Source organism: Phalangium opilio, unplaced genomic scaffold (assembly GCF_054372755.1).
Source record: "Phalangium opilio isolate 3A_F unplaced genomic scaffold, DU_Popi_V2 ptg000093l_1, whole genome shotgun sequence".
Classification (NCBI taxonomy): domain Eukaryota; kingdom Metazoa; phylum Arthropoda; class Arachnida; order Opiliones; family Phalangiidae; genus Phalangium; species Phalangium opilio.
In genome coordinates, this window is record NW_028324198.1 from 5,517,335 (window position 1) to 5,589,423 (window position 72,089).

At 38.3% G+C, this 72,089-nt stretch overlaps 3 protein-coding genes, 1 long non-coding RNA gene and 1 pseudogene across 4 annotated transcripts; 2 read left to right on the forward strand and 3 right to left on the reverse strand.

Moving 5' to 3' along the window:
• Nucleotides 1-4,508: 4,508 nt before the first annotated feature.
• Nucleotides 4,509-5,971, reverse strand: LOC149640737 (uncharacterized; annotated as a pseudogene).
• Nucleotides 5,972-9,653: 3,682 nt separating this feature from the next.
• On the forward strand, nt 9,654-13,506 carry LOC149640738 (delta(14)-sterol reductase LBR-like). The gene is made up of 9 exons (XM_089850704.1): nt 9,654-9,700; nt 10,632-10,700; nt 10,766-10,902; nt 11,566-11,763; nt 12,032-12,111; nt 12,181-12,349; nt 12,392-12,475; nt 12,555-12,674; nt 13,331-13,506. Exons 1-9 carry the CDS (start codon nt 9,654-9,656, stop codon nt 13,504-13,506), a joined length of 1,080 nt encoding a protein of 359 aa, XP_089706830.1.
• A 15,416-nt stretch (nt 13,507-28,922) lies between these two features.
• Nucleotides 28,923-31,178, forward strand: LOC149640739 (uncharacterized). The gene is made up of 5 exons (XM_089850705.1): nt 28,923-28,927; nt 28,993-30,241; nt 30,300-30,540; nt 30,628-30,998; nt 31,155-31,178. The coding sequence occupies exons 1-5, from the start codon at nt 28,923-28,925 to the stop codon at nt 31,176-31,178; spliced, it is 1,890 nt and encodes a 629-aa protein (XP_089706831.1).
• A 12,202-nt stretch (nt 31,179-43,380) lies between these two features.
• On the reverse strand, nt 43,381-44,055 carry LOC149640740 (uncharacterized). The gene has a single exon (XM_089850706.1). The coding sequence runs from the start codon at nt 44,053-44,055 to the stop codon at nt 43,381-43,383; it is 675 nt and encodes a 224-aa protein (XP_089706832.1).
• Nucleotides 44,056-44,481: 426 nt separating this feature from the next.
• LOC149640741 (uncharacterized) lies at nt 44,482-45,014 on the reverse strand. Its single transcript, XR_016372224.1, has 3 exons — nt 44,984-45,014; nt 44,779-44,918; nt 44,482-44,550 (listed from the first exon to the last, which is right to left on the reverse strand). It is a non-coding gene; the product is annotated as an uncharacterized LOC149640741 (long non-coding RNA).
• Between the last annotated feature and the right edge of the window lie 27,075 nt (nt 45,015-72,089).

The window sequence follows — 72,089 nt, forward strand, 5'->3', positions numbered from 1 at the left end:
TGTCACAGCCCTCCTCCTCTTTTGCTGTTTATAGTTTTGAAGAGAATTACAAATTAAGCGTCCTTCAAGATAGAAATTCAATTTCCTTTTATAGTTTTTTACAAATTTTTAAAAACAATGGCTTACCCCACACCTGCGTTTACGATTTTCTAGTGGTACCGCAGGGTTTGTACACGACCTGGAAAAGTCTAGGAAATTAGAAGTAGTAATGGATACGCGGGTACACTAGCCATACAGTCTCTAGGTAACGTAGCTTTGCGCGTGCTGACAAGAGACAAAAACTTGAGGATCTTCGGGATTTAAAATAAGCGCGAGTTTTTTAGCACGAGTGCACGGACCTCTAGGCCTTAGTTTCAAATACGTGTAATAGGCTGTAGGCAATTTCACACTTATTTGAAACTAGGGCCTAGAGTGCACTGGAGCTAAAAAAACTGGCGGATATTTTAGATCCTGAAGTTTTTTTCTCTTGACAGCACGTACAAAGCTACGTCACATACAGACGTGGGTTTGGGCGTGCTGACAACCGATGTTGTAACAGAGTATATACAGAATAGGGTCTTTGCGCCTCACGTCAAGTTACCTTCCCCCTTTCCTCTCCCCTTGCCGGCTGCCCGCTCTGGGCACGTTAGGACGCCATGTTGACATCCCCTGAAAACCGGTTTTCGCCCCCTATTTCTTCTCCCTTTTTACTCTCGCGGAAACACCCTATAAGCTGCCGTCGAAGATAGGGAGTTGCCTATCCTGTAGAGTGAAAACAAATTTCCTCACGCGCATTCTTTATCCATGGTAATAGTTTCAAAAAGAGGGCTAAAAAAATTGGGAATTTAATTTTTGTTAAAAGGAGTCTTTTCATGAACTCCTTCGGTGGAAAGGTAAGAACACCCTTCATCTCTACCCCCCCCGCAAAATATTCTCTTCGCGGGAGGGATGAACACCCTTCGGCCACGCTTTCCTCCCCCAGCAACATAGGGATTTTATTTAAAGGCCAATATCAAAAAGGGACCGGCAGACTAAGCCCCCCCATCATTTTTTGACAGCCACGCTTTTGATGGAATCTGATGGGGTAGAACTACAATATTTTTGGTCTCAGGCTCTAAATCCAGTGACACACTGAGACATTTCGTGAATTTCAAGTTCGTCCGCCAAACACCAATGTGTGGGGGTGTGGGTGTGTCAGGTTGTTGTTATTGACTTACACCCCAGGAGATCGCGGACCCCAAAGAGACAAATTCAGAAGTATCCGACCCCAAAGAGACAAATTCAGAAGTATCCGACCGCCAAACGAATTAACCGCCAAAACGTTCCAGTCAAACATAACATAGATGGCGATAGCTACCGAACGAGAACGAAACACATGAGGAGCGCGGAAGGAAACGGGGAAAATCGATATCTATTTAATTAGTACATAAATAAAAATAAAATAAATATAAAAACCCCAAACATTTAAATTCATAAGTATCCGACCCCACAGATTAAGAGGTACCCCACCCCAGGCTCTTAGTTTGACCCGAGCCGTCCATAATAATAGTAGTAGTAGTAGTAGTGGCCGGGGTTGTCGCTTCGTTATCGTCAGATTTTAGCTTAAAAGGAACTTTATATTACCACAACCCACCCATAGGGGTTACTGGGCTCGGTTAGAGATTTAATTTTAATTAAAATATTATCAGGTCAGACCCGGGAATCGAACCCGGGTCGCTGGCGTAGTAAACAGCCACTCTACCAATGAACCATAGAGACTTGATAGAAACTCCGAGTTTTTTATAATTTATTCTTATCTCTAAAATGTCGGGGTGATGTGGGGTGGGGTACCTCTTAATCTGTGGGGTCGGAAACTTTTGAATTTTTATCTGTGGAGTCGGATACTTATGAATTTGTATGTTTGGGGTTTTTATATTTATTTTGTTTTTATGTATGTGCTAATTAAATAGATAACGATTTTCCCCGTTTTTCGTTCTCGTTCGGTAGCTATCGTCATCTATGTTATGTTTGACTGGAACGTTTTGGCGGTTAATTCAAATGTGGGTTTAGATAGAGCTAACATAGTGTTAAATGAGCGTTATGCGTTTGATCGTTTTAGCATTGCTAAAGGTAATTCGAGGGGATAATCACTAAAATGCGTAATCACTACAACTAAACTTTCTCTTTCAAAAGTTTCTGGGCAAAAGTCCTTGTTAGAAATTTATAAGATGCGAGGAACTAATTACAACTTTTAATTGCTTATTTGGCAATCAGAAACATCGTTATGATTTTTATTTCGTCTATTTATTAGATTAAAAAGGACTAGAGTTTTTATTATTTAACTCGCGTATTTTATTTAACACATTTAAAAAACTATCTTGACAGCTTGTTACACAGATTATAGCAGCAGACGGTAATAAAAAATGTTATTCGAGTGATTAATAGGTGGCGCCACCCGTATTTGATAAAGATTCATGCTCGACAAAAGGTGTATCGCGTAACGTCGATCTCGACACGGAGCTTCTATTAATAGTAATAGAAGCTCCGTGATCTCGACTCGAGATCTCACGTTGTTACTCTAGGTTTAATATGTATATTCTATCTCATTGGCAGCAACCTCATTGGTGGATGGGAGTCGACCTATTGCCTCTTTTATCTATCGAGGCCCGTGTATGGTATTTTTTGCGTTCTCGAAAGTTGCACTTCCCTCCCTCCTCCAACTCCAAGGCGGCTTTCATTGAGTTGATAAAATACCACTAGAGTGGCCTTCCTGATGAAGTAGTTTACCTACATTCGATTGCCCAATTCAAACTGGCTATCAAAAAAGTTTTAGGTCTTTAGTTTATCCCCATGATGAATTTGGAGCTGTAAGGCTTTGTATAAAGCCCTAGCTCGTCATACAAAACGGAGCAAAAAAACCGCTAGGATATAAGTCCCGATCATAGAGATACATGGACCCGATATCACGCGCTTGTGGCGCCATCCCGGTGCAACCAAGGGAACTAAAAGAAAAGGCGAGAAATTTGACTGATTTCTAGAATACATGTTTTTATACATTCCTTATTTAGGCTTTGAGATGGCGACACCATGGCGTGATAAACTTGGTTGTTGTCCGTCCGTCCCGATGTTTTCAAAAGTGTCCCACGTACCCCAATAGGCAGGTTAACGCAAAGGCCACTCTAAAAGTAATTTTCTCGAACTCAATGGCGGCTTTTCACAGCAGGGATAAGGGAGGTGAGATGGATTGGAAATGATGTAGGGCGACTTGCGGCACCGAATCTCTCCCAGTGTACCTCGCGCACGCCCCTACCCTTCGGTAGGCGATTGCTAAGTGCTGCCGCGTAGCGCAATTTTATATGTATGAGGAGAACTAGCTTCTATTTTTAAGATAGAGGGAGCGTCCTTTACAATTTCGTCCGGTACGACCCTACCTAACCGCTGAGGATGCTGGGAGGACTACGGTTCCGTACCCGTAGAGGCAATGCTATAGGTATGGACATGAATCTATATAACTACGAATATACAGATCTATCATATGCCCCTTCTATCATGTCGATTTGGTTTGGATGTTACCCTCCTAGATTTGATGCGTTTTGCGTAGCCAATGACAAGACAAGAGGAAGTAACGTTTCGAATTTACACTCCCCCCGGACTCCCCCTCTCTTCTCCCGCTCCTAACACTAGCAGACACGTGACTGACGCCTCCTTTCGCTAAGCCCCGCCCAAACCTTATCGAGAGGTTAGACAGCGTAATGCAGCTGTATATTCATAGTTATATAGATTCATGGTATGGACCATATGGACTATGGAGGTTTCCACCCCATTCCTCTCTCTCCTTCAAGATTAACGTAGACAGCACCCACTCGATCACGCGCTCGACGGTTGTGTTTTAAAAATATTTGCACGATTGTAGGAATCAAATGACATTTATAAAATTATACATCATATTTTATAAATAAATCAAGCATAAATAAAGATTTCAGATTACCCAAAAAAGGGTATACTTGTCGAAAAGCTAGTTTCGGACTGGTGGACTGCCAGATTTGAAGGGCATTTCTAATTGGCCATATGTCTAATCAGCGCCACTAGCGGATGGTCTGAGAACTACTCCCATAGAGACTAGGTATATTTAAGAGGGTTTGCAGAATTTGCGCCAGGTGGCTCGAACGCCGCGCCATCTGACGGAAATTCTGCAAACCCGCTTAAATATACCCAGACTATATGGGAGTAGTTTTCAGACCATCCGCTAGTGGCGCTGATTAGACATATGGCCAATTTCAGGGATTACTATAATTTACTAACTAGTAACTAATAGCGTTTTCCTTTGTGTCCTCGCGGAGCGCTCCCATGGAGGAATAAAACTAGGAGATCCTATTCTTCAAAAACAGTCTTTAACGAAGCTGGAAACTACTACTACCATGTTTATTGCTCCTTGGGAGCGCTCCGCGAGGACCCAAAGGAAAACGCTAGTATAAACCGTCCATTGAGTGCTTTTCGTTTTCTCTGCTTTGTGGAAGCCGGGTTGCTGCGGAACGTAAAGGTCATCCAATTTAGACGAATTTCCCGTCTATTTTCAAAAATATAATATCACCATGACTTACTGGAGGCAAGCTGGATTAACGTAAGATAATTTTAAAATAATGGAAATAATTTTTGTTTACATGCCTTCGACTGTATTAAGCTCTATGGGAAAATAACATGGGGTGCCATTAGTCTATTAAAATTTATCCCCGGCGGGGTGTTTCTGGGCTCTGGCTGGGGTCGATGAGGGTTGGGGTGGGAACGTGCTAATATTAACATGCAAAAATCGACTAGACTGTGTGTTTCGTATCGACAATTAATCATGCACGTTATTCATAAATAAAATTAGTATTTATTTAGTTTATATTAGTAAAACAATAACACGACTATCTCATCAATCAACTATTAATAGATTACATAATAATATTAATATTAATACTGTCGTATGGGGTGAGCTAAGTGAAGAGACCGGGCGAGCAAAACGAACTGAATGATTAATCAAAATGGACTAACCATGTTAGCTATCTGATGACGTCATCTTGACTACTCCCTTTATCTTATCTAGCCTATTCTGGTCAAAGTCTACAAGGTCTATTTTATCACAAGCTCCCCCTCTTTGACAGAATTGTTAAAGCTACGTTATACATTCATAAATTTTCTAACATTTTTAGTAACACTATACATTTCTTAAAGTTTATCTTATGCAAAGCTTTTGTGAATATATCAGCTACATTTGCTTTTGTATTAACATATTTTAACTCAAATAACTCTTGAACTATATGCTCTCGTATAAAATGATATTTTATATCAATATGTCTAGATCTATGATTCTCGATTGAATTTTTTGCATAATATATAGCCGATTGATTATCACAAAATACATATGGTTTACATAAGTTAATTTTAAATATTTCATTTAAATCTTTCAATATATTATTAAACCACAATAGTTCTTTAATTCTCTCGTACAACGCGACGTATTCACTTTCCATTGTAGACAAGGTGACGGACTTCTGCTTGAAGGCTCGCCATGATACTGGTGATGAACCGTAGTAACATATATATCCACAGGTTGATCTTCTAGTGTCCTTGTCTGCAGCCCAGTCGCTGTCGCTGTCGGAATAGAATTGTAATCTTGATACATATTCTTTATGATAGTGTAGTCCATAATCTATCGTAGTCACAACGTATCTTGCCAACTGTTTTAATCTATGCCAGTGTGGAAGTCCAGGATTGGAATTAAATTGAGACAACGTTATGACTGCGTAGAGAATATCTGGACGAGTTCTCTGGGCCAAGAAGAGCAACGTTCCTATTAGGGCTTGATACGGATATATTTTCATTTTTTCTTGTTCTTCTTCGGTTTCTGGACAATCTTGCTTAGTTAAATTGACGCTGGGCGCTATTGGTAGACTAACCGGGCTTTCAACCGTTATCTTGAACTTTTTTGCTTTGTTTTCGATATAAGTAGTTTGATGTAATTTGATTCCATCTTGATATTCTTCGATTTCCACTCCCAATATTGTCTTCAAAGGTCCAAGTTGTGGTCCAATTCGTAGATTTTCATTAGTTCTCCGTGGATTAGTTTCATAGTGGCGGTATCTTTAGCCATGATGATCAAATCATCCACGTAAACCATGATTAGAGTCTTTTTGTATTTATGGTATACGCAATTCGTCCCCGTCAATTTGTTGTATCCGAGTTTAAGAAATGTCCTGTCTAGTTCGTCAAACCACTGTTTCGCACTTTGTGGTAGTCCATACAACGACTTCGTTAATTTTAAACAAAATTTGGAATGATCAGCGACGTTTTCATAAACCGGTATTAAATCCATGTAGACCTCCTTGTCCAGATTCCCGTACAAATAAGCGTTTTTTACGTCATGATGGCAATTTTTCCATCCATATGTTACAATGAATATGGCCATTAATAAACGAATAATCGAGAAGTTGACTACTGGTGCGAATGTATCGTTATAATCGATCCCTTGTATTTGGTTGAATCCACGAGCCACAAGTCGTGCTTTATAACGAATGACATTCCCGTCCTTATCTTCTTTCGTAACAAATACCCATCGGCATCCGGTAATTTTCTTTCCCTGGGGTCTGGGAACAGTAGTCATAACCTTGCGATCGATTAATGTGTTAATTTCATCGTCCATGGCAGCTTTCAACAACTCCGCCTCGGGTGCATTTACAGCTTCTTCATAATTCTTTGGAATTCTGACTTCTGTGCAATGAGCTTCATAGAATTCGTCTTCTTCGTCTTGTCCTGTTTTTTTGGTTCTTGCGATCTTTCTGGTTCTTGCGATCCTTCAGATTCTTCTTGCTTATTTGCCGTAGTTCTAATCTTGGCCTTTATCTTCTTAGTCGAAAAATCAAACAGGGACATGTCATGGTCTAGGCCCTTTCGCTTCATATACTCTTTTACTTCTTTGGTGGATCTTAGCCATTTTCCGTCAGGGTTTCGAAAATAAATATCAAGTTTCCTAGCTGATTTTCCTTCTTGTCGTATGCTTATGTCCTTGCACCAGCCCTTTGGTAGAGGAGGATTCTCGGGTATTATAATCGTCCCTTTTGTGATCTTCGCGGTAGGTTCCTTCTGTTCTGGCGGAAGATTGAGTTCCTCTTGCTCTTGTTCAGCTGCTTCAGTATTAATAATTGGTCCCTCTTCGATATGTTCCTGATTATCATTAGTCAACTCTGACGTCTCAGCCTTATACAGGGTTCGTACGGAACCTGGATAACCTGGATAAGTCAGGGATATGGAAAATAGGGGAAAAAGTCAGGGATTTAAAAGTTTTTCCTAAAAAGTTAGGGATATGTCAGGGGTTTTGTTTGGTATATCAAGCCATGCTTCAAGTAATGCTAAATATGAGCCAGGTGTGAAAATTGGGCTCTGGTAAATACCTTAAAATGGTCAGGGATATTGCGAAAATTTGGTCAGGGATAACCTGGAAAAGTCAGGGATTTTGAATGTAAAAATTTCGTGCGAACCCTGTTATAGGTTGGCCATACTGGTCTCTTGGGTCTTTCATGTCGGTCAGAGCCATCATTCCCATTGAGTTTTCATCAAATTCCACGTGTTTGGACTCTACGACACGTTTGTCTCCTGGATACCATATACGATAGCCCCTCGTTTGCACGGCATATCCGACTAAGATTCCTTTCCTCGCTCTGTTGTGTAGTTTACTTCTTCTTAGCGGTTTGGGGATATGGACGTAGGCTAAACAACCTATTCTTCGTAAGTGTCTGGCACTAGGTTTAGTACCGTTCCGGATTTCCATTGGAACAGTGGTACAGTGTTACCCATTTTTGAGTGCTTCAGCCGGTTCTTTATGTAGGTTGCTGTGCGTAACAATTCGGCCCATAATGACAATGGTAAACGTGATTCTTCTAGATATATTCGTACCATTTCAATCAACGTCCTATTAATCCTTTCTGCGACTCCGTTCATGGCCGGCGAATATGTATTCGTCCGTACTATCTTGATGCCGTCTCTGTCGCAGAATTCTTCAAACCTTTTAGAACACTACTCTAATCCATTATCGGTTCGTATTTTCTTCAACTTCTTTCCCGTCTGTTTTTCCACCAGGGCTTTATAAGACTTTAAGCGATCGAAGACTTCGTCTTTCCTTGTCATCGTATATATAAAGCAGTATCTGCTGAAATCATCAACGAAGGATACGTAGTATCTTGATCCGTCCATGGCTTTTACTGGTGCTGGTCCCCATACATCTGAGTGTACCAATTCCGGGATCTCCTTACTCTTTATCGTGAAACTCCTTTATGGCTCTGTGCCGTACTCTTACTGACTTTACAGGAATCACATGTTGGTAATGGTAAGTTTATCTTGTCCAAACCTTGCAACATCTGATTTTGCTCCATAAATTGCAAATCTGTCCCATTTACGTGACCAAGACGGCTGTGCCATTTTTCTGTATTCGATATGCTGACATGAGCTTCTGCTTCTTGATCCGGTTCCTCATCAAGAACTTGTGCCTCCACGACGTAAAAGATGTTCTTCAGATGGGCTTTGAAGATTTTTGTTCCACTTGGAAAGTACGCATTAAATTTCTGTTGCTCTACTACGCTTTTGAATCCTGCTTTATCCAGGACCATGAGTCGTACCGATAACAAATTTTTGCTCATTATCGGTGTATAAATGACTCCCTTTAATTTTAGGAACGTATCTTCTTCACCATTGTGCATTTGGATTATAATGTCACCTTTTCCCAGCGCTTTCGACTTTCCTTCTCCAAGCGTTACATCTGATTCTCCCTTTGTATAAGTATGAAACCAACTCCGGTTATTGCAAAAATGATGCGATGCCGCGGAGTCAAGCACCCAATCATTTGATGCCGTTGAGGTATAGCAGGCGGATGCTATGCAAGCATTCATATTATCCTTTTCTTGCCTTTTCGTATTTGGTTTCGGTGGATTCCTCAACTTCTTAGATCTGCATTCTAATGCTTTATGACCTTTTCGTCCACAGTTGTAACATGTACCGAGGAATTGTTGTGGTCTAGCGCTTGACGAAGGTTTATGTCCTTGTGCTCCTGACCGGGTATGAAAAGCTGCACTCGTCTCCGATTGCTTCTCCTTTTCCAATTGTCTATCGTACTCTGCTAACAACTTCTCTTTAATGATGTTGGGCTTGAAGTTTTGATCAGTTGAATGATAAATTTGTTGAGATAACGCGTCGGCCATATTTATCAAGTAATGATCCTATCATTATGTAAGCCAAATCGTTATCAGCTATCACCTCCCCCGCGTTTGCCAACTGTTTACGTAGGCTATACAGCCCGTCTAAAAATGATGACATGGTTTCTTGCGTATTATACGTCGCGGTGTATAATTCGCTTCTTAATACTCCGATTCTTAAACGCGACTTGGGTTCAAACCGCCGCAATATCGCTGCCCACGCTTCCACAGGATCCGTTATACCGTCTATAATACTTTGTACCTCTTCGCTAAGGCTTAATGCTATAGTCGCGAAAGTCTGTTCGACTCTTTGTTCATAACGTTCTCTCACCGCGTGTGATGCCACTTCTACCGGGCTTTCAGTCCCGTCTATAATCTTCCATAGTCCGTTTAATCTTAATGTCATTTCAATTTCATACCGCCATTGCCGATAATTCCCGGAGTGTAATTTTGTAACTTGCCCGAACTTGTATGCACCAACATCCGCCATCTTATACAGTCACCGTCCCGTGTCCGCGGTAGATTACGAGAGTTCATTAACTTCACTTATGTCTTTACAGAACCACGCTCTGCTACCATGTTGTGTTTAAGACCGTTCTGAATCGACAATTAATCATGCACGTTATTCATAAATAAAATTAGTATTTATTTAGTTTATATTAGTAAAACAATAACGCGACTATCTCATCAATCAACTATTAATAGATTACATAATAGTATTAATACTGTCGTATGGGATGAGCTAAGTGAAGAGACCGGGCATGGCCAACTTAGATTTCCGGTGGTAGAAGGCCTGCCAACTTCACCCGAGCCCCATGTCATAGCCCACTCGATCACGCGCGTCACGACGCAAGCTGCTCGCCGTTTAGAGTTAAGCCTCGGTCTTGAAGGAAGTTTACATTAAAATTTAGTGGCGCCAGTTGGACGAAGGCTTAGGTTTTCCGAGAAATTTAATTTCTCCGCCTTTCAAACAACCCCAACTTTGAATGTTGATTACTCGTCAAATAGCAGACGGAAAATTATGAAATTGGTCTCAAAATATAAATTAAAACTTACTTGACTTCTCATTTAAAATTCGGCCACGACAAATATCGGTAAATATATTAAAAATGCTCTTAAACCGAGTCCACTTCCGAGTTTTTTTTCCATAGAAAAAGCATTAGGAGGAAAACTGGGTTGCGGCGAAAGTCGGAACTAGGGGCGCTTTTGCTAGTCGTTTTTTAACATGGGGCTCGGGTGAAGTTGGCAGGCCTTCTACCACCGGTAATCTAAGTTGGCCATGGACCGGGCGAGCAAAACGAACTGAATGATTAATCAAAATGGACTAACCATGTTAGCTATCTGATGACGTCATCTTGACTACTCCCTTTATCTTATCTAGCCTATTCTGGTCAAAGTCTACAAGGTCTATTTTATCACAGCCATCAACTTAATCGTATATTTATTTAGGTTTCCAAGGATTAACAGAGAAAGTTTGACACCCATTGCCAATTCTGTCAGCTCTGAAGATAACGAATCGTAATTATATTAAATATTCAATTTAATGTCGCGACTGTTGAAGCTTTGTTACGCTTATTTTTTAGTTGGTACCCTCCTGGTCACGGATATTTCTACGAAGCTTTTAACCAATCCGGTTTACTTAAAGAATTCATTGAAGAAGGCCGAGAGTATTGTTTCATATCTAACATTGATAACTTGGGCGCGACTGTTGATCGGAATGGTTTTCGAAGCCGAACATAAAAAAATAAGTAATACGATAATAGCAAGGTTCTTGTTCGAACGGTTCATAAATGAACAAGTACCCCTGGATGAGATTCATAAAATTGTTCATTTTCGAGCAATCGCAATAGAATTGGGCGTGAGTCTTAGAAGTCAAGAAAATGCAGCAAAAATGTTTCGTAGGCGATATATGTCAAATTTCAAAAGTAGCGAGTACCCATTAGAAGAAGGACTCAAAACGATGTTTATGAATTTAGTTCAAGACAGTGAGAATTCAGAATCATCAACTACCGAAGACAGTCTTACGGCTGAACGGACCTTCTGACTCTTCTGAGGGAGCGAGCAGGGGACATTAAACTATAAATATTAGTTTTTTTCGCCGGGTTTTAAATTCGGTTTACTTTAGTTTAATCGTGATTTCTAAAAACTGGAGATTTTATATCACCCCCATCCCAACGGCCGCGTTTTTTTGGATTTGTTTCGCTTCAAAGTTTACTTCAAATCCTTCCAATTGGCCCCATCGGCGAAGGCTTTGTTCAGGCTTCAAAAGTACCTAAGAGGAATCTTAACTTACCGTAAAAATTGTCCGTTTCTTCGCTTCTTTATTATAATTATTTTTAATTACTTCATTATAATTAAACTTTTTTTTCTTTCAAATTTTTAGATCTAATTGCCTTGATCATTACGCTGTCTTTGATTCCCGTTGCCATATATTTCGACAAACTTCCGACCGAGTTTATCCGAGCTCATTTGTTGCATTTGGCAAGCGCCGATATTGTTTTTCGCGTAATCTTATCCGTGGCTCTTTACGTTAAATCGTTTTACGCGCCACCTCACGATGTCAATCCATCCGGAGATACGAGTAATTATAATTAATCTATTAATTAAATGGCTTAAAACTAATCAAAAAATGTTTTTTGTCAGAATATTTCTATCACAATTTTGTTGTTGGTCGTCAATTGAACCCGCGTATTGGAATGAATCTGGATTTGAAATTTTTGCTATTTAGAATTGGGTCTTATAGCGTGGGTAAATTTAAAATTATCTTCCTAATTAATAAATCGTCCAGTTTAAAAATTATTTAATTAAATTTAGGCCTTGATAGTTGTAAATTTTCTGTACAAATTAAGTGTACGCGGTAAACCATACCATTCACTGCACTTTGGCCATGACTGGTGCCACGTACATTGTCGACCTAATTTGGCGTGAAGTATGTACCAAGTTCATTTAATTCATTCATTCTTTTTGTTAATTAACAACGCGTTTTAATTATTTTAAGGAACAAATTTTGGCCACGCCTGCCATGTTATACGACGGAGTTGGTTTTTACAATGTTTTTCAAATTATCGCCTTGATTCCCTTCACCGCCACTTTACCAGTCTTGTATCTCGTCGACCGTAAAACGGAAATGCCTTATTACTGTCTTGCTGGAATTGTCGTTCTTTATCGTAAGTTTTGCTCGATTCTGCGAGACTGAGGTGTTTCCAAAGAGCTTATTGGATTCTATATCTCTCGAAAATCAAACACCGTCAAATATTCGGTTATGAAGAACCCGCACGCTCAAGAAAACCAAAGTAAACAATCCTTAGGAGGAATTAATTTTTTAATTAAATTAGTCGATATTTTAATACGAATTGATTTAATTTTAAACAGATATAGAAACGATTTCATCTAATAAAGGGGACTTGGTTTGTTCGGGACTCTGGGGTTTAGTTCGTCACCCTAATTACCTCGGAGATATTTTGCTCTTTCTTTCTTGGTCATTACCCTGTGGTAGTTAATGGATTTTTTTATTTATTTAAGTCTTTTCAGATTGTTTTGGATATGATTTAAATCATTTAATTAAGGGTGGGCGAATACTCGTCTAAAACGAATAATTCGATCGAATATAGAGACGAATAACCAACCGTGTCTCGGTATTCGTTTGAACCCATTTTTACTATTCGAACGAATATCGAATACCGACTTTACTATTCGATAAATATTCGAGAACCAATTTCCTTCGCAAAGGGCCAAGGCCTAACTCCGCTATTTTAGGTACCAAGATGTGTACAAAATGTGAAATATTAACCCCTAAAAGTATACTTTCACTAAAAGCATAGTCATTTTCATTTCCGAATAAATATTTTGTAAAAAATTGTTACTAACAACCTCCTTTAGTGCTTCGCATATAGTAGGCCTTGATATTCGACAAGTATTCGCGAATAGTAGGCTTAATATTCGCGAATAGTAGGCCTAATATTTGACGGGTATTCGATAAGACTATATTTTCGTCAAGCCTAACTATTCGATATTCGATTAAAAAATCATTATTCGTCTCGGTATTCGATAAGAAAATTTTCGGGTATTCGATATTTGTCTCGATAGTAAAAAAGTGGTATTCGCCCATGCTTACATTTAATCTTTCTTTTGGTAAATTTTATTAACAGAGTTTGCCGCTGGAGTTCCCTATGATCCATTTGCATCGGCAATATTGATTTACGCTTTGAAAACTTTTGAAGTGGAGAAACATATGGAAGAAAGATACGGGAGAGCTTTCTCTCAATATAAGAAAAGAGTCCCCAAAAGACTCGTCCCTTATGTTTTTAAAAGAAATTTAAAATAATCATAAGTTACCTTTTAAAGAGGAGTAAGTGGATTTTTTCTCTCTTTTTTTTCCTCTCTCTAAGCTTAAGTTTAAAAAAAAATTATGATTAATTTTAATAATTTAATTTTAATTTTTATACCCTCGATCGTTATTATTTTCTTTCTTCAAAATTAAAATCACTTTTTAATTTTTGGAAAAGTTAATTTCTTTTACTTTAAAAAAAATTTACTCTTTCAACTGTATTATAATATAATCAACATTATTTTATACGCGATTAAAATTAAATATTTTAAGTCTATCCTTAAATTTTAATTATAATTGTACGTGAAAAAGAAAAATCCACGGATAATGAATACCGGTATTGCGTTTAAATAGCTATGTATATTTTTGTCAAGCGCTAATGCTATATCGACAGTATTTTTTGAGCGTATTAATAAATAATGAAGCCAAAAAGTATTCCGTTAAATTTTCTGAAAATAATGATAAAAAATTTAAAGATAAGCGCTCCGCGCACAATTTTCGCGCATACCGAGCCAATATAAACAATCTCTGACGTCACGTGTTTTAAAGAAGGCGTCGTTTTCTTCTTTCCCGGCCTAATTCTTTGAATATTTTCCATATTATAGTTAATATAAATAGAAATAATAGTAAAAATAAAAATTTAAATAAGATTTGCAAACCGTTGAGAAACTCCCGTCCCGTCACTCGGAAGTCGAAACACAAAAGACCGAGGCTTAACCCTCCTGAACGTTCGTAGCTCGCGGCCATCTTTATTGTTTACATTGGCTCGCCTAGGTTTGGAGGGAGGGTCAAAATTCATACCCCCTTTTTATGGACAAATTTGTCTAGCTTTTTTAAATAGAGGGGAAGCTACGAGTCTCTACTCCTTCTACAATACAGCTCCGTGGAAAGAAAGAAGTTTATGTGATTTCAATCAGAGATAACGCGTGCAGTATCTATCTAAGGGGATATATTCATTAGAAAATGTTCGTTTTGCTCGATTAAATAATTAAATCACTCAAAGTTATAAGCTTAATTTGAATATCGTTAAAATTTTCCAAAAATTATTGGTAGTAAATTAGAACTGCCAAAAAATTTGCAAACCTCTATGTATGAAATTAGGACTGGCAAAAATCCTTAATTATTTCGCCGAAATTTAAATTTCATAAGCCTTGGCTAAGTTGGCCTTATTTAGATTCGCTTATTTTCTATTAAAAAATGAATGACATGTTTCAAAACTTATTTAACGTCATTTTAGACTAAAAATTTTATTGAAAAATCGCACTCTTCGGTAGGCGATTGCTAAGTGCTGCCGCGTAGCGCCATTTTATATGTATGAGGAGAACTAGCTCCTATTTTTAAGATAGAATTATTATAATTGTTAAAATAGCACAGTGCACTGTGCACAGGCCTTAATTAAAAGAGGCAACGGTCGAGCTGCAAATTCACGATCACCATTGAAATGGTAAGACGTTTCGCTGCGGCGAAGGCTGGCTGAGGACCGAGGTAGAAGCTAAGGAAATTTTCCCTTTCTGTTTGTTTATAATTCGGTTTCTTCTTAAGGACGTTTGTAAGCCTTGGTTAAGATAGGCTTCCGGTGACCGGTTGTTATTTTTGTGTAAATATTTGTTGTTATTTTATGATAATTAAACGCGTGTTTAATTCTTAACAATCTACAGCGCAATCATGTCTGAGATACGTAAACGTCCAGTGAAAGATACATCTGAGGGCGCTGAGGTAAGTTTGTTACCAAAATTACTAACTAACCTTAGTTTTAGTAATTAAATTTTAATTACTTCACTTAATTACCACTTGGTGGATGTTCTATTATATTAATAAGGCTAAATTTGATTGAAAAAAAGGGTTATTACCTCTCCGAGTGACGTATGTCACGGAGAGGTTCTAAAATCGACAGGCATGTCTGTGTGTGTGTGTGTGTGGGTGGGGGTGTGTCTGTCTGTGTGTCTGTTGTTACACCCACGTGACCGCGTTCGCAGTTTCCAAATCGGAGCAAACGTGTTCGCCATTTCCGAACTGCTTTCACAGTCACGGAAATGGCTCCTCTACTTGAGTTCTCACACCACCATCTTCTGGTTTTTGTCCATCCCACACGGAGACCAATCTGTACTTACTGGCTTCTAATCACCACCATCTTTTGGTCTTCGTCCATCCCGCATGGAGACCAATCTGTACTTACTGGCTTCTAATCACCACCATCTTTTGGTCTTCGTCCATTCCACATGGACACCAGTCTGTACATACTGGCTTCTAATCACCACCATCTTTTGGTCTTCGTCCATCCCACACGGACACCAGTCTGTACATACTGGCTTCTAATCACCACCATCTTCTGGTCTTCGTCCATTCCACTTGGACACAAGTCTGTACACCTGGCTTCTACTCCATCGTCATCGTTGGGTTTAAGACATTCGCGGCGATCAGCTAGGGTTACGAGAAACGTCTAGCCTCCCTAAGGTGGGATCGCCACCAAAGGTTTTCGCAATTGCGGTTGTTCTTGCTATTAGCTGTAGTTCGACACCCTTATATACTACCTATTTGAGTAAGGTAATGCAACCGGCGTATGCTTCATTTCAAACGCCAATATTAGTCAAGTCTCTCAAGAATGTCTAATTGTTCTTTATAAACGCGATGTAACGCTCAATAAGGCGAACAACTAACGAAGAAAATATTTAATATTAATTATATTTATTTTAATATTTAAGATAATCTTGTTTCTAAACTCAAAATTAAAACGGAAAGAGTTAAAAAGCAGTCTATGTTTTTGTCTGTGTGTGTCCGTCCGTTGTCACACTAGTGCGCCGAGTTAGCAGTTCGCTTTGTTTTGATGTGTTAAGAAATCCTACAGAACCTTAATATTCACTTTTTCATAATATAAAGTGAATATGTGGAAATCGTTTTCGTAATTACGATGCATTTAGTACTTTTGTAGCTTTAAAGCTCTGTTTCATTTTGATATTCCAAGAATGTTTTTTAATATTGTTATTTGAAATGGATGTTTATATATTACTTAAGCTATACTACATCTGTTTATAGCATAATCCTTTCTATAGTGATTTCAAAACGAACGCAACGATATTGGTCAAATGTACTTTTATTTGTCAATAGGCCTAGTGAACCAAAAAGTAAACGCTTGGGTTTGGTTTTCGTTTCTGTAATGCAGAGACATTAACGGTTCAGAGTGAACCGAAAGTTAAATACACTGTTAAATAATTAGGCCTAGATTTTATAATCATGGTGGATATCTGGGCCGCGTTCAGCAGAGCTCAGCGCTGTTAGCAGTGTCGTACAGGACGGGATTTTGCTTTTAAATTTGACGTCACGGTGCTCAGCGCTGAGCCAGCACGGTCTTCAAAGAAAATAGTCGGGTTTTGGGAAAACGTGACGTAAAACGCGTAGTTCTCAGCTTGGCGAAAAAACATGGAGGAATTAATACAAATAGCTCTTGCTGATTCTGATGGGACTATAGCTATTTAATTGGCGTGAAACCATTTGATGACGCGAGAATTTTAAGAGACATGTTACTTTCTAATTTTAATTATAAAAGACGTTGTTATCAATCTCTTTAAATATGTTATCTTACAATTTTTGTTAAGCCTTGGTACCTTGCACGCTTTATTGCGCTAGCGTCATTTTTAAAACACCGATGACCGGAAAAAAGCTATGACGACAGATCTCACCGGTAACCGTTTTCCAAAATCCGCTGTCATTTTGGGGAGCTCTGCTGGACGCAGCCCAGACCAGTGAAAGGTCTGATCGTAATCGGATTATAGCTTCGTGTTTTCATGCTATTTATGGTGCGCATTTACTTCCAGTGTGTGTAGCCACAAATAAGCTTTGGTGTTATGTAACGTTAACAGTCATGTTGACAAACTAAGAAAATCGTTGAGGTGAAACGAGAGGATAGTGTTTACATGGCAACCCTGTTGTGAATATGGCTTTGAACATAGAGGGTATACAGTTGAGGAGTAGAAAATTCGGCCTTTACAAAAACGTAAAGGTAATATCCCTCCAAAGGTTTAGCTCTTCATTTCCCGTTTTTCCCCCATCGGATGATTTTAATGTGTACAAGTATATCCTTATTGGATGTAAAATGTCGTCTGATTTACAGTATATTTGCTATGCTTTGTATACTGCTTTAATATTTAAATAAATTTTAACTTTAGTATTTGTTCTTAAAAAAAGAAACATTTCCATATCTGGGTAAGTAAGTTTGTAAGTAGTCCTCCTCGGAGAGGTAATATTTTGGTTTTCCCAACTTGTGTTTAAAACTATTTGTGTGTATAACCGTGTACAAAATTTAATTACCAATGTTCATTTCACTAACCCTTTAAAAACACTAACCCTTTAAAAGTTTATCGTCAATAGTCATTTTTGGGTTTCTCTTGCCCAGAGTCCCTTTCACTTTCTCGTGAGTCATGTTTACGGAATGCAACCTTTAAGACGTCACAACCTCGCTGGAGAGAAAAATCGCTCCTTATATGGAGTTGCTAAGCGGCTTCCGTACTGCACGTGACCCCTTCGACCCAATGGGCAAGAGCCCCCAAAAATGACAAATTTTTCTCATCGAAGAGAGAAAACTTCGATGGATGAGAAAACTTTAGTAGTACAAAAAATTCACCTGTACGAGGAAGGCACTGGCCGACCTCTCTCCCTCTACCCCGTCTCGGGACGGTAAGATTCTATTTTCGCTTTCGCCGTGTATAAGTTTGTTTTTTTTCTTTTGTATTTCGCAATTAAAGTATTAAGTTTTTTATATTAAATCAGTTTATTATTCCACCGAATGATTGCTAATCGACGTTATTTCGAATAACCCTACAATTTTATTAAAAGGAATAAAATTGACTTTAAAGTTCCTTTTTCAGTCGGGGAATTTTAGAGTATTCTAAGCTCTCCCACTCTTGAGCAACCCCTCGGCCAAAATCCCACTACAGTAGGTGCGTACTAAGAAATATTTTTCCAATCCGCCCCCATCTTAAAAAATGGCGACAAGAAATGTAAAAAATCTTCTCTATGCAACAAAGGCCGCGCGTTTCAACCGATTTCGCAAATATTTAGTACACTGGTTTCCTTTAAAATATAGACGGGCTGAAAGGTCTTTTGGGTTCAATTTGTTGCCATCTTTTTAAATGGCGGCCAAAAACTTAAAAACCCTTCTTTATGGAATAGTGTCCGCGTGGAAAGTAATAAAAAATGTCCCGACGGGCTGCCGGGCAACACCGAGTGCCTTCGCTCCTAGGGTGCTACAAAAGTATTAGTCATGAGTAAAATCTACCCATTCTTTATATCATTTAGATGGAAGTTCATATTACACGCGAGCGCCGCCGCGGGTAACAGCTAGTTTTCCTTATAGGTGTTTTATGCACTTTTTTATTCCTTAATATAAGCAGAAATTTTTCCACCTGCAAATAAACACCTTTAAAATTCGGATTAAACTTAATCGAAATAACGATGAACACGCTTTCACAACTTGGAACTGAAGCCATGTTTGATAAAATGCTTGAAGCCGCTACAGCTCTCAGCCCTGATAGTCACAACCCATCAATTATAACATCCAAAATTAGTGCCTCTGAAGAGACATCGATGGCCTCGTCTGTTCCAAAAAAGCGTGCGTGAAAGATGAATTCCAAATTTTCTAACAGTATCGTTTTGTGTTCGGTTGGCCAATCACAAGACCTCGGAACAGGACAATTTGGTCTCGCCGATTTGGTCTCGAGACTAGATTTTCTAACAGTATCGTTTTGTGTTCGGTTGGCCAATAACAAGACCTCGGAACAAGACAATTTGGTCTCGCCGATTTGGTCTCGAGACTAATTGGTCTCACCGATTTGGTCTCGTGATTTTTGGTCTCGGGACTGTTTGGAATCGTGATTATTTGGTCTCGGGACTATTTCGTATTGTGATTATTTGGTCTCGGGACGGTTTGGTATCGTGATTATTTGGTTACCTAATTAGTCCTACCTAAAGCCAGTCGACGAAGGAAACATGTTTACGTTTCATATGCTGAGCAAGGATCAAAGGACCAAGTTTTGGCGATGCAGTAAGAGGGGATGCGGACGTAAAGCTTGACTTCACACTGAGGGAAATAATATTATCGTAAGTCGACTGGGACATCATACGCATAAAAGTGACGGTGCTGCTGTGGAAGTCTCAAAGCTAAACTTGATGATGAAGATACGAGCCACAGAGGCGATGGAAAAGCCCAGTCAGATACACAATTTCGTTGTCGCCGGAATCGGTCAGGCAATTCAAGGCAGAATTCCTGGCTATGAAGCTTCGAGAAAATGTATTCAATGAGCTCGACATTCAACCATCGTGGCTCTGAATACACCACTGGACTTAAAGAGTATAGTTATTCCCGAAAGGTATCGTTTCTACGAATCCGTTCCAGGCCGCAAGGAACTTTTCCTTCTCGGCGATAGTGAAGCAGAAGACCCGAATCGATTCCTTTTATTTGGAAAAGAATCTCACAAGAATTGGTCTGAAAGTATGGAGGTAGTGTTTATCGAGGGGACATTTAGTCTTTTACCTCCGCTATGTGAGTATGTATACGTCTTATTGGCTAAACGTGGGGGATTCGTTTTTCCTTTTCGCTCTTCCAAACAAAACCGATTTAACGTATAACGGATTGTTTACGCTAATTAAGAATACCTGGCCGGCTTTCAATCCTTTCATGTTTTCCATCAACTTCGAAATTTCTGCAATAAATTCTTTGAAACACAACTTTCCCCAAAGCAGCGTTCATGGATGTATATTTCACCTGGTAAAGAATTTTCGTCGGCATATGCAAATCACCGGCCTGAAGTCTCGCTATGACGGTGAAGCAGAATTTGCATTACAAGCTCGCATGATCGTTTCTTTGGCTTCCCGTCCCTATCTCGGATGTCGATAAACCTTTCGACGCGCTTACTTTCCATTTACCCGACGAACTAGCACCGATACTTAATTGGTTTGAAGATAATTATCTAGGACGACAGCAGAGAAATGGCCGCCAACCTCAAGCATGGTTTCCACCAGAAGTATGGTCTGTCTACGAAAGGACTCTCAATGAAGAAGATAGGACGAATAATTACGCAGAAGCAGCCCACTGCCGATTGCAAGCCGAACTTGACGTCAACCATCCTTCATTGTGGAAGTTCATCGATGGACTTAAAACCGTTCAAAAGGGCCGAGATGTTGCTTACGAGCGCTACGTTAGTGGAGCTGAGCCACCAAGGAAACCTAATAAATATCAGCGAAACGATGAAAAAATCCTAAAAATTGTCAAAGACTACAAAAATCGCCAAATGCTTGAATACCTTCGTGGATTGTCACATAATTTTTTGATGGAATAAGCTATTTGTAATATCGAAAAATACTTCCTATTATTGTTAGTAAATTGTTCGTGCTAAAGGGCGTACTTTTCAGACTCATATAAATAATCTTCTTACCTCCACACAGGGTTTGGTTGGGTTGGGTTAGGTAAGGTTAGCTTTGGCTGGGTTAAGTAAATGCTGCAGGGGTGATAAGTAGTAACAATGTGTTACCTTTGGCCCAGTGGCGTGGGCTGGCGGGGGAAATTGGCGTGAACCGGCGTGAGGAATTGGCGTGAAATGTCGTGATGTCTGACTTGGCGTGAACCGATAGAGTAAAGTTGGCGTGTAATCTTATGACGACGTTTAATCTCATGTCGAACACTTGAGATAGGGTTATCTATCCCCGTTGGTGTGTCTTATTTTAATTTTTGAAGAAAACAATAAATGCATGACATCACTGATAAGGGATCCACTTTTGAATTATGGCGGTTAAAATCCATGTCACGTGCTCGGGAAGTTAGGCTTAAGTTAGGTATCGACTTTCAACAACGTGGCCATCAACGTCATGGTAAAACCCCGCCAAGTGTTAGGCTTAAGACGATGTCACATTGTCTTTCGACAACGTGACCGTCAACGTCATGGTAAACCCCTGCCAAATGTTAGGCTCAAGACCATGTGTCATATTGACTTTCGACGATGTGCCTCGAACGTATAAAAGACGTGGTAGGTTTGAGGATAAGGCATTTTACGAGTCTTCAAGCACTCATCGAAATGTAAGTATACTCTCTCCTTTAGTGTTATGTTTAAATTTAAGTTCGCGTCTTAATTCTGTGTGATTATTTAGGGATAACTCCAACGTTTTCGAGATTTCCTCAACTAAATCGGTCAGCGTAACAGCGGACTGCAATATTAGACTAGGAATGACGGATGGTTCTACTGGGATTATATTAAGTGAGGACGAGTACATGCAACTTTATGGGATGAGGGATACCATAAATGAATTTTTCGAAAAGGATGACGCTCAAACTACCACGAGCTTTTTCGAAGGGTCGGTGGACAAGCGAATTCAGCTTGTAACTTACCAGGATAGGAAAGCGTTAAATATTCGTCGAGTAATCCCGGGTAAAGGAGCCAACTATGGGATTCACTACCCGACTAAGAAAGGATTCGCTATAGGGTCATACCTATGGGGAAACTTACTGGAAAAACACATTCAGGTGGTTACATTCCTTACTGAATCAAAACGTGTAGAGAGCGCGATTAAGGAGATAGTTGTACAGCAACTGACTGAGGGAATCAAGAACACCTGCAATGGATGCTTTATAGACCACCCATCGCAGATGCAACATGATTGCATATGACGGAATGGAGTGAACGTGTAGATGAACATTATTCTAATGCCGTGTCAAATTTAAATATAGAGATGATAGTTAACATTTTTAATAACTGCTCTTTCTTAAGCTTTCAATTCTGTAAGCAAATGGTTTCTAAAAGTGTATGTAACTCAAAAAAATTCCTGTAAATATTGTATTGACGTAAATTTAAATAATAAACATTGAAATTTATCATATTCTCATTATTCTAAGTATAAGCATATTTCCAATTTTTAATTAAAATTAATAAATATTCAAATTTAATAGTTCATATTTATTCATGATATAGACACATATATATTTTAGAACAATCATTGCAGAGATAGGAAACTGAAATGTAAATAACTGCAACGGGTGTAGGAAATGTTTTTTAGTTAGGAAACGCTTATTGATGAAGCGGAAACAACTAGATATGTTTTCGAAAACATGATAAGCGCGTGTGAATACATGGAAACCTCCGACTACGAGTAAATAGAAGGACAACACCATCAAGAATTTGAGATATAAGCCATGATAGAGGTCTTTCATGGTAGGTCAAGTAAACAGTTACAGTCGGCAATATTTGGGAGAATAATCTATGTTCACGATAGGAGACTTAGATTGAAGTTTAAAATCCCGTCAGGAAGCATGACGCAGATTGTCACGTGATACAAGTGTGAAATTCTCTGATCTACGATAGTTGAACATCTTATCACGCCAAGAGTATAAAAGCCCCGGCGTGTACATCAGCTATTCATTTTCTGTTCTGGACAACTTCCTGACTGTTCTCAAGTTTCTTTTAGACGTTCTTTGCAGAAGGTAAGCGAAACCTTTACGGTATAGCACCGAAAATACTTGTAATTATCTTTGCGATTAAGATAATGACATAGTTATTTCCGATCCCAGATTAAGATAGATTTTTTTACTGTCTTTAAGACATAGTTAATTCTGTCCCGAGATTAAGATATATATTTTTTTACCGCCTTTAAAGAGAGTTAATTTTTAGAATGTTTAAGTGCAGTGCTTGTGAACGCGAATATGTTAGATCCTGGGACCTTACGAGGCATTTAAGGGAAAAGCATGAGGGGATTTTGTTTAAGTGTCTGCAATGCCCAAAGAGTTTCACGAGACGCGCCACTTTAGCTGCCCATGTGGCCGGCAACCACTTCAACTCAAAAGGTAGAAAGCGTGCGGTTTTCAACCTATCTAGCTCTAGTTCGGACTCTGATTCCACCCCTAGCCCCGATTCTCCCACCCTTAAGGACGTTCCAACTTCCGGTTCTCCTTCCCTCTCAAACATTCCAATTTCCATTTCTCCTCCCCTCACGAACATTTCAGATCCGTCAACCCCAGACTCTATCTCCCCTGTCCCTCACTTTACCGAATACCCTAGCAGGTTATCACTCAATTTCACGGGACATTCCATAAGCTCGGTGGAGTTAGATAGCGTGGAGGTTCAAGCTATGCGCGACCTCATCAAGAGTAGGGAAAATAGTTAGTCCCCTCCCTCGCCATCTCTTTATTTCTCTGAAGCTCCTTTAAGTATGGAAGAGTTAAATGCCCACGAAGCCCGAGCTATGCGCGAACTTATTATGAGTAGGGGTAATCGTTTAACCCCTCCAACCCCTCCCGAGGCCAAGCGGCCAAAACTAACCCATTCCACTCCAAATCCTATTCCCCCAACTCCTCCCTCTGTTTTTGGTTCACTTTTCGAAGTCGCCACCCACCTCTCCCCTCGTTTTTGGTTCCCCTTCCGGCGTCGCCCTGTCGTCGGACCTTTCATCCCAAAATCTTGATGAACTACCTGACGATTTGAATCGTGCACTGCATGAGTTCATGGAGCGGGAAGAGGATGACATCGAAGTCGTCACGCTGGACGACACTCCCCCTCCACCTAGGATCGCATGTTATATTTGCGACAAGTGGTTCAACGGCCAAAACGAGACCGATATGCACATGCGCGAGTACGTCCTAGGTGTTGAAGTGTGCGCAGCAGATGGGACCAGTCAGGAGGGAGACTTTCCGGAGCTTTCGAGCCAGGAGGCCCGTGACCTTAACCGTTTCATGGATGGAGAGGAGGAGGAGGACTTTCCGGGACTTTCGAGTCAGGAGGAGCGGGACATCCACGACTTCATGGATCAACAGGAGGGTGGAGGACAGCCGCCGGATGAACCTATCGTCGCCTCGCCAGAAGCCCCCCTTCACGACCAGCTAGAGGAGTTGGAGGTTCTAGGTAATGCTATTTTTTGTGGACGTTTCACACCTTTAGCGACCGAGACTGGCGTAGATCAGTACATAGGTAGACATAGGGTAGCGATAGAAAATTATTTACGTGATAAATTGTCGAGGGATCGGGGTATTAAGTGGTATTTAACTGTCAGGGCTCGCTACACCAGGGAGTTAGCTAATACTGACGAGGAGGTGGAATGTTTGATCTATCACAGGACCCGAAACTTAACGGTTTTAACGCCTGACGTTATACCTGGACAGATGGACTTAGGAATTTTGACACTGAAACGATTAATGGAAGAGTATGAGGAGAGTGGTAGTGGGTGGGTATTAGATAGAATCCAATTTTTACAAATTAATATTATAACGTACCTTCCGCTTCACGGGGGTACGTACTTTGAAACCCCTAAGAAACTCGCATTTAAAAAAGCGCTCCTTAATGTACAAAACACAGATAATAAGTGTTTCCAATGGTCAATTTTGGCTCATTTACACCCTAAAAATAATAACCCCCAGCGCGTAACAAGGTACTTACAGTATAGCAATGAATTAGACATGACAGGCATTACATTCCCCGTGGAAGTAAATACCTCAAAATTAGAAAAATTCGAGCGTGTAAATAACCTTTCGCTTAATATATTCGGCTATGAGAATGAGGTTTTCCCTCGTTACGTGAGTTCCAACAGAGTTGAGGAACCGCGACAAGTTGATCTGTTGCTATTAACCCAGGGCGAGAAGAAGCTCTTTTGTTTAATTCGCAGCATGACCCGACTTCTTGCAAAAGCGTTCACCGCACACAGGAACAGGAACTATTACTGCCGCTATTGCCTGCATCGTTTCTCCGGTATAGACTCGGAGACAAACTACAAAGACCACATCAAGGAGTGCAATCTACACGGACCCCAGAAAATCGAGATGCCGGTGAAGGACCCCATTCTGGAATTAAAAAACGTTGCTTGGCAACAGAAGGTAAACTAAAACTATTATTATTTATCAGAGGGAAAAGCGGATAACGCGTATGATTAGATGCATGAGAGAGGGAGAGAGTTTGCTACGGTTATCATTATAGAGTACATTATCGTTGATAACATGTTTTTTCTATTCTCACAGGTTAAGTACGTCATCTACGCTGACTTCGAGTCGATTCTCCGCAAAGTTCACCGATGCGACCCCGACAGTGACCTCTCTTCTACCACGAAAACTTCGCAGCACATCTCCTGTGGGTTCAGTTATGTGATCGTTGGTCACGATGGTTCGGTGTCCAAACCGGTTACTTATCGTGGGGTAGAAAATCTTTTACGTGAAGATGCAATTATTCAGGGTAAAATTAAAGTTAACACTCCCATGAATTTATCGGACTTGGAAAAGGCGCAGTTTGTCGCGGCTCGAGACTGCTACGTTTGCAATGAGGCCTTTACCGTAAATGACAGTAAAGTACGTGACCACGATCATACTACCGGGGCCTACAGAGGCGCCGCTCATAATTCGTGTAACCTGAAGCTGAGGACCAGGAATTTCGTTCCGGTTTTTATGCATAATCTCTCTCGTTACGACGCCCATCTTATAATGGATAAAATAGGGCTGGTTAAAGATCATGAGATTAAGTGCTTTCCGACAAATTCGGAAACTTATATTTCATTTTCTCTTGGTAATCTTAGGGTTTTAGATTCCATTAGGTTCATGCCTGCATCGCTGGAGACACTCGTGGCAAGTCTGGCTAGAGGAGGAGCTGACAAGTTTAAGTGTTTAAACTCTGTGTTCAGCGCCGAGGAAGTACCACACCTATTGAAGAAACAGGTCTACCCATACGACTACTTTGACTGCGAGACGAAATTCAGCGAGACGGAGCTACCACCCAAGGATGGCATTTTCAATACCCTGACGGACGAGGAGATTAGCGATGCGGATTATTCCCAGGCTCAAACAATTTAGGAGAAATTCCAAATCGCTAATCTGGGCGTGTGGAAACTTTCTTAGAATTTGGTATTTTTATCTTTCTTTAAATATCTGTTGTTTCAATATCACTTGTTTTGGACAAGGCCTTGGGTTAGGAAAATTTTTGAATGACTCCCGTAATACAGGTGCAGCGGGTCACCGGCCGGTCATGCTATATTTTTGTAAGCATGTTTGTCGAGAGAGAGTTCCTCTGGCTCGAGGCTTTCCCCTTAAGTGAAAGTGTTTGCTCACCTGACCTTTGGGCTTGTCCAATGAAAGTGAGTCTTTTGAATGTTATTGTTCAAATAAGGGGTAGGAATCTCTTCGTGTGGAGGGTATTTTTGCTTTACTCTCGCTTTAGCTGTTACTCGGGTTAGTTCGCTACCCAAAATAAACCCTTTTTATTCAGTCTAATTTTCAACATGTAATTTAGTTATATTTATTAACATTAAAATTTCACTTGTTATTCAAATCTCAAGTTGAGCTAGTTGCGATGTTTTTTATTCACATATAATTAACAAATAATATAACGCGAAGGAGAAGTTACGACATAATTTGGTGCCGAAACCCGGGATAGGGCCACTTTAGATTTAACTAAAGTATTATCAAGTATGTGTTAACGTTTTCGTGTTATAATCGGCGGCGGATAGAGTAACAGAACCTTGCGGATACGTATAATAATAAAGTACGGAGCTTTATTTAATCTAAACAAAGGCGGAACTTTTGAACTTTAATTTAATCGGTAAATTAAATCGGAACTATGGCAACGGAACAAGCCAAACAAATACGGAAGCGTGCGGTAATTAGAGGACAAATTACCACTAGCTTAAAAAAGATAAAATCCTTACTTCAGTCGGTACCAGTGGACAGGGACGAGTTGGAAGAAGGACTAAACGTTATATTAAGGAAGGAAGCGGCCCTTCGACCTTTGGATGATATAGTACAGGCTCATATAACAGACCCGGATCAAATGGAAGATGTTGTGGAACAATGCGAGAAAATATACGACGACATTTCTGTAAGTAAAACAAAGTGTTCTCGTAAAATTCGAGAAATAGATGCCACCCTAGCTACCGGAGGGGCAAGCGGTTCTAGCACCCCATCAACTCTCTCCAGTTCCGGCAGGAGTAACGGAAGCTCGGTTAAACTACCGAAGCTAGAGCTCGCCAAGTTTGACGGCGATATGACGAAATGGCCAAATTTTTGGAATCAATTCAGCTCCACTGTACACCAGAACGTGGATTTGGATGGGACGAAGAAGTTCATGTACCTAAAAACTTGCTTGGAAGGACTAGCAGCTACCGCAATCAAGGGTCTCACCGTCTCCGACGCCAACTATATCGCGGCTATAGATATTTTGGAAAGAAGATTCGGACGCAGAGATCAAGCAGTGAACACCCACTTGGATAACCTGGCAACGATTGACCCTGTTACCAGAACTTCGGATACCGCGGCATTACGAAAGCTTTACGACTCGCTAACGGTAGAAATGCGCAGTTTAAGTGCTCTCGGAATAAGTGAAGATAAATACGGTATATTATTGTGCACGATTCTGCTGAAACGGATCCCAAAGGATATAAATCTTGAATTTAGTAAAAAGCAAGATGGGCAGCGCGAGCATGATATCACGGAGCTTGTCCAATTCCTCGGGGACGAAGTATCAAGTCGCGAGCGGGCGTTCATTATGAGTGAACCGGTTCGAGTCGCAACGGCGGGCGCCAAGGAGCCAAATTGGAAATCGTGGGAAGAGCGTAAGCCTAAACCTAAAGGTTTTCAACAACGTAGCGGCGGGTCTACGTCATCGGCCATGGCTTTATATACGGGTGTAGCACCTTCGTCGAAAGGTTGCTTATTTTGTAGTGACACCGGTCATTTTTCGGGTGAATGTGATAAAATATCGGTTCCGCGAAAACGGGAAATAGTGCGGGAAAAGGATCTCTGTTTTGTATGCCTCAAATCGGGTCACAGTTCGAAGTCATGCTTCAAAAGGAATAAAGTTTGTAAACATTGCGGCTATAAACATCATTCAAGTATTTGTGAAACTCAACACAAGAAGGATGAAGGAGCGGATTCCACTGAAATCACAGCTTGCCATCTAAGCACTAAGGGGGATAAAATTTCTTCTTGAAACGGCCCAAGTAGATTTGTCCAACGGCGGAAACGGAAAACCCCTAAGAGTGAGATGTCTCATGGATGGAGGAAGCCAACGTACCTTCATTAGAACGGAAGTTTCACGCCAGCTAAACTTGCCGGTAGTAGGGGAGGAAAATTTGAGGGTCGTAACCTTCAATAGCGATAATGCTAAGGAAGAAACAAGACGTCGCGTGCGACTAACCCTCACTAACGTTCGGGATCCCTCAAAGAAGATAGAGCTAGAGGCTCTAGAATCCCCGTCCATCAGTTGCAGCAGAATTTGCGTATCGCAAACAAACGACGCCATTACGAGTAGTATACGACGGTTCGGCTCATGAGTGCCTGGAAATCGGGCCCAACTTAAACCCGGATATCTTGGAGGTTCTCCTACGATTTCGCAATTTCAAAATCGCGTTCGTAGCAGATATAGAAAAGGCCTTCCTGTAGATCTCATTAACAGCGACGGATCGAGATGCAGTAAGATTCTTATGGCCGGAAAACCCTTCTAAACCTAACGAGCTAACGGAATATCGCATCACGAGAGTTCCATTCGGAGTCGCCTCAAGTCCGTTTCTTTTAACGGCCACTATTCGGCATCATCTCAAACAAAATGAAGAGAAATATCCAGAATTTTGCGAACTTATAAGATCTGGGCTTTACTACGACGACCTGGCTTCTGGATCGTCGGAAGTATCGGAGGGTATAGCGTCAGCAACCGAAGCAAAGGAGCTAATTCTGGGAGCAGGTATGAACTTGCGGAAATGGCTGTCAAATTCACGGGAACTCCAAGAGACAATGAACGGGAAAAGCTCATTGGCTGGAGAATCAGTAAACTTCAGTATTGACAGCAGCCAAGGCCCAAACGTCAGTCAAAAGGTTTTAGGCCTAGCTTGGAACAACTCCGAAGATCATTTCTCGTTTGATTTAAAGGGATTGCTCCAATTTCAAACTACCAGAGTAAACACGAAGCGTTTCATACTACAATGTGTAGCACGAATCTTTGATCCCATTGGCTTCTTAGCCCCTTTCGTTATCAGGATGAAAGTTCTCTTCCAAAGCCTCTGGAGAAGCGGGGCAAATTGGGATACCAAGCTAGGGTTTGAAATCACGGACGAATTTGATCGATGGTTTGAAGAGCTCCCACAGCTTCACCAGTTGGAGATACCTAGGCATTACTATGATGGTATTTCTGAAGATGAAATTGAAAGTCGTCAACTAATCGTGTTCTGTGACGCAAGTAAACAAGCATACGTGGCGGTCGCGTACATTCGGTACATTCAGACGGACGGTACAATCGGAATAAATTTCGTGTCGGCAAAATCTCGCGTCGCTCCTATAAATGAGATGATAATCGCGCGGCTTGAGTTAATGGAAGCACTCCTAGGTGCACGGCTTCTTAATTACTTGAAGCCAATCTTCACGGAAAAACGGTCCGACATTCGGCTTTTTACGGACAATACCGCAGCACTCTATTGGATTAGGGGTTCTCCATCACGTTGGAAACCTTTTGTGGCTAATAGAGTCACGGAGATTCAAGGGCTAACGGAGCCACGAATTTGGAGTCACGTCAGGGGACCCGAAAATCCCGCAGATCTTGCTACCAGAGGCAAGTCGGTAGACCAGCTGATCGAGTGCGAGTTGTGGTGGAGTGGACCGGAATGGCTTCGGCTAGACGAAACTGAATGGCCTTCTACATCAGGGGCGGAGCCCGTTCAGGAGGATCTGGAGGTAGAACAACGGGTGCAGTTGCATTGTAAACGCTGGGAGCGAGCCATTGTTGGACGTAGGAAAGTACAGCTCTCTTTCCAAGGTCAAAAGAATTATGTCCTACGAAATCCGTTTCACTGAGAACTGTAGAAAACATAAGAATCTACAACAGCGGGGAGCGCTCACAACGGAAGAAATTCTACAGGCAGAGAAGGTCCTGATACGAGAGGCCCAATCACGGGACTTCCGGGAAGAGAAGACACGGCTTCAATTGAAGGAAAGAGTTTCGCCTCAGTCCAACATCTCCAATTTGAACCCCATAATGGACGAAGATGCGATAATGCGCGTTGGTGAACGTTTGGAAAAAACGGGATTGACTTTTGGTGAGAAACACCCAATCATTTTAAACTCAAAAAACAAGTTATCGGAGCTAATCGCTGGGTTCCATCATGCTAGGTTAATGCACTCAGGTTTAAGGGACACTATTACCGAGATAAGGGAACGGTTTTGGATAATTCGCGGCAGGCAAATGGTAAAGAAATTAATAGGGTCTTGCGTCACCTGCAAACGCTTTTCGGCGAAGCCTGGCGCCGCGGTTGTAGCCCCTCTCCCTAGCGATAGGATCAACGAAGCGCCTCCTTTCAAAATTGTAGGAGTAGATTTCGCTGGTCCAGTTATAGTAAGAGTTGGAAAGCGTGGTACTCAAAAGGCTTACATAGCTTTGTTTACATGCGGAGTAACCCGAGCCGTGCATCTAGAGCTGGTTTCTGACCAAAGAACGGACTCCTTCCTCATGTCGTTCTGGCGGTTTATCTCGCGTTGGGGTGTACCTAGTACTAGAGTGGGATATAGACCGAGTGGGGAAAGGTGAAGCCCCGCCCATTGACATGCGCGGTAACTACTGGATGTTTTACTTCCAACAGTAACAGGTAGATGGCGGGAAAATTTGGTCTTTGGCGCGAAATTTAAAATACTTTTTTTAAGATCGTCTGCTTAGGAGTCGGCTCAACATTATGCGTAATCTGAGACTGTACTATAGAATTTGGGCAATAGTGGCATGTCACGCACCAAGTGCATTACAAGACTTTTATTATGTGCATATTACAGAGCTGATGATCTGGTGTAATGTAGAACATCTTTTTTCATTTTAAAGGTAAGGAATTTGTTTCTAATGTGCATTCTTAGCCTTACAAACAAGTTTAAAATTTTTCGCTCGACATTGCAACAACTTAGCTCAACCTCCAATTGATTGTGGAGCATTCTAGTTATGAAAGAACTTAATTCTTCAAGTGGAGATTTCATGCTTGTGTCCAGGAATTGTTCAGACAGGCTAACGAAGTCTAATAGTCTCGATGAAGGATGTTTGAGGTTACCAAAAGCCTTGTGCTGTGTAAGAACTGATGATGAAGGCAATTCGTACGTTTTATTTTCATGTGAACTTACGTTATAACAGGATTCGCAAATTTGTTTCTGGAGTTTAAAACAAATATATCCTGCTATATGGTAAATTGTCAACTCTTTTGCCTTTTCCTTTGGGTCTATGCTCTCTACTTTGGTATTTTTTAGGTCTTTTTGTGCCAAGCCTGCAAGTCCAAGGAATTCCACCAAGTCTTCTAAATTATCACAGCATGAATCAGAACTCCTTGCTTGCTTGTGGCCAGAACTATTTTGTTCTTCCACAAAGCTATAAACGGCCTCTGTACCAAATATGTCTTCCACTAGAGTTCGAAGAATGTCAGAGGCCGGTTTTCTAAACATATCTATGGAAATGTGAAGGTTAGCATTTTATAATAGTATAGGATATATCACTTAACAGATTGGTCTCGATTTAATGGCATGATATCCAGGATTTGACCATGCTCAGTCACTTGAGTCATCTCCATGGCTGTCGAATCTTGAAGCACCTGATTTTCACGTTCACTAGAATGTAGTGGCTCGTTTAACAGGCCATGCTAAATAGAAAGAAAGGTAACAGAGATAATTATTGTGTTCTTTACAATTTGAGCAAGTTAAACTTACAGACGTGCTTGGAGCAGTATATGCTATTTCTTCCACCTCCGTCTCAATGTGGTTCTGAAAAAGGAAAAAAGAAAAATGTTATAACTATAGAGTTAGATAAGCAACACCATAGCAGCACTTTGCTTTGATAATGCTAATAATATTACCAATTCATAAATGAACTTTTCAACATTTAGATCAGACATAAACCTTTGGGCTTGCTTCACAAGCAAAATCTTTAAACGATGCCGAAATTCTCTTCCTGATGGAAATTTGTTACCCCTGGCGCGAACACACGAGAATAAACTTTCTAGTGCATTTTGATTGAAGCGACCAGCCATGACAAAGTTGAAACCCCTTTGACAAAGGTAGGTATTCAATTCTATGATTGACAGTGATGCCATTATAACACCAGTTTGAATTGGCTTCCATGCTTTAGCAATTTTCATTCCTTCAAAAAGAACTACCACTTCACGTAAATATTCAATGTTGCTCGCTTTTAAGGATTTGCCTTTACAACGACCATTCATTATTTGAAACCAGTTATGCATAAGCCAACAAAACCAAGCAATTGTTAAGGCCTCCTTTTCAATATGTCCAATGTGAACAGCGGTTTCCACCGCAGCAGCTGTATCGGCACTTAATAGTTGTTGCGCAAGAGGCACTCATATCTTCTGATAATGTGTTGGATTAACATGTGTTGGGGTAAGTTTAGGCCCTAGTTTCAGTTCTGAAGTTGCCTGAAAGTGTATGAGATGCTTCAAATACTTAATGTCAACATTTTTGCAAGGAAGATCATATTTCGCAACACATTGCTCTGGCAGCTCCAAGACATTGACCAGAATAGAATTTCGAACACTTTTCAAAACATGAGGTGGATCTGGTACTACAAAAATCCTGTTCTCTGGATTGCACGGGTGTGTAAAGTGGTGTTTCTTTTCATAACATGACACCTTAATTCCTAAGTCACGATACATAGCCATATTTTTAGGGCCCATGTCACTTACTATCGACACAACGTTAAATCCAATGTCATGAAGGCATTTTATACAGTCCGTCATGAAATTCTTCAGATCACCGCTGTCTATACTGTTGCCAACCAAATGCCAACCAAGAATGTATTTCCATTTGGAGCAAGCAGAACGAACCATTACCACTAATCCCTGGGTAGCGACTGCATGGTTGGACAATGTTGAATGTCCCAATACAGTTTTTAATCCGGCATCATATTCGTATGACCGCTTAATTTGCATTTCGTCAACCAAGAGTATAACACTTTCTTCTATCTTTGTCATTTTGGGCGATTGTTTTTGCAGCAGGCGCAGCGTGGCACTTTGAATACCTGGTGGAAATTTAAGCGTCTCTAGATGTTGATTTAGGCACCTTGTTGTTGGAAGTGGATGACCTTGCTCACGTAAGAAATTGTACCCTTTTGTACCAATATTGTATAGAAGTTGTAACGACGATTGTATGGCTTGAGGAGACCACTGTTTGCATCGTTTGCGCTGTTCTACAACGTGATTTATTTGATCCGCAGTGAAGAGTTTGCCAAAGGCCGTCATTACTTTCTCTAATTGGTACCTCGATCTTTCTAGTTCCGAAAACAGTTTAGCGTGCTGTTTTTCAAGGTCTGTATTCTTCTTTGACAATTCCGCTATTGAAGTCTTCAAATCTTTTATAATTATTTTCAGGTTTTCAGAGGCATTCTTTGACTCATCAGAAAACGTTTCTGTCTGTGTTTCGATGTGGCACTTTCGTGAATTGTCATCAGACGCCTTTAACATATTAATGCAAAGTTTAGACCAACGCTAAAAAGGTTTAACATACATTCAATCTGTTTCATAATCGTGATTATTTACATTTTTGGCCACATCATTTGATAGCAAACGACGCACTTTAGATAGTCTTTCCATCTCGTCCTGGGATTAATTGCAATAAATAACTAAAACATCCCTGATACCAAACAATATTGCGATGTTATTAAATCTAAACTTACCATATCATTTCCGGTGTGTTTTCTTTTATTCCTCTCAGACATGGATACTTCTTTTTGAATTGGGTTTGGTGTTCCAATTGTAGGAACTGCATTTGGGAGTTTACTACCATTTGTGCCAAAGCAATTCGGAGAAAAATGATCCTTCAAACAAAGTGGTTATTAGATAACTATTATTCATTCATTAATAAAACAAGACATTACCTTACAAAGACGCAAGTGCCGATATTTTCCACTTAAGGCATCATTGCTATTTCTACCGATAAAGTTAAACCATTGTTGTCTAACGTCACGATTATTTGGAAAATAAAATAAATAAACATCCTTTTCTGTGTTTGTGCAAGACGGGAATGCTCATTTACAAGTCATAGTAAATTTAAATTGAAAATTTAAATTCAACCTACTCCCTTGACTTTAAATTGAATAAAGAAAAACTCATGAACTTGAATATATTCAACTTTATTCTTTAGTAACAAACAATGTGTAAGTTGTGTTTAAAAAATGGAGGCAATATTGTTCACAATCTATAAAATAACACCAATTTTCCGTTTTTTATTACAATTTCAACCAACAATGTCTATAGTAACACCAATGTTCTAAAAACGAAGCATTTTGAATTTTGGGCTATTGGGTAGATTTTCTTGCCATCTACGTATTGCTGTTGAAAGTAAAACATCTGTTAAGTAAACATTTCTGCGCATGTCAATGGGCGGACCTACACATTTCCCCACACGGTCTATATCCCACTCTAGGATGGAGAAAAGACCAGATGGTGCTGTTCAGAAGCCAGTAAGTACAGACTGGCGTCCATCTGGGATGGACAAAAGAACGGATGATGGTGATGTAAAGAAGCCAATAACTACATTCTGGTGTTCAAGTGGGATGGACAAATGATCAGAGGATGGTGGTGTTACAGACAATGGAGTAATATTCATTCTAAGTGGAATACAATTTTCCAAATTTCCGGTCCGGAAATTGAGAACACATTTGTCCCGTTCTGTTAACTGCGAACGCGGTCCCCTGGGGTGTAACAACAGACAGACAGACAGACAGAGACGTCGAAATAAGAACCTCTCCGTGACATACGTCACTCGGAGAGGTAACAAGAAAACTCCTGTGCAAAATGATAATTAAGGGACTAATAATTAATATCTCTTCCGTTAAAGCTCACAACGGGATCTATGAGAATGAGAGAGCGGATGCCCTTTCGAAAGAACCCTGCACAAGGGCTATTGTAGATATAGAAATAGGTTATTCTAAGTCAAGTATAAAGCAATATTATTTACATTCATTTTGCTTAGAGCAATGGCAGTCCGATTGGGCGCACTCTGAAAAGGGAAGGAGCACTTTTCATTTTAGAAATAGAATTAGTGAAAACTCGTTTGTCCCTGACCACTTTGTGAGTCAAATCATGAGCGGGCACGGTCAGTTCGCGAAATATTTACATGAATTCGGTCATCGGGAAGAAGATCTCTGCTTCTGTGGACAGGCAGAGGCAGATGCTTTGCATTATCTACAATTTGTAGGATTCTTTTCAAACCGACCAACCAGACCAGATAGAGACAAGAATAATTTAGAAAACGAAACAGTAAGAAAAGAAATTAAATCATTAATGCACCATCTCACAGAGTTTACTCAATTAATACTTAAATAGTTTACTTGAGTTGAGCTCGAAGGGTTTTTAATCCGTTTTAAAGGTTTTTCCCTTCCCTCGTCTGTAGTTCAGACCATGATACCATGTCCCCCTTTATGTGAAAACGACATAGGGTGCTAATAAATTTTGAATCTGAATGCCCCTATCTACGGGCGGGCAGCTACTGTCGGGTAAGGCCGATTTACCTTTTTATTTCTGACCATCATCAGGACTAAAGCATCCACGAGTTTCTTGGCTAGCGCCCTTTCTACTGATGGAAAGCACGCTGCCGTCGAGGCCTCTCCTAAGCATGAAACTGAATCTGACCTTTTTTGCACCCAGTAAAAGACTCTCTCGTACCCCTATGTTGAGAGACAGTATAGCCCTTGCTATACAGTATAGCTTATCCAACTCTTTCAAGGGCATGCCCCTTGATGCCGCAGATTCGGATACAACGGATGTTATTCCGTACCACGCCGCCAACACGACTGTCAATCCCGATCCTTCCTCCATCGAGGAAAGACCCTGTTCCTTCTCGGAGCCCCGTTCTTTGGCCCGAGCATTGGAATTTGTCCTTTTGTATAAGAAAAATCTTTTGTCAGCATCCCACAGTAATGAAACCATAGACATTAGAACACTATTAAGAACCTAGACAAACTATTGCGAAGGGGGGGGGGGTCTCGCGACATTCTGAGACGAAAATTACAATCCTCCTTCGCGTGTGTGACAGTGGTGGGAATCTTCAGAAGAATCTTCTTAAGGAGAGCGCTATCACGCCTTCTAACCCTTCTTTTCCGTAGAAGAGAGGGCAACACTATAGAAGCTGAAGGGCGCCTTCTTTGAAAAGAAGATTGGGTAAAAGAAGGCACAACTTCCTTCCTACTACCCTACCTTCCTTCCCCAGACCGAAAAATGCATGGAATGGAGCTTTAGCTATCGCGAGCGTCCCTTCTAAGATTCGGAAGGTACTCCCTCGAGAAGGGAGGTGAGCTTTCTTTTTTGGAAAGAAATATCTCTTCAGAATTAAAGAAGGCAACTGGCTGGAGAAGAATGTTTACCTTCTTATTTTGGGAAGGGACAGTGGCATAGAAGGGAAGTTTTGGGAGAGGGAGGGAATAGGCATTGCCCAAGAAGGGAATTTTTTTGTCTTCCGTGATGTAAACAGCCCGCGGAAGGTTTTAAGGCTTCTTTCAATGGGAAAGAAGTTCTGATAGGTAAGGTAGTACAGCTCTATTATGAAATCAAATACGAGAAACTATCGGTAGATGATGTTATTCCACCAAAGTAAAATTTATGTGTTTGAAGATATGAATTTGATTGAATCGATGATGATCACTGAACATTCTCAATTTATTAAGTCACTAGTATGTAGTAATTACAATTATGGTTTTTTTATTAAGTTCAAATACTAACTTTCTGCCCTAATGAAATATTTAACCTAGGCCTATATGTGAATTATGTTAAAGATTTTAATATTAAGCATAAAACTGTGGATTTTATTATGAAGCATAAAATTACGGACAATTTCAATATTAAGCATAAAATTACGGACAATTTCAATATTAAGCATAAAATTACGGACAATTTCAATATTAAGCATAAAATTACGGATATAAGTATTAAGCGTAAAATTACAAATTTTAATATTAAGCATCAACTTATTAATCTGTGACGATCAAATCAAAGCAGCGATTCCAAAACAGATTTTGATATCAAACTCGATGAAGGTAAACAAAAACTCGCTTTTTTATTCAATTGGTTTATATGTAAACTAAAGGGGAGCCACCGAGACTTGCGGTATTCTCTTTGTTAGAAGGTAGCTCCGCTGCGGGCCGGTGAATATTTTCACCCAGCAAGTCTTTTGTGTCGCCCTTTAATCATAGTAATTTTGCACGGCTGATAGATATTTTACCTTGTGCACATTTTATTTTATCCCAGCCTTGAATCCGTTGCCGACAATTTTCGGAGCCCAAGACTCGGATTCGGATTCTGAAGCGGAAGACCAAAAACTAAAGGCAACGTTAATGACGACGGTTGGGAGAGAAAACGTTGCATAGCGCACTCCTTACAATTAGTTGTAAATGATGCCATTAAGGCCAATGACAGATCGAATCAGTTACTCGAAAATGTCCAAAACTGGATAAACCTTTTTCGAAAATCGCCTAATGGACGGAAGAATTAAAATCAAGAAGTGGCGGCGTTGATTTGAAAATGATAGGGCGTGTTCGCTGGGGCGTTGTTTTACTTGGATTGGAACGATTTACGAAGGTCAGTTTATTTTAAGGGTCCATCTTGTCTAGAAAGAACCTCTGAATGTTTTTTGTCTAACTTCAATTTGAAAAGTTAGACAGGCAAGTTCTACTAGAGAATACTTTCTACAATAAACAATTATATTCCAGGATAATATGTTGAAAGCAATGGTTTATGCTTTGAATAAAGCTTAAAAAGACGCCAAATGTCCATCAAAAATAGACTTTCCGTTACCCTAGTAGCACTGCCGACGTAGGGCCTACATGGTCGGCTTTGTGTGTTACCGACGAGTTGGTAAAAAGTCACTAATAAGTCGGGAGAGTAATAGTTTGAAAGTCGAAATGTCCGCCTGGAGGGACGACGGCCCGCCAGTTTTCCTACTCTTTTGAGGCTACTGTAAAACGACTGTTGGCCGACTATATGTCGGCGTCATTATGCCTACCTAAAGCCGCGCTCAATCCGACGATTTCGCGGCTTTTTAGTATAGGAACGGTAAATCCTCGGTAAAGGGCTGGTAGAGTAAGGGTTTGAGAGTCGAAGTATCCGCCCGGTGGGACGACGGCCCACTGGTTTACCGACTGATACGACACGAATGAAATACGACCCTCATCCAGCACGTTTGAGAGTCGACTTAACCGCCTGTCAGCAAGAGGTCCGACGCTTTTGCCACGATCAAGCCTTAGCTCGAGGCTTCATTCGCTTATAGTAAAGGATACTGATACCTAGTATTGAAATTTCTTTAATACATTTTCAATGAACAACACTTAAGAATTTGTACTTTGAATATTTCAAGTAACATGCAGGTCAATTATAACAATTTCAAATATTAAACAATGTATTCGATATGACACGACTAGTCGAATGGAAAAATTAGCTGCCTAGCTAATTGGTTTTAACAAAAAGTAAAATTTTTCAGGGCGAGTATAATATTTACATCAATTAAAGTATTTATTAATATTCATTGTTAATATCTTCGATGTGGCCAGTTACTATCTCTCAAATTACAAAAAACTTTATGAAAAATATACATTTACAGATTTTTTAAGGAAAAAGAAAAATTTTAATTCTAAAGGGTATTACTTGACACATTTTTCTCTTAAAATGTTTGAAACCGCATAAAAATTCTCAAATTAAAACAAATTGAAATCTATTTTGGAATTCAGTATTATTTTCACAACCAAAATCTTTAAAATACTTAATATATAAGGTTTTTGAACTCCAAGCGCCCCAAAACACTTGCTTCTTTTATATTCAAACAAAGAAACTGAAGGTATACATAAACGTTTAAGTTTTGGTTTCACTTTCTATGGGTGTGGTTCCCAGCAGATGAGAAGCTAGGTTAAAAAGCAAAGGCTTATGCATAAAACTGGCTCTAAGAGGTAGATAAATTGATAATTCAATTACAAAATTCAAACCTTACGTGACAAACGAAGACGTTTCTAGTTTATATAGTGTGACAAAGAACCTTAGCGATGAAATTAAAAGTTACCAAACCTATAACTAATCATTTTCGACCACAAAAATCTCGTTTAAACATTCTAACGACCCAGCCGCGTCAGAGATACTGGAAAGGCTAACTTGCTTTCGCACTAGCAGCGCCCTCTTCGATGATGACGTGCATGGTTTCATTTTACTCTTTTAAAACGTCACAATTCCGACTAGCGCGAGAGAGTCGGTAATCAATTGGCAAAAAATAAGTTGGAATTTTCTAGACGGGAGGCAAGCCTACTTTAAACCATCTCTGTTCCAACTGTCAGATAGATGTTGGCATTGCCAACTAAAAGAAGTAGTCGGCTTCATGAGTCGGAAAAGTGTCGGAATAAGCATGGTACAGCTGACTGGACCGTAAACAGACTATTCGACCTTTAACCGACTGTTATGCGGAAGGCTTGTGCTACTGGGGTTCCATCAAAAAGTGGACCTACTTTCTTCTTTTCACACGATCAAACTTTTACCGCCAACTTTTAAATTCAGCTTTTTCGCCAGCCAATAACATTTCAGCAGCGCTTACGTCACCAATAAAAAACATTCAAAACATACGCGCGCTTTTGATTTTTATCTTCATACTGTTTTCAGTAACAAATGGCCTAGATTAAAATTAGAATTTAGCCTTAAGTTTAATTTAAAATAAAGGAATTGAGAAGAAAGGCTGCGAGCGCTTTAATAATAATGGAAATTTTAACATCTGATGATGAAAGTAAAACTGAAATTGAACGGCCAAAGATGAGAAAGTTTAGGGATAAGCCTTGGTTGAAACGTCGCAAAAAACAAGGAGTTTCAGAAAATTTAATTAGAGAGTTAAAATTAGAGGATAGAAATAGTTATCGGCGTTATTTGAGGATGGACGAAGATGCGTTCGTAGCTTTACTAAACTTCGTAAAATTCCATATTAAAAAACAAGACACTGTTATGAGAGACTCAGTTAGTCCTGAAGAAAGACTAAACTTAACACTAAGATTTTTTGCCTCAGGTAGGTAATGCTATAAAAATTGTTATGAACTTCAATTTCCACACGTATGATCATTTTTTCACAGGGTAGAGCTTCACTTCCCTTCATTTCCAATTTAGACTGGGTATTAGTACTGTTCATGGTATTGTGTATCAATCATGCAGGGCTATTTTACCATCTCTCCAACAAGAGTATGCGCTTCAAATATACAACCAGAGTATGATTATATTTGATAATTTCTTGATAGGTACGTCAAAACCGCAAGGGGTCCCGCTGAGTGGTTAATGGTTGCCAAGGGATTTGAGGAAAAATGGCAGCATCCGCGCTGCAGAGGTGCTTTAGATGGAAAGCACGTAACAATTTACCCGCCTCCGAACTCAGGCTCCTTCTATTACAATAGTACTGTTCGATAATCCCCCCTTTTCGCACGCGGTGTCCCCTCCCGTGGTTGTCAGCCATTTTCGGAGTGGAATATTCTTTTCAAATTATATCTGGCAAACCTGCTCCTGTGATTTCGGCCCATTCGGATTCGGTGGTCGTGGTTGAAAATGGCGGCCTCTTTACCCTAAGCTGCAGTTAATTTAAGTGAAAATGATGTTCCTGGTGCAGTTTTTGTCCATGAAGATATTGGTAGGCACAGTGTAATTCAGTTGAAAAGGTGGCTCCAATGTAGGGGATTGCCAGTAAAAGGGAAGAAAGAAGAACTAATAGAAAGGTTAGTAAATAAGTGTAGTAAAAACATAAGCCTTGGCTCTTCTGCCAAGCAGTTTTTCGTGGAAAACCCTGTGATGATATATTTTAATGTATTTTCTTAGGTGTAACAAATTTATTAAACTTGGTAATTCGTCAATTAATAATGTTGTTGATAATGGGGAACAGCTAGGACATAGTGTCATAGCTGCTCGATCAAAAATTTTGTCAAATATTGAATGTAACAGACCACCTCAGTTTCCCGTAACTGGTATGTGCCACATTATTTTTTAGTTAAATAAAGTCAAATAATGGGTACATTTATATTTAACGATAGGTTGGAAAATGTTTCCCTCGGTATCAATACCACAAAACGTTTCATATCATCATATTCATGAACACCTTGTTACTAGCGCTGTTAACATCACACTCAATGGTGGCGAAACTTTACGGGACAGCGATGATGAACCTGACATCCATACATCAAAGCCCTTAAAAAAAGGACGTGTATATTTTACGTCTGGGAATGTAAAAAATCTAAAAGATAGGAATGTTGGCAATCACGAGAAGTTTTATTGTTTGAAAGCTGATGTCATGTCATCGTACCATATGGAAACTACTTATAGTGTGTTAGTCATGCTATCTATGCAAGGAAAAGTTGTAGATGCCAGTTGCCATTGCAAAGCATCAGCTATGGCGCGTTGCAACCACGTTGCTGCAGTGCTTTTTGCCTTGGAAGACTATGTCACGCTTTTTGGGAATGAACCCGTAAGCTGCACAAGCAAAATGTGCGGATGGAATCAAGGACGCAAATCCAAAAGATCACCAACCGAAATATCATTAGCTAATTATAATAAGAAGGCGACAAATGGGAGGAAAGACTATGAGCCACGCCCGGAAGAGTACATCACAAGTGAAATTAACAATGATAGAGTCAACAGGTTGTTAGTGAACATGCAACGCACAACTGTTATTGAAAATCTAAAATTTCCTTGCATGTGGGAACAAATTTTAGACATTCACTATGATGACTATGAACTAGATGCAGCTCATCTTTCTGTTCTAATTGCACAAGTAAATATATTTATGCAAAATATTGTAAAAGCTCAAAATTGCGCGTACATGGTTCCAGCTACAATGTCACAAGGGGAATCCGAAACTTGGAAAAGCGTCCGTTGTGTGCTAGTCACTGCTTCAAGGTGTAGGGATGTATATACTCACATGCTAAAAACCGGAAACAATATGAAGCCTTTTTTAATCTAATTAAAAGCATTCTCTGGGAAAAATGTTTTTTTCAAACTAGGGCCATGGCGTATGGAACAAAACACGAGCCCATTGCTTTAAAATGTTATGAAAAGGAAAAATTGGTTGTAGTACAAAACACTGGTCTGTGGGTAAACCCAAAATATCCTGGGCTTGCAGCTTCACCTGATGGCCTTGTTACTGACTCTTCAGCTTTACCACCCGATGGTTTAGTTGAAATTAAATGCCCTAAAGTCCTTGAAGCTCTTAAACCTGAAGAGATAGAAAATCTAAAACCAACCCAAAGAAACAGTTTCTGCTGCAAGTTGAAGGATGGCCACCTAACTTTGAAACAAAACCACAAATATTTTTATCAAATACAAATGCAAATGGCCATAACCGAAAGAAAATGGTGTGATTTTGTTGTATGGACACCCAAAGGTCTTTCATCTCAACGAATTCAATTTGACCAAGAAATGTAGGAAAGATTTAACCCAAAATTAATTGAGTTTCCTTGTTCCTGAATATTTTGAACAACGGATACCTAGAAAGCTCATGCCCTTTGATCTAAGGAAATATGTAGTGGGTGGTAAACTAGTCTGCTAAGTACTTAATGATACTGTGATAAATGTTACTGTTGGATACAAAATTAATTTCCTATTTTAAATAAAAGTTCCTAAAAAAAATGTTTTAAAATTTGGTTTAATGCCAAGAAGTCAGTATTTAACAATTGGTGTTTGAAAATTCACAAGACACCCAATAACAAAAATTATTTCATTAAAAATTCCTTGTGAAGCTAATGGTATTTTTTTCTTCAAAATTCTCCATCGTTTCACCCGACCAATTGCGTGTTCGACAAAAATTCTTAGTTTTGCAATTTCTTTTGTTTGGATTTCCTCTTGCGGAGTGAGGTTATCTCTACCATGCAAGAATGGTGGTATGTTTAGAGTTGCTTTCTTCTCTAAAAGTTAATCTGCCATAGTGAAACCTCGGTCTGCCATCACACAGTCAAGGGGGTCCAGCAACTCCTTCAATCCAGATTTTAAGAATATCTCGCGGTCCGTGATTGCGCCCTCAAAAGCTTTAGAAATGAAAGTTATTGCTCCAGTGGGTGAGCAACCGTATACAACCTTGTAAGTTGTGTTGCTCTTGTAGTGTGAATACATGTTGCCTTGTTGTGCAAAATTGCTCGGTGCTTCGGTGAAAAATTCAGTACAATCAATTATTACTCGAACATTTTTGTGGTAACGGAAACAAGATGGTAAATTTGCTTGAATGACTGAGCGCGGTGGAAACATTCGAGGTTTCAAAAGTTGAAATTCTTTGTATAGAAAAACCACCCATGTTGTAACAAAACTGTTAACCGTACTTCTACTAAGGTCAAACCGATACGCAATATCTTGCTCAAGGAAACCGCATCGCAATCGAAGTAGAGTAATAATTAGTTGTTGAATTAGGCTAAACCTTGACGACCTTCCAAATTTAAGTGGAGTTTTCTCATTTTCTTTCTGTCCTTTCCAGTATTTTAATTTTGATACAGCAGGACCAAGAAATTCAAAAATTGTCAAAATTTGCGAGAAATACAATCCAGTATAAAACAGGCACATTTTAGAATCAGTCCTAATTTTGGACTCAAACGCCATTATCTGGGCAGTTTTACTCGTTTTTCTACAAACACAGTGGGCAAGCTTACTATTCAAGGCTTCAATTCGCAGTTTCAATGCCTTATTTTCTTCTACGAAATCTAACGTCGTCTGTGTTTGCTTATTTGCTCTTGCTGGAATGCAGTCAACTTTGACGCTTTTAGTTTTAATTTCATTGGTTTGAGTGCTACTAACTTTAAACCCTTTCTTTCTATTAATCCTTATTTTTATAAAAGCACTGCCTTCTTTTCTGGATAGCGATGAAGCTGAATGGTGAGAGGTTAATGAACTAACTGGAGAAATGCTTCGGCCAGGGGTTTTAGTAAAATTAGCACTAAGTTGCTTAGCCTTTGGAGTTGAAGTGGCAAGAAACGTCTCGTTTGATTGCCAAGTTGAATAATTAATAATTTTGGCAGAAGGTGTTGAACAGGGTACAGTTGTTGAAACAACCTCTTCAAAAGTAGAGCAGCTTAGTTGACCATCAGATGTCGATTGCTGATAATAAATTTTAAACTCAAGTTAATTCAAAACTACACAGGCACTATTTCAATGAAGAAAAATTCACTATTGGTTTCAACGAGCGAGGGTCTAATCACACTCATATTCCCTGTACATTGATTTAGTACAGTCAAATATTCTGCAATGCACACCTATTACGCTGAGAGTGACTGGCCCCATGGTTGAAATACCTTTAGTGAAAAAATAGTCCATAAATTCTCTTACCAAATTCGGTGAGAGACAAATTTCTTTTTAGGTAGAGGTGTGTTTTCGCTATCATCAAAATTAAATTGATTATCAGAGGTGTTCATGTCAATCAATTTCCTCTTTTGGCCGCAACTAACACTTTCATCGTTATTTGAGTCCTTTCAAATTAAGACCTCATTAATAACCAAATATTTTGTAATTAACTTATGCTTGAACTACTTACTAGTTGTAATTTTTCAAAGTATGGAACCGGGTACTTTTGTAGGACCATCTTGGTTAACGAAATGCAGTGAGCAAACATACCGATTTTTTGTTACACTATCTAACGAGTCTAGCCTACCACAGCACCTAAGCCACTTAATTGATGTTAAACACACGTCACATTGTAACTCATCATGTGTAGGATCGCCCTGTCTAAACTTCAAACGAGGTTTATAAAAAGGGAAGAAAGTGATTGAAGAAATCTTTAAACAATAATTATGATCATGATCATCTTTCAACGCCTCATTAAGGTCTGCTTTACGACTGAAAGATCTGCAGTTCGTGTAAAAACAGTTTTTGGAAGTTTTACTGGACGTTTTAGAAGGTCTACCTCTCTTAGGAATGCTATTAATACTCATTATTATTAATCACTTATCTTAAATCACTTATCTTAATCTTAAAAGCAAATTTTATTAACGAAGCTAAATCACCGTTAACAGTTTTAGCAGACGACGTTTTCCTTGATAAAAATAACCACAGACTATAGCTGACACATTGCTCGACTATATGGTCTTTGTACAGATGCTCTAATGGCAGGCTGGCAGCCCTGCTACTCCGAAAATGGCGAACGCCATCTCCTCAAAAAATAGCTCGTGCTAAGAGGGGGATGAATTGACCGTTTTTTTGAATTATCGAGCAGGACTATTACAAAGCGACTTTAGTTTAGTTTTATTGGCTCTAGTTGATGCTAATCTTAAGGAGATTTCATTACAACAATTTGAATTATCAGATAAAATAACTAGTGATAGGTTTAGGCTATTTTTATCGATGTTGGAACTAATGGCAGAGCCCATGACACAGCTGTGTTTACGAAATCCAAACTTGGTAAGATGCTTGAAAATAACGAGTTGAATTTACCAAAAGCCAAGGCATTACCAGGTATCTGCTTTAGTTTAGTCATTATAATTTAATTAAATTGTCAATTGAAACAATTATTCCAAATTTACATTAAAATAGGCCAAACCAAAACAACCAACTATGTAATTGTAGGAGATGAAGGATTTCCTATAAAGCCTTACCTAATTCGTCCATATGCATTAAGAGAAATTTATTATGTAAATTCTATGCATAATAAACGGTACTATAACGCAATTCATTTTGTTACGCTTATCTTTTCTCCATAATAATAACTAGGCCTGTGCGAGTACCCGGTACCTGACCCGAAAACTTAATTTGTCCATACCCGAAACTATTCGAATATTTAGATTTTCCCGCTCATTACCCGGGACAAGGCTTAGGACAAGTATTGGTTTGGCACTCAGGCGGAGGGGTAAGGTTACGGTAAGGTGTGCCTAGAACCACCAGTGAGGACGCTAGACGCCTGGCATTCGTTCTTCTTCCAACTGGAGCTGAACAGAGCCACCAGTTTAGAGAAGAACAAAGTGATACAGACAGTCAGAAATTCAAGGAATAATTTTTGCTAGCCGAAAACCACCCACCCGAGTAATGATAGTTTTGTTAGGCCTAATTATTCGAGTGCCCGATAGAAATGCGGGTACCCGACCCGATTGAAAATTTTTCAACTACCCGTACCCGACCCGAAATACAAAAATCACTACCCGCACAGGCCTAATAATAACAACCTACTTAACAATTATTCAATATTATTTTTAAACACTCTCGAGCGTGAAGGGTGTCCGCAAACTTTTTTGGCATTTTGAGCAACCGATTTCGAATTTTTCTGAAACCAATACAAGCTTTGCCAGATAATGCTGTGACAATAGTACTTGCAGTTTGTTTACTGCATAATTTCTTAGGAGTGGCAAGTTACGCATCAGATGCAACATACGAAATATGTTCAACCAAAAACCTCCAGCAATTTACCAAGTTTGGAACTAATATCGCAAGAAACTAGGGAAAACTTAAAAAATTATTTCCTAACGGAAGGGACTTTGGAAGGTCAAGAGAACGTTCTAAAACATCAGTTTTATTTGTTGTTACAAAACATTCAATTTCATTAAAAGTAATTTAATATTTACAACACTCGAGTTATATATCCTTGTAGGATTCTTGGTGCACATATTGGAAAACTGTTTCCAAAACTATTATTTTTACGTAGTCCATCCTTTTAGGCGAAAGTGGTGATATCATGTGGGCCAAATGCAATCCGAACTATTCATCTGCATTTCTAATTGTTTCATTTTGATCGATAGGCGTTTTGAGCAAATTGATGCAGCTTTCCATAAGCTCATTCTTTTTATGTGTAGCAGGTGATTCAGAATCATCTCAAGACTTAATTGAGACACGTGAATACCCCCAAGACTTAATTGGGACACGTGAATCATCTCAAGACTTAATTGGGACACGTGAATCATCTCAAGACTTAATTGGGACACGTGAATCATCTCAAGACTTAATTGGGACACGTGAATCATCTCAAGACTTAATTGGGACACGTGAATCATCTCAAGACTTAATTGAGACACGTGAATCCCCCCAAGACTTAATTGGGACACGTGAATCATCTCAAGACTTAATTACGACACGTGAATCATCTCGAGACTTAGTTGGGACGCGTGAGTCATCTCGAAACTTAATTGAAACACGTGAATCCCCCCAAGACTTAATTTGGTCACGTGAATCATCTTGAGACATAATTGGGACAAGTGAATCATCCCAAGACTTAATTGGGACACGTGAATCATCCCTAGACTAAATTGGGACACGTGAATCCCCCAAGGCTTAATTGTGACACGTGAATCATCTCAAAACTTAATTGGGAGACGTGAATCATCTCGACACTTAATTGGGACACGTGAATCATCCCAAGACTTAATTGGGACACGTGAATCATCTCAAGACTTAATTGGGACACGTGAATCATCTCGATACTTAGTTGGGGCACGTGAATCATCTCGAGACTTAATTGGGGCACGTGAATCATCTCGAGACTTAATTAGGAAACGTGAATCATATCGTGACTTAATTAGGAGACGTGAATCATCTCGAGACTTAATTAGGAGACGTGAATCATCTCGAGACTTATTTGAGACACGTGAATCATCTCGAGACTTATTTGGGACACGTGAATCATCTCGAGACTTAATTGGGACACGTGAATCATCTCAAGACTTAATTGGGACACGTGAATCATCTCGAAACTTAATTGGGACATGTGAATCATCTCCAGACTGAATTGGGACATGTGAATCATCCCGAGACTTAATTGGGACACGTGAATCATATCAAGACTTAATTGCGACACGTGATTCATCTCAAGACTTAATTGGGACACGTGAATCATCTCGAGACTTATTGTGAAGGGGTATTTTCTATACTCTGAAGACACTCCCTCGAAATCATCTAATCTGACACCAGAAATATGTAATTCGGAATTCGAAATCTGTATCTATATAAATCAAAGTCCTGACTAGCTGACTGACAGACTGATTGATAATCAATGCCCAGCCCCAATTGCTTGCCCTAGAAGGCTGAAAATTTGCAGGAACGTTACTCATAAGTAGTAGGCGCGTAAAAAGAAAGATTTTTCCAATCAGCCGCCATCTTAAAAAATGGCGCCCAGAAATGTAAAAAATCTTCTCTATGCAATAAAGTCCGTGCGTTTCAACCAATTTCAAAAATATTTACTACACTGGTTTCTTTTAACCTATAGATGGGCTAAATCGTCTTATGGGTTCGATTTGTTGCCATCTTTTTAAATAGCGGCCAAAAACTTAAAAACCTTTCTTTATATAACAAAGTCCGCATGAAAAGCAATAAAAAATGCCCAGACGGGCTGACGGGCAACGCCGAGTGCCTTCGCTCGTAGGGTGTTACAAAAATATTAGTCAACAGTATAATATACCCAAGACTTAATTGGGGCACGTGAATCATCCCGAGACTTAATTGGGGCACGTGAATCATCCCGAGACTTAATTGGGACACGTGAATCATCCCGAGACTTAATTGGGGCACGTGAATCATCCCAAGACTTAATTGGGACACGTGAATCATCCCGAGACTAAATTGGGACACGTGAATCCCCCAAGGCTTAATTGTGACACGTGAATCATCTCAAGACTTAAATGCGACACGTGAATCATCTCAAGACTTAATTGGGAAATGTGAATCATCTTAAGACTTGATTGGGACTATAACACACTTCAAATAGGTTACAATAGACTTTTGATAACGGTTATCATAAAATCACTTGCATAGTTTGAGTTCTTTTTTGCGCATCATTCAACCGTGCTTATGGTTAATCAATTCTTGAATTACCTTATATTTTGTCCTCTTGATAAAAAGAAGTGAAGCTGTGGCGACTGATTAATTACACAGCACTTGTTAAATCACAGAAAATTAGATTGTTTGTTAATCATACCACTCGCGTAAACGCTCTAGAATTTAAAAGAGTGGTATGGAATGCTTTAATTACAGTATACAAAAATAAACACCTAAGATGTTTCGCTTATTCCTCAGGCTTCGTATGCTAAACGACGCTGCATTCGGGAATTAAACACAAAATTTATGGATAGATGACAGGCCACGAATGAGCTTCACCATTCATTCGTGATATATTTCAGCGCGCTATGACGAAAACCGTGGGTCAGAAAAAGTGCCGTATTCGATTAATGTTTCTATACTTGAAAAGGTAAAGCTTTATTCAATAATTTCGCGTGACGCAAAAACGTTTCTTTGTCCGCTTTTATGCCTCGCAATTAAGAACAAAAGTCTAGCTGTTGTGGTTGGACGCGATTTATTTAGAAAGAAGTTGAACTCTTGAGTTTCGCTTTATTCAACGCAATTGCGTGATTTAAATCATTCCTGGAAACCTTTCCCAAAAGTTAATATTACAATTATAACTCCATAAAGAGCAATTTCGAAAGAACGTTTTTTAGTCATGCGAGCAGCGAGCGAGTTTTTATACTCGAGAAACGAGTTTGTTTTTTCACGCAAATAATTTATTGAGTTCATCGTTTTGGTCCAAATTCATTTTCAATCTCATAAATTTGATAACGAATATTGTGTCGGGGACGGTATTTTCTATACTCTGAAGACACTCCCTTGAAATCATCTAATTTGACACCCGAAATATGTGATCCGGAATTCGAAATAACAAATAAAATAGAAATAATACGAAACATCATAAACAAGTTGGCCCAAGGGCTGGGCCTTAATAGTAGCCACATCGTTATATATTTAAATGGCACATAAATAAAAAGAAAATAAATATTAAGAGCAAAATACACAAATTCAGAAGTATCCGACCCCACAAATAGGGTCCTCCCTCATTTCCGACCCTTTAGAGATAAATTAAACGAAGAAAACTCGCTATTTCTGTCAAGCACTTATGGTACTGTGGTAGAATGTCTAACTGTTGCGAGAGCGACCCCGGGATCTATTCCCGGTTGCGACTAAGAAAAATTTAACGAAAATAAAATCTCTAACCGAGCTCAGTTCCGCCTATGGGTAGGGCTCGGAGTTTCTATAATATAAGCCATTTGAATAATGATTACTATCATGTCATTATACATAATACGATATGCATTAATGGATTGTAACTGAAATAGACGATTAAGTTGTTTATATACAAATATCTATAAACATCCAAAAGAAGTATATATTTATTCAATTTACTGTTATAAATAGAGCTCGGCATTTTCGATCAATTATCCACTTTATTTTATCTTTATCCATACCCGAAAATTATCCACAGAACTTACATGTTAAATCGTATTATAATCCACAAATTTGTTTATAAATAATCGGTTATCCACCAATTTGTGGATAATTGATCGAAAATGCCGAGCTCTAGTTATAAACATGGATAATCGAAATACTTTATCAGTTTAATTATCGTAACTTTAGACTTGATAACAACCAACAAAATATAAACAAGGCGTATCAACAAATAAATGTCGGCGTTCATTCGTATATAGCGTTTTTTTATAGATGAAAGAAAATAATTTCGTCTTATACTTTATAATCCATTAAAAAAATTCAACTTATTACACATCTTTTTAATACTCATAAGAATTTTTTCAACTAATAGAAATTATAAATTAACAATATGTTATATTTTGAAAAAATATATGCAGACCTCATTGACAGTTTAAAATCTTCATGTTTTTAAATCCTTCGTTTTGGCTACTCGTTTATGGTTTCATAACTTAGTTGCGATCCATTTTCGTTTTATTATCCATTGCCATCATGTTGGAGATTCCGGTATAGGTTAACGCACCATGGATTCCGCGTACCCGCATCAGTGTTTGGCATCATTTTGATATATTATGTGAAACAGTCGGTAATAAAATGAAACGTGTCGCGAAATGAGTATATTGTACGAAGTAAGTTTCCGAGTAGTAAGTGTTAAATTATTTTTGTTGACCTTAACTATAACTAAAGAAATTACTAAATAACTAAACTGATTTTGATTATTAACCCTATTTTGTTTTGTGAACTGTAAATGTGTGTCATAACTCTGTACAAAAATTTAATTGGAAATGTTTTGTTTCATATTGAAATACTAACCCTTTAAATAAAAAGTTTTATCAATAGTCTTTTTGGGTTTCTCTTGCCCATAGTTCTATTTCACTTTCGCGTGAATCACGCTTATGGTTTAAAGTAATAATTTTGTTTGTTAAAATCAGTTCATTATTCCACCGAATTACTTCTGATCGACGTTAGTTCGACTAACCCTTTAATTTTATTGAAATGATTAAAGTTGACTTTTAAGTTCTTTTTCAGTCTCAAATTTTCAACTAAACTTAGCTCTCCCACTCTTGGGCAACCCCTCGTCCAAAATCCTATTGCACTACGTGGGACAGCTATAAACTTGAATTAAATACAAGTGGGATTAGGTGTCCCTGTCCAAGCATACTCGGTTAAGTGGCTTGACAGCTATAATAGCCGTGAATCTCGTGTGCTATAGTAATAGAAGTACGAGCTAGAAGACGGTACTGTGAGCATAGCTAGCTAGTAACTAGCCTTCAACAAACTAAGTGAGATGAGTAGTAGTGGCCTTATATCGTCTAATACTGTCAAAGGCCGATATCTGCCATTACTCAGTGGCAAAACCGTTTTTATTTATTTTACAATTTTAGGATCTTCCATAGAAAATAGATTCTATCCATTTATTAACCATTTCCAACTAAAGTGTGTATCAATTTAACCACATTCATTCCATATTGGTTTTTTCCGTCCATTCCCGAACCGAAAAACCATCCATTCCCACGGTTTTCAATGGTTACCGCGATAAATAGAAATTTACCGTTTCCATGCAGCTCTCTAGTTTCTTGGGTTGAAATGTTTTCTAGGTTGAAAATACAGCCAAATATAAGCGTGAGTCGGGGTCTTTGTCAAACTATACTTGGTTTAGAGGCTTAGATTGAGAAGTGTTTCATGTTTATCAGAATACAGTCGGATACAAATGTACTCCGTTTAGTTTAGCGCCCGGAACCTTTTCGCACTTTAGTTTCGTTAAGTTTGCAGTTAAAAAGAACTTGATGTAGTTATGCCTAATGTGACAATTTTGAAATGAAAATGGAAAAGCACGCGTCACTTTTCTCGCACCAAACTTGAAGACCTTAAGGTAGGTTTTCATTCGGGGTTTCAGTCAATACTTTCTGTACCAGAAAATAAATACCTCGTTAATGAAATTGCGGTTGGTTCTTCATGTATTATAACAGATGTATATAATACTTCTCTTCGAGAGAGGTGTACCACAATGCGGGGTAATTGTAACATGATTCTCTCTCAACATCAGAATATTTGGAGCAAGGTTACTAAACCTAATCACATACGCGATATATTGTTCTCTCATCATTACTTTCTTACGGCTTAACTATTTGAAAAGCCCCGCTTGTGGATTTATGTCCCGCGTCAGGACGATGTTTCTGAGGTGATTGCTGAGGACTTAGTGTAGGCTTATGGAATTCACTAGATTTATTATTAATAAGTTAAACCTCATTTAAAACATTTAAAATTATTTAAAAATCATATTTACAAAAAGGTGCAAAAATTTTAATAACATAACTCAGCTGACTTGTACATCTCGTACTGCATGAAGCTATTTAACTTTAACCGAATTGACCTGGGAATTACTTAACGCTAGTGGATTTAACTTAAAAGACTCTTGTGCATAGCTCATAAGAATATCCACGTAACTAAAGCTTTATTATTATTGTTGTGGCACCCATATTTACAAGTAAACCTAAGTGTGTTTAAATACTTGTCAGTTTCTGAAAGTAGAGTTACCCACCGCGTTTCTAACGTTCGTCCTACGCATACACATCCGCTGACAATCTTTGGATCTCTTGTGAAAGTTTAAAATGTTATTGAGAGGCTATCTCGTTCAAATCATTTTTGATACCAAACACACACGTTATTTCATTAACGTCTTGGTTTAATTTATCATTAAAACACCAGGGAATCAAGCTAAGAGTAATGAAAGCCGTAAAATGACAACCCTTTCGTAGTGAAACACGACTTTCTTCGCTTACAGCTGTAACGACTGATGTCATCTTGAGGCATATTTTTAAATATTAAACAAAGCCATATCCTATATAGGCACGGAATTTAATTTAAGCCTCTCATGGATATACGTTAGTAACGGTAACGTTGATATACATTGTCTGTGAGAGACTACTTTCAGAAATAAAGCTTGTATGAATGGTTATGGAAAAGAGCCAATATGAAGAAATATGTTATCTTTATCAGTTGCCAATATTATACGGGAATAGAAATATCTAGCGCTAATGTTGTATACTAACAATGTCAATTGAATATCCACTAAGGTCTTCTACATACATATGTTATTGTTTGTAAATAACGTAATCATTAGCATTATTCGTTCCGCTATATTTATAAATAATATATACATCTCAATATCTATAATTTCAGATAATGTATAACGGAGTCCGAGCCCTAACTGGAGCAGTTAAATAGTCAAAAACGTTCATGGGACAAAATCTTTCCGTTTTTCTTTATTGAAAAAGATTTCATCGCGTTTATGGTAAAGCTTTTTGGAAAGCGCTCTTGTTCTAAAACGCTCAATTAATCGTACACCATTTAAAAACTATTATTGTATCAATACATTTTTGACATACCAACCCTGAACTAGACGATACAATGTTCAATGCACCTCTTAACAGTTTTCGAAGAAACAACAGGTGAGCTCTCACAGATTTTCGTAAAAGATTGTAAAATGAGAACAGGGACCCTATTCTCTAACTGCATTTGGGTCGTTCCTAATCCAAATGATTTGGATTTGGGGTCGATTCATCCCCAAATGACACTAATCGGTATTCTGTAACTCCAAATCCCTTTTCATTTGGTTCAAACCCTATCCAATTATTTGGCAAGAGGTATTTCTATGTAAAAACTGCGAAAAGCGCATATTCAAATGAATTCCAACGAGATGTTTTCACATTGAATACATGTGTTGGCAGCCAACCTTATCTTGTTCATTACAAAGGCAATGAAAAGCTAAGTGTTAAAATTCCTCATGGTAATTCCAAAATTTTGAAAACTATTCCTCTAAAGGAAAATAGAAAGGCTAGGACTGAAGAGGTGGAACAAAGTATCTCTGACATAAGAGATGAAATACCAAAAGACATTCCACAGGGGAATTAATTGAATGTGTACCAAAGAAATAAATTGGCCATGGATAGGCAACGAAATCTGATGTAGAAATTATTGGGGAACAACAAGAAAACGTCATTAGTAAGTCAAGGTTTTGTAGAGATTCTCTATATTCAGTATTGGCTTTGAGAAATAGTGGATTTAACAATGAAATTAAACAAGTAAAAATAGAAAAAGAGCTCCAGGTAATATTTGGTCTTCAACAAGCTATAGATTTGGCAAAGCGTGTGCTTAAAAATTTCAGTAACAAATATTCTGTGAAACAGTTTATAGCACTGGAAAAAATTAATCTGGGCAGTGGGATGTACATTACAGTTGTTTCTATGCGAAACACTGAACTTGAAAATGATCCTTTTTGGTGTATGTATACTATTTGCTACATGAAAATCAGTTTCCAGAAACTATCACATTTTTCTGGCAAGAGTATGTTTGGAAACATTTGCAAATGGAAAAATATTTTGGAAGTGTAGCTGTAGTGGGCGATTACACTGAAATTGCCAATGACGAAAATTGGTTGCTATATTCTCCGGCCCAAATCCTCTATGGTATAACTCGTTCTCAAATTGATGTTGAAAATTTTAATCTTGCAGGTTTGCAACAACAGTTGAACGATCTCATTAATTGCAAATCAATTCAAAAATTTGATGAATTGCGTGCTCAATTTGAGGTAGAGAGCTGGGTTAACATTTCTGAGTTTCCTCATTCTGTTATTAACAATGCATTGAGAAATCACGCTATCGGAGCTCAATTTAAGGCGTATGATGCATTTAAAGACCAAATGCCTTATAATTAAACGTCAAAAAGATTTAACGACAATTTATTGCATGAGATCAAAATTAAAAATCTCCATTATGACCAAATTGTTCTAATTTTTCTCTTCAAACAGCTGAAGGCAATTCAAGAGTTTAATATCGCTTATGTTAGGAAAGATAAAATGAATCCAAAGAAAATAGTCAGTTTCTTTCCCATTAAGTTTTGTTCAGATGAAGATATTATCAAGTGTGTTGTCATGGGAGCGTATCCCTCTGATAAACCTAAGGCACTTAAGAGACCCAGAGTACCATCTTCTCTGAAAACACATTGCTAAATTGTGCCCAAGTTCTGACGTTTATTGTGTTAGAGACCCTTACGAACTGGAAAGAATGAATTTTGTGAATCTAAATGATGTTGAACAACCATGCAGTTGCACGTCCAGAAAGAAAAAATTGGGTTTTCACATTTTAGCAGCGCACATGTTTTCAGAAAGAAATCCGGAAACAATTTTAAAACAAAATAGAATCTTTCAGCTTAGTGATCTAAGCAAATCAAAAAGAAGAAAGGCAACATGCATATCTCAATTGTTTGCTGACTCCACCCAATCCATTAAAATGGACTTGAATGCCTCGTTTACAAAAATTTTGTTAACTCCCTGTATTGAAGAAGCGGAGAAAGATTTGTCATTCTCTCCATGCAAAATATCAGATTCGAAATCTTCAATGAAAGCGTCAAGCCGCAAGCTTCATTTTTGATGAATTAAATCAGACGAAAGATGATTACTCTCATTCGGGATGTGACATCTCTGGTGTTAAACACGTAAGCTCAAACAACTCTTCTTTACGAAACAGTGAGGAATTTATTGTTCATCGGATTGACAAATGCAATGGAAATTTGATAGATGAATTTGATTTCGTTTCATCAAAAAAAGGGGGCTTTTGGGACATAGACAAAATCGTCTTCAAGAAAATTAATTTGCCAGAAATTTGTAAAATTCCGAAATACGAGACTTTGTTACCTGGTGAATATATATCAAACTACGCTTTAAATAATTGTATGTCAACAATTGTCAACAGATTGGATATGAAAGATCTCGTACTAGCCGTTAGCAGCGATCATTATATTAGGGCTTTTTACAGAAATGATACGCTTAGTCTACAGTACCTTCTTCAATTTCTCATTGGAGAAGAAGCTTGTAAAAAATCTGTTTTAGGCGTTTTGATTCCCAGAAATCCCAGTCGAGACGATCATTGGATGGTGGTATTAATATTTTTGGAACAAAACGAAATTCATATTTTAGATTCGATGAATACATCCATTAATGAATTGTTAAAGCCTTTGCAAACATTGATTTTGATTGGATCGTATAGCCTTTGGTATAGTTGTGATCCGAGTGTTTGCTTGACAGATTGGCACTTTATTATTTATCAGGATTGCCTTAAGCAAACAAATCATTATGACTGCGGATTATATACTCAATTGGCATTGTACTATTTTCTTAAGGGAGAAGAGGCAAAAACCATTCAAAGTGAAGATGGTCAAAAATGGTTGTATAGCATTTTGAACGGGTCATCCGAAAAAGACAAGGATGAAAATATGGCAGACGGGAATTTCTTTAAACCAGAAATAATTAAGGCTATTGAAAACAGGATTAATAAGGCGGTAGTTAAAATTTCAAGTAAAGACTTCCAAAACCAAATGAAGGGTTGGTTTTTGGATAATGCCCAGAGTCCTCATTTGCCTAACCAAGACCATACCTATGCCCATTTTAAAAAATCGGTTTCAGAAAATATACCTAACAAGTTCAATTACGCTGAAATTTCTTCTGAAATACGCGAATTTGACGATATTTATAAGTCAAATGAAAAAAATGAAACACAAGTGTGTTTTCAATCCATTCGGGACATCAAAGTTTCACAACAGGGCAACAAATCACCCTCCAAAATTGGACTGCCTAATGGAAACGATAAAATAGTGGAGTCTGTTATGGAAATAGTGCAAAGTGAAAGTACTTCGCAGCATGACACCTCGACCTTGGGTTGTGGATTTAGGAGTAAAAACGATGAAATCATTGAAGGCATCCTTAGGAAATGGAACTACAAATTAGAGACATTTCCTTTTGACACAATTGATGAAACTCTTTTTGAAAAAGATCCAAATCATGCAACTCTTCGAAACGGAAAGTTCATTTGCACGCACCTTTTAAACAAAGCTGCAGAAGTGTTAGTAAAATCGACAAAACAAACCTACGAGCCCAACATGGAAAATTTTGTTTTACCATTGCCAACTCATATGTATTAAAATGCATACAAAGGCCTGGTAATGTTCAACTTGAACAAAAACAATGATTTACTACAGCGCGTTATGGCGTTTTTGCACTTGCATGAAGCTGCAAATAAAGATATGATTGTCGTCACCATGGTCGATCAACCAGGAGTAGAAAGAGTACATTGTTTTTTGGGTGTTATCCATTTCAAGGAAAAGTGCATTATATTTTGGATCCTAAAAGAGAATCTTTTGAAATTGCTACATCTCATTATAGAGCTCTGCTAGCAATTTCGTGGATGGCTCACAGTTTAGCTAAGATCAACTTCTATCCTAGGAAATGGCATTTTTTCAAAAGTAATGATTGCGCTTTGCAACCAAATAACTTTGATTGCGGCTTATATGCTCGCTTTTACATTTATGCCATTCTCACTGCTCAAAAATCAGACGCTGTTCAAGTTGGAAGCTGTGACGGTAGAAAATGGTTGTATGCTCTTTCTAAAAGTCATAACAACAAGCATATTTACAAAGATGGAATGAAATTTCGAAAACATCTCAAAATGCCAGAGTTTTCATTCAATGAAACTAAAATATTATACGAAATTAAGATTCACCCAAAACTTAAAGGAACCGAAACTAAACTTAGCGGCTGGTTTGAAAATACAAGGGTAAACTACACAATTTGTAACAAAGGCACAAAAAGCTGTAAAAAAACAAGAAAAGATAGGCAGGTACATTGCACTGTTTGCCGTGGGTGGTACCATTACACTTGCGAAGGTGTAAAATTTGAAAGTTACCAAACATACTATGTTTGGCATAAGTGCCGAAAAACTTATACGTTGTAATATTCGCCGTTTGTGTTCTTTTTTAATTTCATATGAAATTATACGATAATTGGTAGCCACAGGAGGCCTATTGGATTTAGGGCTGTAAGAATCTCAGCACAAAACACAAATAAAGTAAGTTACTTAGCTTCAAAATAAAAACAAATTTATAAAACTGAAAAAAAATAAACAAAAAAAATATAAAAAATTGTAAAAGAAAAAAAAATGAGTTTCAAAATCTAGTATGATGAAACCGGTCTACTGGTGGATATTCTTGCTCACTACGTTAGATTCACTGAACTTAAGAGGCAATAGGGATGGAATGTAAGAAGTAATAATAACGACAAGGTGTGGTGTTTAATCCTGCTTTTAGTTTCCACCTATTGCCTTTTGGTTTGTGTACAGGCTTGGTATAAGTAGAGTTTCTCACGGATAGAAGCTCTACTTTTTCTAGGTTGGTTTAATAGTTGAACCATAAGTGAATGAACCATAAGCTCTTGTACCAAGATAATCCTGCCCAGTACTGATGAGCCTCAGATAAGGCGAAACCGGGTTCTAAAAAGACCAATAAATCTCCTGTTAAATTTGAACTTTAAGTTCATTCGTAGATAGCTCTTCTATTTAGTAAAATAATAATAATTGAGTAGAATTTTATTTAGTGCATGATAACATACAAAAATACTTATCAAAATCATACACAATTAAATTACACTAAATTAAGTCTTGTTATATATAATTATAGTAAAAAGATTTATTCGTGATATCCTTTAAGGAAGTTTCTCTTTTTTACAAAAGGGTCCAATTAAGTTAAAAACAATGGTACAATTTTTTGGAAAATCATGTAATTGTATTAGAGTTGCGTAATTTTACTATACTTATACTGTTATACTCGTGTCGTAGTTGAGGGACACTTCTTTTATATGCCATACGCCTCTGCGTATCCCGTTCCTCAATTACGACTGAAAAGTGAAATCGAGAATAAAATGTTTATAATAGAAGTTACAAGTTTGATATGAAAAATCGGTGGTTTTAATATTTGTCAGCCTTATTGTCCTTTTAAACTATCTCTTAGCATTTCACGATATATTCATTAAGGTCTTAATTTACGGTGCAAAATAAGCCCAAACACGACAAATTTGGTCAATAATTAAGGGTTACACGATTTTTTTAAAATTATGATACACCCGTGTATTGCGGGTATGAGCTTTACAGGGGCCGATAGAAAAACGTTAAATGACAACCCTGTAAAAAAAGGAAAACATTTTAAACATGACAATTTTTGAATCCTACTTTCGACCTATAAAATAGAATCCCTACGCCATACTTTCATACTTGCTAATCTCTCAAAGTGAAACCATAGCTGAATAGATACATTCCTTAAAATTGGAATTTAGTTTTTATACAGCAAACCCCGTTCGTTGCAAACTTGAAAATGGACTAGAAGGGACTGCTATCTGGATCAAGTTGTTTCTTTTTTACCAAAAAGTTGCTATTTAGAAAGGTTTGACGAATTTTCTAACTATTTTGTACCCACTTTTTGAACTTATATATATTAAACCTTTGAAAATTGCTTGCAAAGCATAGAGACTAAATGTTGCCTATAATATTATTTTTCTCTATAAACACTTTCCGTCCGCTCCGTTGGCCAACCAACCCTCGTTTCCCCTATGTTTCGATGGGGCAGCCCATCACCACTAAGGACTCCGTCCGCGATCTTGGCCTCGAGATCTCCCGCCGCCTAGGGCACTCCTCCCACAGTAAATCAGCCACCGCCCGCGCCACTAAGGCGCTCTTCCTCCTGACCCTGTAGCGCTCCTCCTGTTTGAGCGAGGCCGGGATGAAAATCCTCTTCCGCACGTATGTACGGCCTCACCTGGAATACTGTTCGTTTATATGTAGTCCCCAACTTAGGCGTGACATAGAGGCCCTTCAACGCGGCCAACGACGGGCAACGAAAATGGTGTTGTCCGTCCGCCACCTCTAAAACGTCCAGCGCCTCAAGAAGCTCGGCCCCTACGCTGTTGACGTATCGCGCTTCTTCCGAGTTACATGGGTGTTTCGCAACTCTACGAAGATCTACAAGGAACGGTTTGTCTCGACTGGCCGTAGTCATTTTTTTACCCAGCGTGTGGTCAATGCCTGGAATTCTCTCCCCAGTACTGTTAAGGCCAAATCTTCCTTAGCTGCCTTCAAATTGCGCTTGGACAATCACTTCAGCAATCAGCTGGCTCTGACTAGTTTTATTTTGCCTGTTCCTGTTTATTTAATTTTGTTGTTATATTTATTATTATTATTATTTTTTAATTTATGTCTGTTTCTGTATTAGTTGAAATCGTCATTTCCCCATTTGTACGTGCGCATTTTGTCACGACCCATATGCTGGCAAAATAAGTGCTTCTGTACTTTTTTTATCCAGTCAATAAAATTATTATTATTATTCCCATTTGGCTGGTTACTGGTTACACCCCAACCCTCCCCCGCCCTTGGTTAACCCCATCGTTCATCACGGGCTCCCATGGTCAAGTTTCCGTTACGAAAATTACTTTGCACCTGCAAAGTCGAACGGCCTAAGACAACAGGTCAAAGGCCGCAGACCTGCATATTCGGGTTTTTGGTGAAATCTCCAACCAGCCACCGCCCGACTTTCTGATGGAAGTGACAAACCTAAACCAATCGCCGTCGGGCGTTCTCACGGAAAAGTTAAGGTCGCAGTATAAAAGCCTGAGTTCAAACAATGGACACCAGCTTATATCTGTTGGATCTCTAACGCTCTAAGGCTCGGACCCTCTGACACCCGATCGCTGTCCTTAGGATGACGCTAAAATCCAGATTAACGATGTACCTTCTTGGGTAAACTGTCAACTGATCCAGAAACGTAAACCCTAACTCCGGCCGAATCTATACTCGAGGACCGGGCTTAACCAAGTGCCGGACCTTCACCGATGGTGTCTCGTACCATCACACGTTGAAAATAAACAACGCGCGTATATTCCTGAGTGCATAAACTATTGAAATCTTCAGGGGTTAGCCAGCCGATCTTAAAGTGAGTTAACCGTTAAAATTAAGAATTATGTTAAACCTCATACGAGGCGACGATTACTATTTTTTATGTATCATAATTTGATTAAACACTGTTTCCAAGATTTATTTCCCCGAGTCATGTTCCCTTTATTTTTATACCAATGCTGACATTAATACATTTAAAATTATCAATCCAACTACCTAGACAACCGATAAAAGTTTTATCTTTTATTATTAATTAATAACTGAAACTTAAAATTTAAATATTAGTAGAAGTAAAAAAATAGTAAAACTGTCGCAAATGCTTAAATATGAACTTTCGTCTAGGGTAAAAATGCAAAATTCGGGGATTTTTTAGTACAAATCTGTGGCAATCCTGATAAGGGATAGTCGTATAAGCTAGTGAAACCTTTGATTTTCTTAAATTTGGGCAAATATTTCATGTAGAATTGAAGCTAGTATTTTGGACTGTGTCAGTTGAGGAAGTTATAATTAGTCAATTTTTTGTTTTAAAAAATTGGCTTTTCTCTATGTTCGGATGTTACATTTCTAGTCTAAAGACTCGGCTACTTCGTAGAATGCTAGAGTCCAATTTTTCTCAATTTGATTGCAATCATTTTTGGTTATGGTCACCACTTCATCGTCATACTGAATCCAAAAATTTGGTTTTCGAACGTAAGTGACATAATGAGAATACATTGACGTAATTTTTAGACCTAATCTGACAACCACACTTCTCAATTTGTAATGTTTTTGAGAAAGTGTAATTTCATGGTCTAAATTACATGATTCATAGCTCAGATTATCTATCCCAGTGTTCCTTGGACAATACGCGATAAGCACTTTGGAATTTCCAAATTTGACTTTCGTCAAGGTCAGTCCAAAGCATTTTTGACATCTTTCAGTAGTTGTTATTCCATTAACTTGACCTTCAAGTCTTTCCGATAGCCTTTTGTTACTACCATCTAAGTTAACTATGAACCCGCGAGGAAACCAATGCTGTTCACTAACTGTCTCAGACTTACATTTTTGGCAAATGGTAGTAAAAAATTCTACTGGGTCATTTTGCATGTCGCTTTGGAGAGCTCTATTTTTGCGATAAATCCAATGCAAAACTTCCAGGACTTCCCCTTCTTTTATTACAAAATTTTTAATTACATTTTCCACAAATTTATTAAACGGATTACATGATGTGCTGGAAAATAAAAGTAAACCAACCTCTACTAGAGCTTGAGTGGAAGAGGAGAGCCAGCAGTTTTTACCATTTACATTGAATATTCCTCTCCATAATATGTTTTGATATAGCAGGCATTCCGTTTGATCTTTTATTACAGACATACATTGTACATGAAATGTTTGACTGCATTTGGCGCAGTCAAACATAGACCCAACTCCTATTCCACCACAAAAGCAACTGGATATTTTTAAAGGAATGGGAATATCTGGTTTTATATAATTACGACTTAACTTTGTAAGCGGTCTTGTCGGTTTACAGTTTAGTGCTGAGTATAATGATACACATGCTGAAGTCAAGTTACTCTCAGCGTTATCTTTTTTGATAATCAAGGGTCTAACGTATTTTCGGCTTAACTTTGTAAGCGGCCTAGATAATGAAGGTTCGCGAATTTGTTTCATATTTGTGGTGCAGTCTTTTCCTATCTTAGACGTATTTGTTTCAAATGATGAAAGTGTTTGAGAGTTTGTACGATTTTTCTCTTTATCGTTCTCATCTCCCTGAAAAAGGGATCTTACACTTTCTCCAGCGGTTTTCATTTTTATTTTTGCACACGCCAGATGGCGTTTGCAAAAATTTTAGTCTCTATACGGGACAATTGACGAGGGGAAAGCCACTCGGCAATAAAGTATTTCTGAGGGTGTAAGATGGGAAGGGTATTACGCCGTTTAACGCGGAAATACACTCGGGATTACATTTTACAGTTTTTATTTCAATATTAGAACGGATTAAAGGCATATCGCCCGAATTTACGGCATTAATACTTCCAAAGAGGTAATACCGCTATCACGGCGATTCGATATTATGTACGTAGGTAACCTCGTATTTTAAGCTTAAGATGATACTGAGTGGAGATTGCAGCCGTGAAGAACCGCGGCTACCGCGCGCTGTTAGGGGCGCCTCAGCTTTATCGGGAGACAGACGGGAGTCTATAGTAATGTACGCGGGAAGCTAATATTTTCAGTCGGCAGCTCTAAGCCTTTGCTTAACTGAATTTTCTACTTTGATTTAAATATTAATTTTTTAAGCTAAGTATAGTTTTTGTGATCTAAGTGAGACCATTTTTGTTCGTAATATATTCTTTTACTAATAGCTCAAGTGTTGTTTATTTACTACTTGAAGTTCCGATATAATTTTATAAACAGATTAGCATCATTAACCAATATTTTAACTCAATGAATCTAAAATAACAATATAATCTTTAATATTTAAAAAATATTCAGGTAGTATATTATGAAATATTAATTAAAAGACGCAGTAATTGTCTCGATTAGTAAAATCAATTGTCGGTAAGTGTACTCATACAAATGGGCAATCGATTTAAGTTCCTATATAAAAACTAGTTCAAATAAAACGAAAATTATATATTTCTCTTTTAATATCAAAAAACGTTAAACTTCTATTTTAGAGCTGAAAATTAAGAATTAAGCAAAGAAGCTGGAAATTTTTGAGTCAGAAAATAATAAATTTTATATTCTTTTAAATTTAACATGATATATTAAAAATAAAGAATAGCTTGATATCTTTTCCAGTAGAAAATTGTTTGATATTGATATTTTAGTTTCATTGATTTTAAATAAATTGTTTCTGACATCGGTTAATTTACGATATTGGCCAATTGATCATCACTAATAGTTTAAATAATTTCAATTAAACGGTTCAAAACCTTTAGGATAAGCTTAGTTTTATAATGAGTAAAATTCTAATGTAAAATTCTAATTTTAAATTTATTTATCGTAAATAATCAATTTGCCGTAGATAATTATCGTAGATAATTAATTTATCGTACATAATTAATTTATTACCTTAGTATAATTTATGCTGAAATAAAAATACCGCAATGAAAGAGGAAGTGACGTACATATGGGATGGGTAAATGTTTGGCGGGAGATTCAAATGTCGATTTGGATTTGGGTTAGAAAAATAAGAGAATACGGTTTTAAGTACCCACTCCATATGGACCCAACCCTATTGATTAGATTTAGATTTGGGTTTCTAATCATTTAAATTTTTAGAGAATAGTGTCCCTGGATTCTTTTGAAGTGTTTTTCTTATTTCCGCTCTCGCGAATTTCCTGGAGGCTGAAAGTATTTCACTTATTTTCGCCCCTTTTCAACCTAGTCTTGCTGTGAGTTATCAGGGTTCATACAAACCTGGAAAAATCAGGGAAATAAATAGTTGACAAAATCCTCAGGGAAATTTAGAATTTTTAGTAAAATTCAGGGAAATCAGGGAACTTTGCGTCAAACAGAGGCCGAGTAATTAAGTAAAATGTTCATGATATGAACATACCCCCAATTGGAATAATATTTCACTAATCTTTGAGGCTCATAGCTCTGGTTCTACTAGAGATAAGGGGATGTCCTTCGAGTATGTTATAATCTTATTTGCCCCCATCCAACGATACTAAAAACTAGGGATTTCGTCAAACAGGGGCCGAGTAATTAAGCAAAATGTTCGTGAATATTCCCTCCATACGATTAACATTACAGTATACTTTGGAGGCTCATAACTCTGATTATATTAGAGATTCGGGGATGCCCTTTGATTATGTAATTGTCCTATTTACCCTTCCTCCTTCGTTAACATTTGCTCCATAGGATGCTCCATATACGGGAAAAATCTGGGAAACTCAGGGAAGTATATGGGGAAAAACCTGAAATCTCAGGGAAATTTGTTTTCCAATGTTTTATGAACCCTGCCTATTATGTCGGTTTTCTTTTTAGCAGGAACGAAAATAAGGTAACTTTGAGACACTTATAGGGGTCACTGCCTGACTGGACCAATGTCCTAAACATTGATTGGGTGTTTAAAAATGTCCTGGTTGCTGGACCAGCTTGTTTTCTTAGTTATATATTTTAAATCAAGAAAAGTATGGCCTTTTCTCTACTTCAAATTAGGCTTATATTAAAATGTAACTTTTAATATCAATATTTTGAATCAGGTATTGCCAGGTTTCATTGTAAATTTGTCTAACAGGTCCGGGTTTATCAAAAACTAAGCGAAAGGGTCCTTGAAATGTATAGATTTTTACCAAATAGGAAATTATTAATCCAATTTTAAGCCAAGTGGCATTGTAATCTTTTCACCAAACAGGCGATTATTCCAATTTCAAGCCAAGTGGCATTGAAATCTTTTCACCAAACAGGCGATTAATCCAATTCTAAGCCAAGTGGCATTGTAATCTTTTCACCAAATAGGCGATTAATCCAATTTCAAGCCAAGTGGCATTGAAATCTTTTCACCAAACAGGCGATTAATACAATTCTAAGTCAAGTGGCTTTGTAATCTTTTCACCAAATAGGCGATTATGTATCCAATAGTACTGTATTTCACAAATATAGGAGATTGTATATCGACTAGTAAGCCGGCGGGACTCAATATCGACACTTACTACAAATCCGCGTGTAGTCAATTCTCGCGTCGTTCTCGAACTGGATCTTAGTAAAGCTGTAGCACTACAAAGTATAGCAAGTGGCACACTTATTGAAAATATCTTATAAACTTTTGATGGGATGTATTGTTTTGAGGAAAGTGCAGAGTCATCCTGGCTAAATACTGGGACTGAATTATCTAGTACCTTAAGTTTACTTAACTTAAATATTGGCTTACAGAGGGACCGAACATTAAAATCGAGCCACTTACCTCGCAGTGAAGCTTAAATAATTTTTAGTCTATATATCATGAAACGGCTTGGGGGCGGCCATAGGGCTGTGCGAATAATACTTTTTAAGGTATTCGTCGAATACCAAATTACAGTATTTTTGGGAGTTATCTCTCGGGTCGGAATAGGAAAATGACCAAATAGTGTTCAGTTTAAAAATTAGACCAAAATTTCAATTTATATATAGAAAACTATTCTACCAAATTTTAAAATTTATAAATGATGGGACACGGAAAAGTACTTTCTAACACCTGAAAACTTATTGTTGAACGAACCAATGCTTAATTTTAATCAAAATTATGTTAGTTCAAAGTTGTCAATATATCCCTGCTCGCTTTCCATTATATCAGCTCTCCCATGATGATACCATACTTATTGACAGGTATACTATAGTTACATTTTACAAGAAAGTTCACTATAGTTAGCTTCGCAGCGAGAAGTTGATGATACCCATTACCCCTCTAAAACCTTTAATGGATTATCCTTGTCTATGAACTTCTAAAGAGAGTAGCTGATTGCAGCTATAGCCTCCTAGATCACGCGACTGGGTGAACGCAGGGAATATTTAAAAATTCCCAAGTCAGAATTTCCAGGGTGTCTCTGCCAAGTTGCGTCATCTAGGAGCCCATGGTCCAGCGGAAACTCTATCACAGCCCCCTCGAGTTCACAAAATAAACAGAAAAATACTTGTTGCGAATACGAAATAATTTTGTTAATAGACTGATGAAGACGTTCACTTTCAAATTGTTTTACCCCATATAGAATAGTCGGTTTTTCGAAACTCATTATCTGGTATTCTAGAATTTTGAAAACCATTGTTAGATTCGTCGGTGCGAATAGTAAACTTCAATTTTGACCAAAATATTTGGTCCCACCAAATAGTAACGAATAGTCTGCACGGCCCTAGCCATGAATCTTGTTCTCCCTCTCTCACCAAAGGAATATAAAAACGCTAAAATCGTATCACGTGATCTGACCCACCGGAAGTCGTGACACAAACTACTACACATTCCTCACCTTGCGCGTCAAAGTTGCGCAGTGTCTCTATATTAAACATTTTGTAGTTGAAACTTTCCTCCCCCATTTATCACGATCCGGGACTGGCATAGTGCGCTATTCGCTCTCCAACTACGACGTTCAACTAACGTTGTTATTTCACGCAGCAACAAAGGAAAAAAAAAACACGTGAATTATTTCAACAAAATGAGCCAACAGGTGAGTTAACTATAGGAAGACCTTATACATTAATGGCAATATCAAGTCTTATCTAAGGGAGATACAAATTTTTAAAGTTATCCTATAAATAGGGACTTGGCAGTACTACGTCATGCAACGTCAGGCTACCTTCCTCTAGTGCTAAAAAACATACCAGGAGGAGGGGCTTATATATTTTTCATTCTGTTAAAAAAACATACCATAATGGCGCTGGGGGCGGAGTTAAGCCCGAATTGCCAAGTCCCTATACCTATAATTTTTACCTCTCCGAGTGACGTATGTCACGGAGAGGTATTACACCGGTTGTGTCTGTCTGTCTGTGTGTCTGTCTGTCAGACCACACGTGACCGCGTTCGCAGTTTACAAATCGGAGCAAACAAATACCCGATTTCCGGAACGCGTTCGCGGTTCACGGAAATTTGGCCATTCATCTACCAACACCAGTCTTTACTAACTGGCTTCTAAGGACCACAATCTGCTAGTCTTTGTCCATCCCACATGGACGCTGGCTCGTAAGCACATCCACATTGACACCAGCTTCTAAGCACCACCATCTTCTGTTCTTCGTCAATCCCACATTGACACCAGCTTCTAAGCACCACCTTCTTCTGTTCTTCGTCAATCCCACATTGACACCAGCTTCTATTCACCACCATCATCAGGTCTTTGTCCATTTCGGCTTCTTCTCCATCGTTATCGTTTGGTTTTAAGATATACGCGGCGATCGGCTAGGGTTACGAGAAACGTCTAGCCTCCCAATGGCAGGGCTTCCACCATCGGTTCTCGTGAATGCGTTTTTATCTACTATTATAATGGAAACGAATCGTATTTATACCCCAAAATTTGAAGAAAGCGGGCAAGAGGGGTACCCTTCACTTTAAACGTCAATATTAGCAAAGTTTCGAAAGATAATAGGAACAACTTTATTTTAAACGATTTAACTACTTTTAAAGTTATTTACGGGCGATTAAAATAATTAATATCATTTATATTTAATTAATTATTTAAGATAAACTTATTTCTATGTAATGACACAAGTGAGAGTTTATATAGAACGAGTAATGAAGATTGCATCCGAATCGAAACACTACACGCACATCAAAGTTAATATAAAGCGAGTAGGATAACATTTCCTTTTTGCAGAATATTAAATGGAAATATTTTAAATCTTTTTCGGCATTACGATTCTTTAAGTAGTTGTGTAGCTATAAAACTCTGTTTCATCTCAATATTCCAAGAACATCTTTTGATATTAACATTTAAAATTTGGTGTTTACTTTTTAATTCATCTTTACTACATTTATATATAGTGTAAACGTAACTTTTAGCTTCATTAAATAATAAGGATGTTAATACTTCATCTCTCCATACGTGTTGAAACGACTGGGTCTATGAGATAAGATAACCTAGATCTTAACCATAATTGACCTTGTTTCATGTCCTCTTACAGGAGGTCTTAACGGTTCAGATTGAGCCGAAAGTTAAATACACATTTAAGTGATACATATTAGGTCCTCATTAAAATTATTGTGGATACGCAGGAAATTATTAAAACGCTTTAAACTAAATGATCATGGCAATATCTCGCCGATTAGAACTATGTATTTCCGGTTTGCCTCACTGGCTTGCGGAACTGTGTTTGGAAAGTAAATTCGTCTCGGCTCGGAGAGGTTTATTTTGGTTTCCCAACTTGTTTAAAATATCCAATAGCCTGTACGTGGTATAATAAGCCTTTGGTAAGCTTAGGTTACGCCTACGTACTCTCCAATTTTCTCAAAAGCTCACGTTATCATATCTTAATATCTAGATTGATAATAATGGCACGCAAGAATAGGAAACAGTCTTTGGTGCTTGTTAAGTGGATGGATATAGCAGTGTGGGATGTTATAAAAACAGAATTAGCATTCAAATACGACCCAATATTAAATGAAAAAATTAATGCTGATCCCGATTCGTACATTGGGCAAGTTTTGAATTATATTTGGAAAGAAAACGACGAAAAATCCCCTGGAACACTTCTTGGACGTGGTACTTTCACTACCTTTATGAATTTTTATAATGTGCACTTTTTCTAAAATCCTACTTCCTTAAGGATCCCTCTAAGAGCTTGAATCCAAATGAACAACTTTGATGATTAGTCACTACGAAAGAATTGGCGAAGAAGGCCCTGAAAATTCAGCTTCCCTGGAATTGGATAGGATCGCAGGTCCTCGTGAAGTAATAGCTTCATTAGTTGTGTATTTGGCCCCAAACATAATTTGAAAATATTATTCACTTAGCTCGAAAATTACAAAAACCCACAGCAAAAGCAATTAATGTGTGATATCAGTACTGAACACTCTAGCATAAATGAAAGTTCCCATAAAGAACTGAAGGAAAAGTACAGTTCTTTGAAAGAAAATTATAAAAGTCTGAAGGATCAACACAGGAAGGATTTAGCGGAGATTAGAACTCTTAAAGGTGGGTTCAATAAGATGTTTCTTTAGGTTAGTTATATAATCTTTTTCAACTTTTAAAATAGAAGAAGGAAGCATCGTTGCCCAACTAAAGGAGTTGATAATGGACATACAAACGTCGCAATTTAGTTTCTCTTCGGATATTATTATATCATGGATTATTATTTTTTAAAGAAGTACGAGCTTGGAGTTGGGGTATTCCTTGACAAAGGTGTGTTGGCTACGCTGTTGAGAACGTGCCCTAGTGCAACGAAATTTGCTAGAGTACTTCTATTGAATTTATTTAATAATGAGGAACTAGTCAATTCTTCTTTGACTGGAAGAATTAGTAATGCTCACAAAGATAGGGTTGCAAAGAAGGGTTTAGACAGCCAACGTTTAAATGCGATTATAGGTATTGTAAAGCATTAGCCCTTATTTTTGAACAGCCTTTAACCTTGTAAATGTCCGGTCAGCCTAATAAACTCTTTTAATTTAGGCTATACATTAAAGAAATATCCATCATCAACAAAGCGGGAAATCCATGAGTCATTGGCTAATAAAGTTAAAGAATTTTCAAATAAAAATAGATTGACTGTCCAAATAAATAATAAAAGATCGATTTTTAAAAAAAACATTAGTGCAATTGATTGCTCAAGCATAAGCCTATACTTACCAAGGCCTAAAAACTCGCTACATATAGAATAAATTCTATGGAAATCGTATGGAACAAATATCAAAAACAATTTATAGGCTTTCTAAAGGTTTTCTACACTTATTATTTAGAAAATCATTATATAGTTCTAAAGCTTTTCCATAAACCTTCAATAAAAATAACTTAAACACTATTTGATAAGAGCTCGACAGGATTTCAATAAGAAATTCTGTGGAAAAATCGACTGGTTTTCTATAGCAAAACCTATTGAAAAATCCAAAGAATAATGACCCATGTTTCTATCATTTTCCTATAAAAACTGCTCAGATATTTCTATAGAAGACTCAAAAAAAATGTACAGAGTAATTCTACGAATTTCTTATAGAAAATTTTTGTAAGGGCTGACCTCTTTCGCGATTACAGCGTTTTTGCTCCTCTTTTAAGCAATAATAACACGCGCGATTTTAGACTCTTTAGGCCTTGGCTCCACTTCTCCGTAGTTTTTGCCGTTTGTGCAGCCAACACAATTGCCAAATTTATACAGTAAAGTACATTTTATATTTGCTGCGCGACATGGACAGAAATTACGTCCACCTTTACTTAAACAATTACCTTTGCAGTTACAAAATTGTTCATTATCCATGACTCAAAATATAGCGTAAGTAACGATGAAATTAAACGCAATGGCTAACTCCTACAGACAGACCAAAACATAAAATGGCGTCGAAGTGCTAGGGTGTGTGGATGGGTTTCACTTTTCCACGTGTTGGCCTAATCACTGCCTGCAGGTCCAAAAAAGAAGTTCTTAAACAAAATTACTAATAGCCCAATCCTACTCCATACGGAGACTTTGAATCTTGGCGTCACGTGGAGCCTCTGACGTATTTCAAATAATTTTTACCCCCGCCGATGACCCGTTTTCAGTCCCTTTAATTAATATCAAAAATGCATTGATTCAAAGGAATGCCATAGAGGATAGAAAAGCGAAAGCCCTCGCTGACTTTCATAGCATCATTCATTGAAAATTTAGTTCTAGCTTTTCTTGCCAAATAACTTTTGTTAAATTGAACTTTAAACAAAAAAGTTAAATATTCACAATGTATTTTGTTATTAATTTCCACAAAAAATGTATCCTCGAATATAGCAAATGTTTCTTTATTTGTACTGTACATTTGATTTATAGTAATTTTAAGCGCAATTCTTTAGTGGAAGCGCTGAATAAGGTGTTGACAGACTCCTTGACCGGCAAGTAGCCAAGATTTTGATGTTCAAATTGGGGTACATCTACTACCAAAGCCCTTCTCTACTGTCTCAGCCGTCTCCTTCTTTGTCTTGCTTGAAACCTTCTCCTTAGCATTCTTTCACCTTCTTCATTGCCCAAATCACTATCGCTTGATGTTTCAGTTTCACTAAAATCATC

Coding starts and splice junctions, on each gene's coding strand:
- LOC149640738 (XM_089850704.1), top strand. CDS start 9,654: ATGCACCAACATCCGCCATCTTATACAGTCACCGTCCCGTGTCCGCG. Junction 12,350..12,391: donor TGGAATTGTCGTTCTTTATC/GTAAGTTTTGCT, acceptor GTGTTTCCAAAG/AGCTTATTGGATTCTATATC. Junction 12,476..12,554: donor GCACGCTCAAGAAAACCAAA/GTAAACAATCCT, acceptor AATTTTAAACAG/ATATAGAAACGATTTCATCT.
- LOC149640739 (XM_089850705.1), top strand. Junction 30,541..30,627: donor AAAAACGGGATTGACTTTTG/GTGAGAAACACC, acceptor TAATGCACTCAG/GTTTAAGGGACACTATTACC. Junction 30,999..31,154: donor GGGGTGTACCTAGTACTAGA/GTGGGATATAGA, acceptor TCGTCTGCTTAG/GAGTCGGCTCAACATTATGC.
- LOC149640740 (XM_089850706.1), bottom strand. CDS start 44,055: ATGGCGTTTGAGTCCAAAATTAGGACTGATTCTAAAATGTGCCTGTTT.